Here is a 71,822-nt window from a genome sequence, read left to right as displayed (position 1 = left end):
CGGATCAGTCGCTCCCATTGCACTCGCCCTCTCGGCACCGCACACGTCCCCATCTTCCCTATTCGGCACGGCGGGCACGGGCACAGAGGACAGCAGAGCTCCTCAGGCATCCCCGTGACACAGAGAGCTCCTCAGAGGAGATGCTGACCCTCTTGTGAGTCCAGGCCGTGCGAGGCAGAAGCCGGCCCAGAGAAGGGGCTGCAGCCTCAGGCAGCTCCGCGCTGCAGCAGCCGGGCAGCAGCGGGACCCTCCCAGCTAAGGGAGGCTCCAGCCTCTGCAGTCCCTCCAGCCCCCAGGGGCAGGGCAGCGACCACAACAAGGCTGGCAAAGCCCAAGCATGAGCACTGACAGGCACTGATGGGAAGAAGCCAGAGCCAGCCTGAGCCCCGTACAAGCTTTGGCCCCCATTCAGGACACAACAGGATGGGCTTTGAGATCAGCCCCACCGAGGTGTGGATCAGTGCCCTTTTTGTCCCAACAGGTGATGGTAGACACAGAATCCACTGGGCTCTCTTCTCAACTCTACCAGGTCTTATCTGAGAGCACAGCACTGGCAGCTGTTACAGGCAAGAAGCAGATTCATTGGGTTGTGCTACAGAATCACAAAGGGCTTGTTTTGTTCTCCTAGAGACTGATCTCAGCAGGGCTTCTACCAGTGCCTAGAACCCAAGCAGTCACAGCCTTCTGCTGATGCAGGAACAATTCCTGCTTCTGCCTTCGGCAGAGAGGGAAGCCCAGGCAATCTCCAGCCAGTCTAAGCTGCCCTCAGAGGCAGCAGGAACACCCAGAGCTCTCTCTTGCTGCCTTGGAGCAATGCCAGCACTTCTGTGACACTGAAGTGAGGAGAACCCTTTGGTACAGCTCTGCTGACATGTGCACACAATACACTGTCCCTCAGGTAAGAAAGATAGCAGACGTACTGTGTTGCTCCAGGGAGTCACCCGCCATCTCCAGTTGCTGAGCAGCAGCTGGGTCAGCACGGGAGGTGAACCAAGTGCTCAGGCTCCACGTCTTTGGCTGGGGAGCAAAGGCTCCTTGGGACGGCTCCGCTGCAGCAGCTTCAGTGTCAGAGTTGGTGTAGATCTGAGAGAAGAAATGAGTTGATGTCAGGAAGGTGTGGCAGAGATTGCCCTGAAATGCAAGAGAGATTGCCATTTGAAATGCAAGCCCTTAGGAAGCTGCTGTCAGCCACATGCAGAGCTCTTCAACTGGATTGCTTTGGATGTCCGCTTGTGAAACCAAATGGTCAAAACCAAAGGCTGGTTTTACTCAAGTTCATAGCCACTTTCTTGTTCTAAAGGATGACTGCAGCAACAACTGCTCCACTTCCTCCCAAAGACTCCTTTCCCCCTCCTAGGTCTGCAGATATATTTGCAGCTCCTCATTCTAATGTTCTACCTCCTGCCATGAAATTCTCTTTTTCTGCACCTTCCTTGGGACGTGCTTATCCTGCAGCATCTCTGGATGGTACAGTTCCTGGGCCTCATGCCAGCTTCGGGGCTCTTGGTTGCCCGTCATTTGCTGGAACTCTCTGCAGGCTGCCAGGTAGGATGGCGACACTTCCACCTCAAGACAAACAGAACAAAGCAGTCAGAGACTACAGCTTGTCCCTGTCAGCCAGGAGTCATTGACTGGGAAGAAAGTAAAGGACGGGAGCAGATTCACAAGGGATACAGACAGCTTGTAGCTCGTATTCCAAATCTATGTGAATGACCATGTTCACCTGCAAAAACACCTCAAGAAACAAGGTCACCTGGAAGAAGCCAGCAGGAGTTCATTGGAATGACTGCTGGCTAAATGGCCAAGGGAGTAATGCCACTGTCTAGATCATCAGCTGAGATTCAGCAGAGCAGGAATTGTCCTTGAGAGCAGCTCTGACAGAGGCCTCATCAGGATGGCACTCAGAGGCAACACCCCACCCCCTGCTGCTCTGCACTGCAAAGGCAAGGAGGGCAGAAACCACCCCTTGGGTGACTGCAGTGCCTATTGATATTTCACTCGCTTTTCTAGAGCCTTTTGCTCCTCAAGGAGGCAATTAATTTTCTCTTTGATGATTTTAATTTTTTCATCTGGCCTCTTCTTCCTTGCCTTGATCCTAGCCTCAGTTTCCTGCAGCTGTGCCGGCACCTGTTTGTCCATGTTCTGTAAACAACAACGGAAAGGACTCTCTTTCATGAGTGGAGTTGTTGGAGAGTTTTTCAGGAATGGCTTAAAGAAAAAGGCCATGAGACATACAATTGAGAGAAAAGTAAGAGGTAAAAGTAAAAGCAGTTTCTAACAGCTCTCAGCCTTCTGATTAGTGTAAACAATTAGACTCTCTCAGGCATCATTCTATAAACAATAAAGTTCTCAGCTTGTCTTCCCATGGCAAGCAGAACACCGTCCTTGGGAAGGCCTGCCATCCTGAGAACAGATGTCAAAGTTTTGGGAACACTGGTTTCTGTTTTAGTTTCTGGTTTCTGTTTTGGTTTCTGTTTTTAATAAACAATTGTAGGTATTCTAAAACAAAGGGAGTGGTTAGAAGTTTCTCTGTTAGCCTATCATGACATTGGATTACAGAATATTCATGGCGTTCGTTAGCACTGTTATTTAAGGTGATTGATTGATCAATAAAGTTGGAGCTCGATGCATTACCAGGATGGTCCTTCTCCCCTTCACTTCAATATGGAGTGGCTGGCATTCTTTCATTCACCTGTTTTTGTTGACTGTCCCTCTGCAATGGGAGATTCTTCTCCTCTTGGATGTCTTCATTCCTTCTCTTCACTGCCATGTCACTCTGAGCTTCGGGCAGCTCTGCTTGTGGTTCTACCTGGATGTTCTGTGCACACAAATGCAGAGCAAGTGACTGGGAGCTGCTATCAGACTCAGCTTTTCCCTCTTTTAGCCTCAAAATCACATTGATTCAGCCACTTCTTTCTGCTTCCCTACCCACATCTGCTCCCAATGTAACCCTCCTGTCCCAGGGCTGATCTCTTCAGATTCCAAGGCTCTGTGCTTCCAGTGCCTGTGGGATTCCTGGCCTCCTCAGTCCCAAGAGCTGTGGTTTATGCCCTTCTTCCTGCCCTTCCCTCTGTGCCCTGGCCAGTCAGGCTTACCTGGCCTTTCTCCTGTGGCACTTCCACCTGCTGCCCGAGCTGCTCTTCCTGCTCTCGAGCTGGGAACAGCTCTCCCTGAGTCTGGCATGGCATCTCTGATGAAGCACTCTGCTCCTGCTCTCTCTCTAGAAGCACCTGCACAGAAAGCAAGAGAAGATGGGTTTCAGCTTCCCATATGACCTTTGTGGGCCAAGACTCAAAGACTGCTGGGTTCAAACGTTCCCAAAGCACTGTGCTGCTGCTCTGCTGGGTCATTCTCTGTTCAAGGGGAGGCACAGATTCCAAAGTGACCCTGGCCCTACAATCCGGGGCCATCTGGGTCTGAAGCTGCAGGAGCCTCTCAGGCAGCTGACAGGGAAGGTGTGGCATTTCTCAAGGGTCTGGTGAGGGCCTCCCTCTGCTTGTGCCATGTCCTGTTTGTCTCTCCTGAAGGGATGCGTTTAGGTGAGCATTGCATCTTCCACTGCTTTGGAGCAGAGCCAGGAAGATTCAAATAGATAGATAAATAGACAGATCTCACTTTTATAATCTCTCTTTACTATTCTGTGGGATTTACATCCTTTGAATGGAGAGAGATATAATTTTCTCTGTTAGGTTTTTTTTAAGAGAAGGTAGTGAGAAACTTAGAGAAGAAGAGAAAACAATTATTATCTCTACTTGCTGTTCTTGTTGTTTAGTACATGAAGAATGTGTATAGTGATTGTTTACTGAAAGTGATTTGTTAATTGCATTTTAGGGATAGTTGTTTAGATTGATTAGGTAATTAGATAAAAGACTGTATGGAGACAGTCACTAGTTTTTCTTTAGTATCTTTTTAGTATAGTATTTCTTTACTATAGTTTTAACATAGTACTAGTGTATTATAACGTAGCTTAATGAAGCATTTGTTTAAACTTCTAAATCACAGAGTCAAAGCACATTTTTTGCCACGTGGGGGTCACCCTGAATCAATAATGTCCTTTCTGTCGCTACACACATCAACAGTCGGTAGCAGTGCCCCAGTCAGAAGCCATCCTGAACTTGCTCTCCTGTTGCTTCAGTAACCCACACTCTTGGGGATTCTGGAGCATGTGGGTCTTTATGGAATGCAATCAGACTCAGAGCACTGCACTAAGAACTGCACTCTTTGTGCATCTCTGCTCGGGCAAGTTCTTCTCTTGCAATTGACCACACTGATGGTGCTAAAGTGGCTGGAATCAGAAATGCAGCCCAGCCCTTCCCACCTCCTCTAATCTCTGAGGGCCAGCTGGAATGCAAGGGCATTGATTTCCTGCTCAAGGCCCAACCACAGCACACACTGATTCCCTGGGCTGCCAAAAGACATGGGAGCCGTTGACTGGAAAATGATGGGCAAGCCCTACTGGCTGGTCTGGCACCAGAACAGCTCATTCTGCACCAACATCCCTGCCCCAAACTATGTGTTCTTGTGTAAAAATACTGCATTATCCAGAACTGCCTCCTTGAAAACTAAAATTCTAGGAGAATTTCTGCCAGTGCTGTAAAAGTGCAGGAAAGACTGAGACAAAGCTCCCTTGCTCCCTGGAGAAGGAGAAATTGCACCAGGGTTTTCTTTCTATCAAACAAACAAATAAACAAAATACGAAAGTGTTACTCACACCACTGTCTAAAGCACTTGGATGCAGTGAGGGGATGTCTGGAAGGGAAACAGGCCTTGCGCTGAGCTTTGGATCTATGGATCTAAGGCAGCGATTTATGGAAGTCCGCCTGAAGGTGCCTCATGAGCCCCCCCATTGTCCAGGCTAAAGCTCCCTCAGCACCTCCTCCCTGGCCTTGTGCTGCACCCCCTTGCCCAGCTCCCCTGTCCTTCTGTGCACACGCTGCAGCCCCTCCATGACTTTCTGCTTCCCACGGCCCACAAGCGCACACAGCACTCCAGCTGTGGCCGCAGCGCTGCCCAGCACAGGGCCACGCTCACTGCCCTGCTCCTGCTGCCCCACTGCTGCTGGCACAGCCACCATGCCCTTGGCCTTCTTGGCCCCCTGGCCACACGCTGCCTCATCTTCAGCTGCTCAAGGCCGCCAGCCCATAATCCTTTTGGCCCACACAGCTCCCCAGCCACAAAGGTGCCTATTTGACTTCAGATACAGCAGGCACCATTGCAAGATGGCCTTCCTGTTCTAACACCTCATGTTCCAAGTATATATCAGCCACTGGCCCTTCTCACCAGCGAGGGCTCCTTGCTGAGCTCCACGTGGCCTCTGGGCTCTGGGTGCAGCCTGTCCCCGCACTCGCTCAGCAGGTGCCTGGACACAACCGACAGGGCGCTGGCACTATGCTTGTTCAAGTGCAGACCCTGCAGGGCCGTGACAGCCTCCGGCCTGCCCTCTGCCACTGCTCTGACAGAGTCCGCTGCACGCTCCGGGGAGGCTGAGGTGACATCAGCCCCTGCCTGCAGCTCAGCCGTGCCCTCGGTTGTTGCGGCGCTGGTGTTTCTGCGCCCAAGGCCCAGGAACCTCCGCAGTATCTGCAACAGAAAGAAGGGCAGGAAGAGGGGAACGTTCCATGGTCTGCTCCAAGCGCGGCACTGGGCCAAGCAGTGCCAGAAGGCCCAGCCCAGGTGGGGACGGCCACAGGTACCTGCGCTGGTCTGTGGAAGCAGCCGCGAGTGGGGTCCCGCTCCAGTGTCCCATCCTTGCCCGCATCTGGCAAAGAGCAAATGCAGCCAGAGCTGAGGGGCTGCGGGAGAGGCCGGAGAACACGGCCTAGCCCTGCATGGCCCAGGCAGGGACAACCCCCGGGTGCCAAGGGAACAGAGCACGGCCAGCAGGGGCAGCCCCAGCCCCTCTTACGTCCTATCTGTGGGGACATCCATAGGGGCAGCAATGGGATGGGGCAAGGGTGGCCACAGGCACCAGTCCTGCGGCCTGGCTCTGCCACTCACCGTCCTGCACTGGCTGCAACTTCTCCGGCTCTGCAGGCTGCTGCGCTGGGGAGGCTGCAGGCCCTTCCTTTTTCTTGCCCCGAAGCACCCTGAAGAGCCTGAGCACTCTGCCTGCCATCCCGCTTTTTGGCCTCTAGGAGACCTTTGAGCCAGATGCCTGGGAAAAGCTGTGATTTAGGAAGTCGCGCAGTCTGGCCGCAAGGCCAGCCTCAGGAGAAATGGCTTGGAAACGCTGTGGGTCAGTGACCAAAGAGCTGGCTGTGTGGGGCTCCTCACAGCACAGCTCTGCCACGTCCTCTCCTGTCACGTGCACCGAGCACTGTGGCGTTGCTCCGTCACTGCCAGCGGCCACTTCACCACGTGTCACAAAGGGCCCTGTTCCATTCCGTTCCATGGTAACCGTGCTGTGCCGTGTCAGCAAGGGCCCTTGGACACGCGGCCAAGTGCTCTGGGGCTACCCCAACCCTGCCCCAAATGCCTCTGATTGGAACAAATCCATTGCCCCAAGCGTCTAAGACATCCTGGGACACACCAAGCCCAGCCAAGTGCTCAGGGGAGGACTCTCCACAGTGCCAGGCCAGCACAGCCCAGCTCACTGCTGGCTCTGGAGCAGAGCAGCTTCCAGCAAGCACGGGGCAAACACATCTTGCCAAGAGTTAAAACTCACCAGACAGGGGAGGTGACATGAATGTGTGCATCAAGGCCTTTGAATTCACAGCTCCCCAAGACAGCTTTGGGGCACTTGGCTGGACAAACAGGATCCGGCTAAGACCTGTGCTCAAAGGCGGGCAACAAACCCTGCCGCAGGTGCTTGGCTTGGTCTCTGCAGGCCCAGGCAGATGCCAAAGCTGCTCTTCACATCCTTCCCCTGCCCCTCAGCCAAGTGCAAGGACTGAAGGAAACACAGGAAGTCAAATGGAGACACTTGCACCTGTCTCACTGGGGGCTCCTGGGGAAGCAGTTTCCTTGGCAATCAAGCCCCTCTCTTCCAAGGGCACTCCCCAAATGTGTACATTTCCTGGGCAACACCAACCCACCCTTAAGTGCGGGGTGCGGAGGTTCATGGGCATCACACTATAACCAATATGATCCAGTGAAGCTAAATTTATTATTCCTAAAAGGAGTCTATTTATAATAAATCTCTACTGTCTATGCCTCTCTAGCTAATATATGATTGGTTAATCCTAGTTGTTCACACTTCTAAAATAGAATGCTGATTGGATTATCTAAGTTTTCATGTGTCTTGCTGGGGTTGTATGGCCCCCCCATGGCTCACTTTCCCAAGCTTGCTGACAAACATGCTAAGTCCCGATGACTCTTCTCCTTGCGTCTTCTTCAAGGATATACCGACCCCATTTCTGAATATGTCCATAATTCATTCTTTGTGAACGTGTCCATTATTGCAAGCAGGCTGGATTGTGCATCGGCTGAATACGGCCATTGTCTTGCAAAAACTCCTCCACCTGCAAAATATCTTCAACAGTTCCCCGCTTTTGTTTTTGCACAAGCCAGACTGATTTAAAAGCACGGTCAATTTCTTTTTGCTCACAGCGTAGTAAGCAAAGCACTATTAGCAGAAATGAAAAAAGAATGAAATACAAAGCCAATAATATGTAAGATTATTTATTCATTACATAGCCAAGAATACCTAATACCAAAGCATACTAAGTCCTTGAGCCAGCCTCTTATTTCCCAGGATTTTAGCCACTCATCCAAAGAATTCAAAACAACTGTCAGATTTATCATCTTCTCCTTAAGCAATGACACTTTCTTGTCCATAGATTCAGAGTGCTCAGAGAGATTCATGCAACCCATCCCTTCAAAATCTTCACACCCATCTCTCTGTGCTAGCAACAAAAACACTATTGCAGCCCTATCCTGTAATACAGCGTGGCGTATGCTACCTACATCAGTGGTAAGCTCAGGTATTGAAGATGTAATGTTAATTTGTTTGTCTGTCCAACAAGCCAATTTTTTGAATTGTGTAAGGGCCTGTGATGAAGCTACTCCTGGTGTAAAAAGTGATGCCAGTATAACCAAAGGCATATTCTACAATTCTACATTATCCTTACAGTCTGAGCCTAATAGATGCACACTACGTTTTGGACATTGGAATTTGTGCCTGATGTCAAGCATCTGTTGAATGCTAGGGGCAAACAGTGTCAATTTCCCAAAATAGCACAGTCCTCCTCATGCTTTCTCAGGAATCTCAGGCTAAGCTTTATCTCCACAAATGAGAAAAACTCCAGGAGGTGACATCCTTGCAGATTTTGGTTTTAGGGATACAACCAATTGGCACAGTCTGCCGTGGTATTGTAATACCAGGAAGAAACAGGAGATATCCAAGTGCCATCATCACCGGGTTTTCCTGATTTCTCCCTAATCAGCTCTTTACCCCTGTGGTACTCATAGAACAAACAGTAATTTCCTGGCACTGATCCTAAAATATCTAATTCCTGTGGTCACTGACTTGTAGTATTTAAACCTTGAACGATTGTAAATGCCTGAATTCCTAACGGATTTCTAGGGATGCTTTGTTTTTCACGCCAAATTTCTGTGATCATCCCATTTTGATTAGTGCGCCAATTTGAACAGGCCTTACTTAAGTTGCCATAAATTTGAGCTCTGGTCTAATTTCTCAATTCTTCCATTGAGTCTAAAGGAATTCCAATGAAACAGGTGCCAAATGGATCTGAAGGTGGAGCTAGTGATAGGCAGAAAGATTCCTGCCTTGTTCTGTTAGCCTATGGAATCCTCATGTTAGCTCGCTGCTTTATCTTGTATACCCCCTGCATTTCTTAATCACTCCACTAAGCAACATTGTTAATATTTGCCAGACTGGTGCCATTGTCGCCCTTGTGGTCCATCATGCCTGCGCTTGCCCAAACTGCTTTAGCTTGTTCTCACGCCAAATCTCTCAAGCGATGTGTTTGTGGTATTGCTATTCTTCCTCTACATTCTGTAGCTAGTATCTTGCTCTCTAGCACAATTTGATTTACTACAGCAATTAAAGCAAGTTTAAACTGCAATTGCAGTAACAATCTTTGCTTCTATATTTCTATCAAAGATACATCTTAGAGAAAACTCTGATATCTTCTTGAGTTATGCCTTAAAAATTTAGCTAATGCCATTCTCGGGGTACTAGTGTTAAGTGTGTAAGAGCAGTTATTGCATATTATGTTGACAGGCTTAAATTATTGCTTTTCCCTCGGACCACTAATCAATTATGTTCTTGACAAACTTGTCGCCAAGTTTTTTAGTTACACTTCATACAATGAACCTTAAGCCATGGCTTACATGCACAACTATGCAGATACCAAGCATTTTCTCTCTGACTTACAACTTGTGAGGGAAGTGAAGGTCGACGTTGCTGGAATCCAACGAATGCCTTTATCTGTAAGTAAGCACATAGACCTTCTTCCTCTTCATTTCACTGTAGCTGGTCCTTGCCACAACCCTGCTGCTGGACTTTTGAACATGACCTGAATGCCGTCAGGCAATTCCTCCCTTGGATTACGTGTGAGGGCATGATGCACAAGAATACCTGCATCTTCCCTATCTCCTATTGTTCTGAGCTAATTTGGCACAAAATTGGCTTTAGCTGTTTTTTTCTCAGGGGATAACCCTGGAGTTCCCCCTTTTTGTTTTTGCAGCATGTCCTTGAACATCTGATGGGCACGCTCAATAATTGCCTGTCCAGTAGGATTGTGAGAAATACCAGGGTCATGTCAAATACCCCATAAATTACAGAAACCTTTGAATCTTAAGGAACATCAAGCAGGACTATTGTCAGTCTTAATTGCTAAGGGGACACCTAATGCGGCGAAGAAATTGAACAAATATTTCTCAACATGACGTCTCACCTGTTAAGGGAGTACCCTGTAAAACACAAGCATAGGTATCAATGCAAACATGTACAAATTTTTCCTGACCAAATTCTTCTACATGAGTTATATCCATTTGCCATAACCGCAAGACCTGAGTACCCCTAGGGCTAACACTATGCCTAAACCAATGCCATCTCGTTGACCGGTCAGGACAGGATCACGCAATACTAGAAGCATCAGCAAAGGGAATAGCAAATTTTTTATCTAACATTTTTGCAGATTGATGAAGAAATACATGGGAGGTTTTGGCCTGTCAGCCTGTGCCACTTCCCTGTCACCTCAGTGCCACCATGGCCCTCGGCTGCCCCACAGCCCTCAGCCCCAGCAGCAGCTCAGGGTCAGCGTCCCTTCGGCGCCACCGCCCCCTCAGCCCCCTCAGCCCCCTCTGTCTCACCGTCCTTCAGCAGCTCCTCAGGGGACAGGGCCTGGGCCAGCGGCAGCTCCCACCGCTCCAGGGACAGCCGGGGCTGGAAGTGCTGCTCCGCCCGGCCCGGCCGCCAGCTCGGACCCAGCACAGGGACAGGGGACACAGGGGGAACCGGGGGAAAAGCAAGAGGTGAAAAAGGCAGCCGAGGAGGGAAAGAGGTAAAAATGCAGCCTGGGCTTACACAGCTCAATCTATGCACCTAAACTTCCACATACCTCTTACTAAATAACTAAGCATATTTCTAGATCTTTATCTAAGCATCTAAATTTAAGCATCTAAATGTAGGCGTCTAAATGTAGGCATCTAAATGTAACTCTATTAATGCATAAATGTAGATCTCAAAATCTAGAAATGTAACTAATTCTATCCCATCTAGAACAATAGAGATCAATTTAACTATATAAATGTATATATATGCACATATAAACACACCTCTGTAAATCTATAAATGTAACTATATGGATATAGAAAGAGAATTGTAGAAATCGATAATTCTATGTGTACACTAAGGGATTCCACCCATCTGATGCTCACAGGCTCTCCCTCTGGTCCTTCTTCCCATGCAGGGCAGCCCTCCTGACAAGGCAGATCAGCTGGAAGTCTGGGAAGCAAAGGGAACACATGGTCAATATTGGCCTCTCTGCATTATTTGCCCTTTTGGAATTAACTGCCCTTCTATCAAAGTCTGTAAAAGATGAGCCGAAAGGCAAAATCTCACTTGGCAATTTGTAGCCTGCTCTTCAAAGAGCCAGACTCCTTCCAGAAGTTTATAACTTCTGAAGTTTTGAAGTATCCCAATACACTGAAAGCCCTCAGTGTATTGGGATACTTTCGCAGGGCCAAGGGCCCCCATGAGAGCTTGAAACACAGACAGACCCAGCTGCCACAAAGAAGCCCAGCCTGGTTCTTTCTCTGTGCTGACAGAGACACCTCAGCGATGAACAGCTGGGTGACAAATGACCAGGTAATATTCGCTGAGGCATTTATGTATTAGCTTATGGACGTTGTTAGTGATTATAAGTATTTAGAAATAGCATCAGTTAGAACTCTTTTAGCTGCTTGTAATATAATAGAATCAATCAGCTTAAGTTTGCACTGCGTTGCTCATAGAAACAGTAGCGTAATGAATATAATATCTATGCATCACTTATGGAAACAATTGTGTGATGAACATATTGTGTTATAGACCCTAGCAAAACATAACGGGAAAAAAGGCTTGTGTGTAACTAAAATCAGTGTAAGGCTGTCCACTGACCAACCTGTCCAAGTGATAAAATAACCCTGACACAAACCAGAGCACCAGAGGACAATTAGAGAATATCATGTGAAATTTAATGAGAACCTACTAAAGCCTTATCAGAGGATGTGAAACAGCAGGAGACACAAGCAGAAATAAAATATGTTGACCTGATGCACAGGATGTCATGCAGTAAACCTGAGTGCGAAGCAGTCAAATTAAGGAGTTCCCAAAAGATCAGAAAATTCCGAAGAATGCTTGAAAAATTCATGAAACACATGAATATACTTGCCTCTCAGCAAAGTAACACCATAAAGCTAACACTGACACTTAGCACCAGGTGTTGTTTGGGTGTTAGCCCCGAGCACCACAGTGCTGCAAATATTGTCTTTTTTTATCCTATCAGTATTAAAATTTAATAATTCTAAGCGTGAATTCTGTTTCTCACAGCTGTGAAGGAAAGAGCTCCCTAACAGGACTGCAGGCAGCACCAGCTTTGCTCAAGGATGCAGACCCAAAGTGCTCTCTCTCACCTTTAGCTCTCACTAATTTTAAGGGGTGATTTCAGATTTTCGTTGAGCTCCTGGTTTTGTGACTAATGATTTCCTTGGCCTCAGAGCTTCTGCTGCTTGTATTTTTAATGTATCTCACTACAGCTATCAGCAGAGTGCCACTACATGGATTTAATGCTTGGAGACAAAAAGCTCATCTCTACACTGACCTTTTGCTGGGCTTTTCCTCTCTTGCTTCAAGAGTCACTCAGGGTTGCCTCCAGAGCACTGACATCCTGCAGCAAACTTATCCACGGACATCAGCACAAAATTGGGACACCTGGCTTGGTGACACAACTGCCACAAGGTCAGGTTTATTCCCTGCTCTCTTGCCCCAGCAGAGCACTCAGTGTCAGAGCCTCTGGAGAAGCGTGGAGGGCAGGGCTCAGGCAGGTTGTGCCCGTGCAGGATTTGAACCCAAGGCACCAGGAAGCACCAAGCCTGCAGACAGGAACTCAACCCTTCTCATCTCCCTTCTTGCCAGAGGCAGGCTCAGAGCAGCCATCTCACCCCTCTCTAAACCAGTGGGACCTCTGTCCTTACCAAGCTCCTCGGGCTCCTGGGAATTGTTCCTGCAGCTCTCGGTGCCAGGCAAAGCTCCCTCTGCTGCAGCTCTGCCCACAGGCTCCCCTCCTGAAGACTCAGGGGCAACAGTATTATTGCCATTGAAAGAGAAACAGAAAGGAAGAAACCCTTCTCACCACTTAGACAAAACACCTGGTCCAACAACTCCATGGCTCACACACTTCATCCCTTCTTCCTAACAACAACTCTGGGACCCAAAGCCCTTCAACTGTCAGAAAAATTGACTTCTCAAACACAGACCAAAAGCTGTCAGAGCTGACAGTGTTGAACATGGGGGTGACACTGAACACATGGAATGGCTGCTAAGCAGGAGTCCTGCCAGCTCCTGGCAAAGGGATGTGCTCCTTCCTCCACAGCCCTGAGCACAGCAGTCTCATCCAGGCTGCAGCTTGGCAGGGACAGCATGGGAACACACATCTCTTCCCACAGAGATGCCCAAGAGCAAGGGGAAAGAGCTCTGCAACATGGACAGCAAGACTGGCCAGTTTGCCCAGCTGAGGATTTCCCAGATGGAAACTGGACTGCAGGCAGCAGCTTACTGAGAGGACAAGAAAGCTGCAGCTGCAGCCCAGCCCCAGCCACGGCTCTGGGAGCGCCCACACGCACGGCAGGGCTCACACAGCAGCAGCAGCTGCAGCCCAGCCCTTGCTTTGCCTTGGCCTTCCCACCCAAAAGAGGCACAGCCCACATCTGCTGCTGCAACAGAGGCACCTCTGGCATGCCCCTCCCTGCCCGGGACACTGGGCCTTCAGTGCCACTTCTCCAAACACTCTTCTCTTCTTTCCCATCAAACAAAGCCTCTTAGAACCTACAAAGCTTCCACTTCCTCACCACAAATGCTCCTGCATCAAGGGTTCTTCACAGGAAAAGGAACACCCAAACTTGGCCAACACAGCCTCACACCTTTCCATCCTTACTCATGGATGACATTTTCATTCCCTCTTCTTTAGGAAGTCATGCTTTCCCAAGCAAATCCTTCCTTGTCCATCCACATCTGAACTCAAGAAGCTTTGCCTTCTCAGCCATGCAACAACATTCACAAGCTCTCAGTCCAGCCCCTTTCCCCCCTGCCCAATGAAGTTGCCCAAGCAGAGGGAGAAAACATCTCCTCCAGTGTCTCAAGCACCATGTCCAGATCCGGCGGTGGCAATTCCTCTTTCCCAGGAGTATTCCACAGCCAGCTGTGGCTGTCCATGCTGCAGAACCTGCACTGGCAGCTGGAGTGCTGGGGGCTGAAGTGTCTGGCCTGGCTGCAAGAATCCAAACGTTGGTCAGGCTCCACAATGTGTCTTTGGGATGCAGAGCTATACTACTGCCTTGGATCAAACATCACAGGAAGCACACAGCAACCTCCATTCCAGAAATTAATTCAGACTTCCCAGGGGATTGAAGGAGTGAGTTCTTCCTCTTAAAAATATTTATCCGAATTGTCATGTACATAGATTAAAGCATGGACTTGAAATCTGATATGGACACACACAGAGACACACACACACACAAACACCCTAGAATCACAGCTTTGTGCATCTTCCCAGCAGCTTTGGGATTTGGCTACATTTGGTTTCTCATCACAAAAGCCCACAGAAAATGGATTCACCCAGGAAGAGCCAGATCTGTAGACATGCATGCTAAACTTGTACTGTGAGTTTCTTCTATAAACAGCCTTGAGGGTGAGGCCATATTCTTCAGCTGCAGCTGTTGTGGGGCACACAGAGCTCATTTCAATGGCACGGCTTGATTTGCAGGGCAGACAGTCTTAAACATCTGCAATGTCCTATCAGAGTCCCAGTTTGGCTTCATTCAAAGAAAGAGGAGAGTGTACCTAACACTGACCACTTGTTAGGCAATATCTTTCACCGTGCCCTTGTACCCCTACAGAGAGTCTGTCTACAAAATGCCCAGAACACCCTCCAAATCTGCAGCGAGGACAGGAAAATGAGGCAGAGAATCTTTCTGTTTTCAAGGTCCCCCTTCCTAGGCAACTGGACACTTTCTACCTTCTTCTCACTTGAGATCTACCCATGATAGAGCACTGCAGGAAAACACTTGAAGGGGTCATTAACCAGGAGCTGCTTGGAAAGCAAGGGTAGAAGCTCTTTCCCTCCCTGATGGGCTGCGCGCTGGCAAGTGCTGCTCTGAAGATGTGCAGCTGCTTCTCTCTGGAGAGGCCATGGAAGGGCTGTGATGGTGCCTATGGGTACCAGAGGAACGATGAGCTCAGGTTGGCATTTATGCTCCATGGGAACAAGCAGAATGAAGAGCTCACAGTGAAGATGAAATCTGCCTGTTCCTGGCTTCTCTGATGAAACGCCAAGAAGCCCAGATGAAGCAAACACCTTCCCCCAAGAAGCTAGGAAAACCTCAGAATCCTGAGCACCTGCACTTCGCCTGGAATGGTGTGGAGGCAGCTCTAAATGCTCAGGTGAGGCAGCACTGAGGTCGTGGTCTGAGAGCGCTGCGTAGCAGTGAGGGAAGGAAAAGGGAAGCAAAGGGAAGGCTGGGTCACTATTGGTCTTTGGGTGTGCTTCTCTTGGCAGCAACTGTACTTCTGTCAGGGAAAACAAAAGCTCCCTGAATTGTCAAAACTGAAAATCATGGACAAAGACTCTCTAACTAGTCAAAGTAAGAAAGTGGTGTGTTCATTACGCTGGCGGCCGGCACAGGGGAGGGTCATTCCTGAAATGCGTGACCGCTGGCCAGGCTTGGCTCAGCACGGCACAGCACAGCAGGTTCCAGCAGGACAGGAAAGGGCAAGGCAGGCAGGGAAGGGCAGGGCAGGGCACTGGGAGCAGTGACAGGTTCTGTCCCCACGCTGCATCCCATGCCTGGGTAACCATCGGAGACAGAGAGGAAGGACATTGCTCTGGATTGGCTGGGGAAAGGATGAAAAGCAGGACTTAGAAAACATTAATTTGGACTCCTTTTTAGCAGACTAGCTGGTTTCATCTCAGCATGTCCTCCTGTCTTTGGCAGAGTTGGTGCATTTCTCGTGATTTGGAGTCTGCTACAGCAGCAGGAAGGGGCAGCAATTTTGTCAGCATGGATATCAAAGCCAAAGTGCTGCCCCACGGATGGATGTTGCTTTCTTGAAAGCATTTCTGGCCTAGAGTTGTAGTGAACTGACACTGGTGTCTTTCCAAACGGCGTTACTATTTTCTTTGTTCGGGAATCACCTTTTCCTTTTCTTCCCCTCATCTGGGGAGAGCTCCAATGCAAATGCCTCCTGCAGCCAACTCCTGTCACTGTAGACTGACAAAAGAGATCTTGCAATGGAGAGAGACGCCCTAGAGGTGCTGTGGGGAGCTGAAGGGGGAAGCTTTGTCCCTTAGTCTTGAAGTCTTGTTGGGGAGCTGCTTGTGCTCTGGGGGACGGACACCAATGATGTTTATGCAAGCCTTGCAGGTTCATTTCTGAGCTTCCTGACACAGCACAGAGACTTTGGGGTTGTCGTATTGGCAAACCAATTTCAGTCTGGGCACTTCTTGAAATGCTTCAATTATCCTTTTTTTCGCTTTTCTGCTGAAATATTGTCATCATCTATTCCTTTCAGAGGGTCTTTTCCTACTTTTTGGAGAATTCATTTTTCTGCCCTCCCAGATCAGGCCAATTCCCAGGGCTCCTTCCCAAACTGAGGTGTAGCCCATGGCCTCCACTCTCCAGCTGGAACAGAAGGAAGCACAGAGTTTCCTGTTGTGGCAGAGGAGCTTCTCGTTCCTGCCTGCTTTCCCTTGGGGACATGTTGGTGTGTTCTCATTTGATAAAGGCAGGTTTAAACTCTGAAGCAGTTGTGTTTTAAACTGCTCCCTCCTCGAGCTCTTCTGCGGGTATCGTTGGACAAAAGGCCTCTTGGTGGGAGCTCCCTGTGGCAGCTTAAGGAAGGAGGTTGATATTTCAGGGTTGTGACTGCTGAAAGCAGCTGGTTTTTGGAGGTGTCCAGAATTGGGAGTGGCTCCTTTTCTCACCTGCCTGCAGAAAAGGAAGTTGCAAAGTGGGAATTTCATTTGCAGAGATGGCCGCCAGGGGTGTTTGCCAAGAGATGGGCTGGCAGAGAGGCAGGTCTCGTGCTAAACTGGCTGTGTGTTTGTTTTGATATTGGGGAGAGTCAGAGATGCAGACGCAGACACCAGCTGAAGGAACAGTGTAATTTACTGTAATGCAAAAGTGCAAAAAAGAGTCAGGAAAGGATAAGTTAAGCAATGAACCTCAGCATTATTACAAAAGGGTGCCTCTGGTGATTAAGGAAGATACATCACCAGGTACCCCAATACTTTTCCCTTCATCCAGTGCCGCACATCAGCTGGGGGAAGCTGTCCCAGCCAAGCCCTGCAGAGCCACGGCCGGGAACCGGGAAATGCTGCGGTGCCTCCACCTTTGCCGGCCACGAGGCTCCCGAGTGCACTGTGAGAGTAGCCCGGCTCTGATCGTGCTGGACGAGCAATGTGCCAGAGCTTCTGCTGGGGACACAGCTGGTTTCATTCTCCTCTTGGTTTTCTCCTCGAGCCTGCCCAGGGCTGAAGGAGGAACCAAGGCCAGGTGTGGCCTTGTCCATTTTCCTCATGCAGAAAGATGCAGACATGCTTCACCAGTGAATGGAGGCAACAATATTTTTGACAGTAATACTTGGTTAAGGAGCAGATGCATAGAACATTGGGTTGGAAAGGTCATCTAGCGGGCAGCTTTGGCTCAGGTCCTGTTGTGGAGGCTTCAGTCAGGGTCTGGTGTTCAGGCCTTAATCCTTTGGTATTTTGCGGTGCACATCAATGCTGTGCAGAGCTGGAAACAAACAAGTCTGTCTTTAGCACAGTTGAGACAGGGAACAGCATTATCCCTCCAAGGCCAGGCTAGGGCCAAGAGCAGCAGGCCACCACCCTGCTTTTGCCCACAGGCAGCCCTGCAGAGCAAGCAGCCACTCCTGCCCAGGGGCTGAGGTGCCCAAAGCTGCCTCCCTGCTGTGCAGCTCTGCAGAGCCCGCCGAGCGCAGGGTCCTGGGCAGCCAGGGCAGCCCGGCTGCCTTGGAGCACAAGGAGTGGCCCAGAGAGAAGCTGCTGCCCTTTGCTTTGGAACTGTTCCTCAGAGTCTTGTCATTATTCCACAGTGTCTGATGTGTTTTCTTTTCCTCTCCCAAATCTAACAGAGCTTTTTGAGAAAATTGACTGAAATAGCTTCTGCTGCTGGTGGTGGTGCTTTTGTCTGCAGGTGAGGGTAGGTGATTTGAACCAAGGATGGAGTCCATTGTAACACCCCAGCTTTGCCAAGTCAAGAAAACCATTCACAATTGGGCAGCCAGTGCTAAGCAATTTTCCTAGTTTTTTGAAAGCTCCCATCTTAAGAAATCCAAGAGCTACCTTAAGAAATTCAAGAGATTTTCCTCCATGAGAATACCAGCAGTAACATGTTGCCAGTGTTTTCCACTGCGTTTTCTGTGTCTTTGGTGGTTTTAAGACTTCCTCAGTGCCCAGTGAAAATGAAATGACCTGTGATCATGTGATTTGAGAGCTCTATGTTGTTTGTTGGCACATGAGTGTTCATGACAAGCTGGACACACCAGTCGTGGCTCTGTTGAGTTAAATTCATCCCAATTTTGTGCAAACAGCAGCCCCGAGATGCTGAGAAGAGCAAGCGCAGTGGGTGGGTGTGCATGCACACGCCTGGGGGCTGACTGCTGTGTGGGCAGAAGGTTTTGCACTGTTGTAATTCTTCACTCTCCCAAGCTGGAGGAAGAAATCAAATCTTTATTAAATTAAAATATATAGATCTAATGTGAAATGAAAAAATATCAAAATGAATGAAACAATACCTATTAATTTATCATGGATGTAATTTAACATCTATATACAATTGCCGGCCGGGGGTCTCTGCACAAATCACGAACGGGACAGGACTGCTGAGGAACGCGCCTCGAGCTGTTTGGTTTCCAGCATCAGTCTCATTACTTGGGTATGACTATGGGAAGATGCCAGCAGCTGACATCTGTGGCAGCAGGCAAAGAACTCAATGGGACAGCTTACTTGAAAAATTTTTTGACCAATCACACAACGCAGAAGCATACTGACAGTAGTTCTATCCAACCACTATAAGCACACCTACCTTTTGTTAAAAAAGTGCTTGCTTCTTTTGAATACAATACCTACTTGCAAGCCTTAAAACACCATGCACTGAGCTCCATTATTAAGCTGAGAAGTTCCTAATATCTTGCCTGAGATACTTTTTTGAAGGTTAGCGAGTTATTCTAGCCAAGCACTAACACACAGGCCATTTTTCTACTTCTCCTTACTTTTCTACTTCTATAACTCTTGTGCTGACAAATCCTATGGCTGTGCTTAGCTCCAACCGCAGTTCTGCTTTCTCTGAGGTCTGCCTTTTGTAGCTTTCCCAAAACCCCCTGATTTGAAGGATTCCCACAATTCCCCCTCTCAGTACAACTAAACAGAAACCTTTGTATCCGTGTCATTTATTACCTACCTTGCATTTTATAGCTTTACTATAGTATACCTGCTTATTACTTGCTTAAAGCATCCTTTTTGCTCGCATTAAGCCTTGCTATATTCCAACACAGCACGTTTAATGCTTTGAAAGTCCAGTCAGTTCAAAGGGCAAAAGTCATGTCTGATAGCAATTACAAGTCATTGTTCCAAAAAAGTCTCGCCTTTCCAAGGTCTTAATTCAACAGCCCTCTCCATGTCTATACCTTCATCCACCATCTGTGTGAGATTTTGAGAATTCTCTGTGAATCCATTTCCTACCTCTCTCTCTTGTGTGATTAAAACTTCTTTGATCATGTTGTCCATCATTTGTCGCACACACCAATGTATGCAAGGTATTACTACTAGTACCACTACCAAAACACCCAATCCATAGAGACCTATTCTACAAAGTTCCCCTTAGCCAAGGTGCAAAGCTCCATCCTTGGAACAAATCATCTAACCACGACCCACCATCTTCTTTTTTTGGAGCTGTCAGATCTTTCAGCTTTTGTATGCTTCTCTGGATGGATTCAGAGGGATCAGACAGGTTCATGCAACACAATCCTTCAAATTCCACACAACCACGTCCTTGTGCCAGTAAAAGAAAATCAATTGCTGCTCTGTTCTGTAAGGTCGCATGTCTGACAACACTAACATCAGTCATCATGTTACTAATTGCAATGCAAGTAGCACTGTCTTCTTTCTCCAGCCAACACCCCAATCGCTATAATGGTTTCAATGCCTCACCCGAGGCAAGTGGACGTAAAAATTAATTTGATGTAACTCATTTTGCAGGGCCCTAGGGTCTGAAATTGCTATTACACTTTTTTTTATAATGATGGGCAAATCTTTTTTCTCTGTGTTTTCTCTTGAGGCTTTTTTAACAATAGGTGCTATCACAGTGAGTTGTCTGATGCTACACGGGCCGCCTTTAATTTTTGAGGAATTCCCTGTCAGGCTCTACCTCCACCAATGAGCCAATGTTCTGTTACTAATTGTCAGGGGGACTCATCTAGGTCATCTACTTGTCAGCAGTTTCACCCTTAGGGGACACTGGGGTAGTACAATTGCACCACAAACTTGAGTATCTGTCCACAGGATGATGGGGAGTAACATTTAACTGTGGATCTCCCTGGTACTGAAACTCAGCACAAAATTCCATTAGAAATGAACCAAGAATTCCAATTCTTGAGGTTCAGAAGGTGCTCTAAGAAGATCATGGGCCCAATGATGCCAGCTGGTTATGGGATTGGTCTCGTTGGCAGCCTCACACCAATATTTGTCACAATTGGGTATTGGCCATTCCTTGGCTGGCACTGGCACACTGACCAAACAGATCACCAAGGGTTTGTCTGGGCTCAATTGGTCAAACATATGGTGTCTGAGCCTGCTGACTTGGCTAAAGCAAGGTAACCATTCATTTTTGGTTGATCTACAGGCATATATGCACTGCAAAAGCAAGCAAGCAAAACCAACAAGCACCAGCATATCATTTGATCATACTCCATGTTTCTGTTCAGCTGCTTTTTGGCAAAAGCTTCCCCATCTCTTTCAGTTCTCAAGCAAATCTTTTAGCACTTGTTCAGGGACTGGCCAACTATAGGGCACTAAACTGTCCCTCTGACCTTCAGTTTTTACAAATTTGGATATCTTAGAATTCTTTTGAACAAAACGGACACCATGCTTTTGCTGAAAGAGCTCTATGATACAAACCATTTTCACAGTCTAAAGATCAGCAATCAAACTCAAGATTTGTAGCTTTCACAGGTTGAACAGGGAACGTCTGAACCATAGTTTCTCCGTGCGGCTCACGTCTGCGTGCTCATTTCCCTGCTGGTGGAATTGTCGGTGCGCTCTTGTGTATGAGATGGTTTCACGTCCTTCGCGGGGACCCACTTAGGTCTGGCACCTGTGCAAATAAATACAAGCACACCCTTTGCCCCAAGTGATTAGTGCAAATGGTCTTTCAATTTGTCCTAACCCAAGGTTTCTAATCAAAACTGGAGGATTTTCTTTCAGTTTTGCCTGTGTGCTGTTTGAAAAGTGCCTCAAAATTGGAGAATTAGGTCCTACAAAAGATCTATTCAAAATATAAAGACATCTAAAGCTTTGCTCTACCTTATCAGAGGTGTTGCTTGGGCCACTCCCCCTTTTGTTGACCTAGAATGGGTTTTAGAGTGTGGTGCATCCTTTCAACAATTGCCTGACCTGTGTGGGAATAGGGAATTCCAAAAGGGAGGCAAACACTCCAGTCCATCAGAAATGTCACCAATTTTTGAGCTCTGCATGTGGGGCCATTTGTTGGTTTTTGCCTTGAGGTGGATCAGTTTGGCGAGCTCTGGACCCCAGTGACACTGACAAGGACAAAAGCAAAAGACGAGAGGGGCTCTTTCTTCTCGGGACCAAAGTCCCCCAGCTTTAATGGAGAACAACTCCAGGAGAGAAAGGGAGCATCCAGGAGAGGGAAGAGGATGTCCAGGAGAGGAAAGAGAGCATCCACCTCATGGCAGGAGATTTTAAACCTTGGGGGAGGGAGGGCGGTAGAAAGGAACTACCATAGGTCAACATATGTAAATCACCACACTGTAGTTTTCTGCATAAATTGCTGCACTTGTTGCAAACAGAATCCTAAAATCTCCCCAAACACAACCATACAGTCCCAAATGATCACAATGAGGGAGAAAAACCACTCAACCCCCTGTATACCCAGGCAGCAGGTGTCACAGGGAGTACCAACCCCTGCAATTACAAAGTGCATACACACAAGCTCACTGGGAAAGGAGTATCTCTTTATGAGGGGACAGAGTGCTTGCTTTTCTCAACAAAGCACACACCATAAATCACAACAGCATCCACCCACAACATCTTCCTCAAACATTCACACACTGAAAACACAACCACAATTACGACACACAGGAAAAATTGCAGGAATAAAACAGCATTTGCTCAATTCACCCCCAGAATTCCTAGTAGGTCCTTCTTGATACAGCAAATCCTTTCTGCCGGCAGCCAGACCCAAACTCAAACTGTACAGACGTACGTTGTGCGCAGGACATCTCTGTGTGACTTAGGAACAGCCCTTCCACTGCGTTTGCCTTACGGGTTACTTTATACAGAGTTAAACATTCCCTTTCTCCACAGTCCCAGCAGTCTTGTCTGTCCCCCACGAGGAACAGCCGAGAGAAGAGGTGCCTCCAGGAAAGGAATGTCCTGGCAGCACCCAGAGACGACCACAGCACGGTTGTTCTCGCTGGAGCAGAGAAGCGTTCCTGCCTCGGTCACCAAATGAGGTGTGGAATAGAACTCACCACAGCTGAAGTTAGAAGGTGGTGTGTTTATTACAGCGCCAGGCACCAGAGGAGTTGTCTCTTAAAGACATGTGTGAAGAATCACTGGTTCTCTACTCATCTTAAATGAGTACACATACATATAATTCCCCAAAAACCAAACACATATTCATTAGGTAACACTGCGTACCCCCCTCTGCACTAAAATGTATTATAACTGAGTCCAAAGTTCCTTCACATTTTTGCAGTCTTTCACTTCAAATGGGTTGGTGGATTTTAAAGTGGGGAATGGTGTCCTTCTGATGAAGGCCAAGACGTCTTCCTCAATTTGACCTCTTTACTTATGACCTGATGGCAGGCTTTTGCACCCCTTGCCTATAGCTGAAGTTTCGGGGCCCAGGTGCAGGCTCTGGTCCTCTTCTTTGTCACAAAGAAATCTGCATCCCATCCTGCCTCTTTAAACATAGTAAAGACAGGCAAGGGATATATTACCCTAGCCTTAACTACCTTACCTGCAAAAAAGTAACTATCCCTTCTTATTTCTACTCTTCTTGCTATACTCTTTCCCCCTAACTAAACCTTGCTAAAATTTTAACTCTTCCAGTTCTTTCAAATCCTTCATTCATTGACCTCATCTCACATGCCAACCATGTGTGAGCCGATGCCGTAACTGGGAAATTCCACTCCTGAGCAGGAGATATAGGGCCTGGTTCTGAGCTGGAAGGGTGAGAAGGATGAGATGCACACCATTTTCATCCAGGGGATGTCCTGAAAGTGCACTGCCTACCTTCCTCTGCTGCCGAGCACCATGCTCCACCTCCTGCTCCGCAGATTTTTAGGAATCCAGGGGTTGCTGGGTATTATTTGCTATTGCAATTATTAGAATGACTTTGCTTTGCAAGCCCCATTTTGTCCTGGGTTCTTTTGTGCATGGGGCTTCTCCTGAACCTGTGACAAAGGCCAGCAGGGACCTACAGGACACTCCTATACTCATGCCAGTAAATTCTGAGAAGTGCTTTAAGTATCAGTAAGTCAAAAGGTATCAATCAGTAAATCAAATAATTTGGGGGAATATTTAGCCTGTGAGTTTTAGCAAAGTATTGAAAATGTCTTAGATCCATGGATACACACTAGTAAGTGAGATTGCTGGGTGTGCACGTATCAGGGAAGTGATTCCTCACACACCCAGTGCTCAGATCAAGTATTGCCTCTCTTCTAACCCTGAGCAGCAGGGATCAGGCCCTGCTTGGTAACGTTCATTTTGAAGACTTCTGTTGAGCAGGTAAGAATGGTCCAAATGAAAACTTTTCCAGCTGTTTCCTTTTGGTTCACCTGTTTGAGGGTTAAGATTCTGTGCTGCGGGTGTCCTGGGTGTGTGCAGAGCAGTGCAGCCCCAGAAACCCCTCGGCTTGCCCACCAGTTGTCAAGCCTTGTTGCCAGGTGTGCCCAGCTCTGGCAGGAGAAGGAGCCCGCAGTGCAGTGGGCACCGTGCCCTGCCCAGCCGGGGCTCTCTGGCACAGAGCAGCAGCAGCACCAGCGCCGTTCAACCCGCTCCTGCCTTGGCTTCCCCTGGCACACAGAAGCCTCTGGAAATCAGCACCGCCAGTGGCGTTCCCAGCTTGGAGCAGCTGCTGCTGGCGGGCAGATGCTGCCACTTCGACTGCTTCCAAAGGGGAAGGAATGCAGAGATGTACATGCACCAGAGCCCTGGGCATGTCCCAGAAAGGGGCAAATAGGTGGGGAGTATTTGTTAGGAAAGATTTCAGTTGTGATGTCAACAGTGCCTTCTCTCCTGGTTCTGTGTGTTCTAGATGAGTAATGCAAGGGTTGGCTCTGACAATTAAGAAGTAGATGTTATGTGGATGTTCAAATGTGTAGTGATGATATTGTAATATATCCTCCCACAGTCCTCTTTCTCCTCCCCTTTGTAATTGCCTTGGTAGTCACGGCATTTGGGGAGGGTTGGCTTGTGACCAGCAGGCAGGGGGAAGCAAGACCTGACCTCCAGTCAAGGTGCAACAAAGTAATCTCTACCAAAGGACAGCAGAGAAAAAGTTGACTGACAAAACTTTTGGAGGGGCTAAGGGTATAAAAGGCTGAGCGTCCTTTTTGTAGATGAGCACATGGCTGCTATTCATGGAGACTCTCAATGCTGCACTTTTTCCTTATTCATTCCTTTGTTATTGTTCAATATACCTTTAATATGTTAAAAATGAGAGTCATTTCTCACATGTGCGGTACAGTGGGCCATTCTCTTGGTCTGGTTTCCTTTGCTGGTGTCCCATCTGAGTGCTCAGTTGGGGTACAGGCTGTAGGTGCTTGGGGCACTCCTGGAGTTTCTCTTGGATGCCCTGAACAACAGGGTGTGGCCCATGAGGGGAATTTGTGCTGCTTTGTGACAGAGGAAAACTTCCCAGGCTCTTTTGTGTTTGCTGTAGGGAAGGTTGGGTATTGCTTGGCATAAACTCACAGACCAACACAGAGCTGTTCCTTTGTGATGTCAGGGCACAGTTGCCACACTGTCGTAGTGACATCAGAAGGTTGCCTTGGTGCACAGAAGTGAGTGGGCTCTGAGTGTCAGAGCAGCCCAAGGCCTTGCTCTGATCAAGAGAACCCTCCTGGTTGCCGCCTTTGTCAGGTAGGCAGCTGCCCACTGAGAAGAACCATGTTTTTTCTTAGTGTTGTGGCAAACTTGCACAACATTGGAACAATGTTTCACCATTCAGCCACCGCAGCTTTTGCTGCCTATGGGGTTTCCTTTTCTATCTATTATGTTAGGCACTTCACCTGTAAGCAGAGGTTTCCCTTCCGCTTAGGTTAGGGTGTAACCTAACCTGGCTTTTCTATGTCTTCTTGCTTTTTCCTAGTGACTGAGTGTCTGATTTTGAAACAGAAAGAGCATTAGGATGCCACTGCTTTGGTAAAGCTCCTGTCAAGGCGTTCAGCTAAAAAGGGGGTGTCTGTAGCCACAGGGACAGCATTTGCAAGGGAACCTGCAGGGGTTCTGCTCCCTCCACAGGAGAGTCTGTGGCAGCAGAGTCTGTCATTTCCCCAGTTTGCTGGGACAAAAAAGACACCTTTGAAAATGCAGACTGGCCGACCTTCTTAGAAGGCCTTCTTAAAACTCTGCAATTGTTCCTAGAATTCAGGGAAAGCTTCTTTCTTTCAACAGTTTCTCTTGAAAGGATCTGACTGTCTAACTTGACCCTTTACAGAGTGCTAAAACCGTGATCTTCCCTTTGCAATGAAATGCAAACTCCAAAGCAGTGAGTGTCTGCTACTGAACCCTGGAGCTGCTGCTGTGCTGTTTCACAACAAAGTGCCAGAGCTCAGGGGGATTTTAGGGAAGATTTTCTGGGCAAGCATTTCCAGCAAGTTAACGAGAATTGGTGCATGCAACCGAGTTTAAAAAAAAAAAAAGTACCCAAAGGAAAGGATTTCAGAAACTCTTTATGTGCTTAGTAGAACAGGAGCATTGAGTATTAAGGAACAGTTTGCATTTTCTTGGTCATGTTTCTAGTCATTTACTGGCAAAAGAGCCCAAAGTGTAGGCACAACCAAGAATATTGACCTGATCTCTTGCTGGCTGTGTGAGTGAAATATGTCTCTTGGAGGGATGTTATGAAATGGGAAATTATCTCTTTTTGGGTTGACTTGTTCTGTGGGACTCAGCAGCCCAGGATGTCTTCTCACAGCATCTGGTTCATTTTCCCTTCCCACCACAGGTCACCTGAAGCGTGTATTCAGAGGTGCTGATCATGAGGTGAATGAGAAAGGAATATTTCATGTTCCTGGTGTTTAAGCATTGTAGAGGAAGCTGTGAGCTTGGCCAGTGGCAATAGAGTGTAGAGGGCCAGCTAGGAAGGCTGAAAGAAAATCCATTTTTATGCCTGAAAGAAAACAAAATCAAAGGCACAAGTGGTAATTTATTATTTTCCATCTCAGAGCTTTGAAGAACTAGAAATCAAGTCTTACAGAGAGAACGGTGTTTCCTACAGCATAGAGGGTGGAGTATTTAACTGAGAGCAAATTCCTGTACAGCTGAATTACACCACTGAATTTAAGTCACAGTACCTTAGAATTCTATTCCTAACAGATCTTATAATATCTACATAAAAGATGCAGTTGCAGAACAGGAAGGTCATCTTGCAATGGTGCCTGCTGAATCTGAAGTGAAATGGGCACCTTTGTGGCTGGGGAGCTGTGTGGGCCAAAAGGAGCCAGGGGTGCTGCCGGCCTTGAGCAGCTGAAGATGAGGCAGCGTGTGGCCAGGGGGCCAAGAAGGCCAAGGGCATGGTGGCTGTGCCAGCAGCAGTGGGGCAGCAGGAGCAGGGCAGTGAGCGTGGCCCTGTGCTGGGCAGCGCTGCGGCCACAGCTGGAGTGCTGTGTGCACTTGTGGGCCCTGGGGAGCAGAAAGTCATGGAGGGGCTGCAGCGAGTGCACAGAAGGACAGGGGAGCTGGGCAAGGGGGTGCAGCACAAGGCCAGGGAGGAGGTGCTGAGGGAGCTTTAGCCTCGACAGTGGGAGGCTCTGGAGGGGTCTTCAGCATCTCCGCAATGCATCCAAATATTTAGCCATGTTCAGACTGGACTTTCCCTCCCTTTTTTGTTAGTTTGTACTTTACTTGGAGGAGGAGACCTATTCATTTTCTCTTTCTCCCAACTAAGGTTCTTTCCACAATTTTTTCTTGCCCTGATACAGCACTGGGAATGGTTCTGCTCAAAGAATTTTTTCCACGGTATCACTTCTAGGGAAAGCAGTATTTTTGTGTGAGAACACATCATTCTGTGCAGGGACCTTGGTGCAGAAGGAGCTGTTGTGTTTCTAGGCCAGCCAGCATGGCCTTACAGATCACCTTTAAATTAGCAGTGCCTGTGCCTTTCTGCAGCCCTGGGAATCAGTGTGTGTTGTGTTTGGGAATTGAGCAGGAGATCAATGCCCTTGCATTCCAGCTGCTTCTCAGAGATCACAGGAGTGGGAGGGGCTGGGCTGCAGTTTGGATTCCAGGCACTTCAGCACCATCAGTGTGCTCTAGTCCAAGACAAGACCTTGGCCGAGCACAGATGCACAAAGAGTGCAATTCCCAGTGCAGTGCTCTGGGTCTGACTGCATTCCATAAGGACCCACATGCTCCAGATTCCTGTAGAAGTCCATCCAAAAATCCTTCATTTTTTGCCTCACAATTGTCATGAGAAAAGACTACCGAAGGGTTAAAACTGTTGAGCCAGTTGGGAAAGAAAGTCTCATGCTTATCTAGTGTGTTCACAGGTGATGTTTGCAGAACATGCCATAGTGTACTCGAAGGGGGCATGCTGCCCTTTTCTGGACAATTGAACTGGACTTTCTTCCAAACTTCTGAGCTGGCTGGACTGAGCTCTGGGGTGGCTCCCCCCTGCTCCATGAGAAGACCCCTCTTGCCTGTCTTCAACCACCGTGACGGACCAACAGAGATGCGAATCCCCTCATCAAGGAACCAAGAACCCCTTTGGCACCCCCATGGCACCCCCATGGCACCCCCCCTGGCAACCTCCTTCCAGAGACTGGGACTGTACTCCCTCCCAACTCAGGGAAGGGGAAAACCTAACGTACCTGTGAGCGTTCGGCCATGAAAACAATGGAACTGTCTCACCCCCTCCTCCTCTTCCTATTCTTCTTCCCTCCATGGAAACCTAATTTCAGCCACCCTTCCCCCAACCAAGAACAGTATATATATTGGGGTTCGGTTCGACTGCCCTTGGAGTACTCCCCAAGACGTGTACCAGCGAGTTTCGGCGGCGGGACCCCGAAGACATCATGTTTTGGTAGCTATACCCCATTCCCTGACCTTCTTTCCTCCCTTTTTCCTTGTTCTACCCTTCTCTTCCCCGGATCCCCTAACCAAACGCATATTTAGCTGTGGTTATCATCAATAAAATTGCATTTTGTTGATTTGTTACTGCAAAACCCCTGTGCCTTTGTTGGTTATTTTTCCACCCAAAAATCATTCGTCACCCGTTCATTTCGGGCGGACCATCACAATTCCCCAAGAGTGTGGGTTACTGAAGCAACAGGAAACCAATCTCAGGACTGCTGCTGATCATGGCAAGGGCTACCAAGTCTTGATCTGTGCAGCAACAGAGGACAGTAAAGAGAGATCATAGCAGTGAGATCTCTCTCTCTATCTTTCTTCCTATCTATCTATCTATCTATCTATCTATTCATGTAACATTTACATAATTGAATCTTCCTGGCTCTGGTCCAAGGCAGTCGGAGGTGCAAAGCTCACCTAAAGCTGCATCCCTTTCAGGAGAGGATTAAAGACATGTTCTCTCGACTGATTCTGAGCAGGCAGAGATGTTTCCCCCTCCAGATCTGGTGGTTTTTCCCCCCAGACTTGTTTTCCTCCTCCAGTTGTTTTCCTCCTCCAGCCTCTTGTGCCCTGAAGTCCTCAGTTAATTCTGTAAATTTCCGCCTCTCCTAGAGATGTGGAACAATTCCATGTTTAAGTGGTGTTTGGTGACTCTGGTCATACGTGCCGTGCATTACATGACGCATGGTTTCCTTCACTGGCATCCCCAGGCCTGTGTAAGTGCATTCGTGCATGGGGCCTTAGGGGAGTCTCTGTTTCTGCTGGTCAGAATTCTCAGTTGACAAAAGAGGTAGAAGAAACACCTTCTACCTCTGGTGACCTCTGCAGGTCCTCCTGCATATACTGAGGTGGCCATAGAGGCTCTGTGACCTCCATCAGAGATCTTTGCACGCATCCTCATCTCCTGAATGACCAGGTTTTCTAACAAGAGTGTGGATGTCAGAAAGGCAGGAAGGCTGGTGCAGGCCTGAAGAGAACTCCAGAAGTTTCACTCACAAGGAGTGAGCTCACCCAGGAAGCCACCTGCAGAGCCAGGATGGAGCTGTGGGACAGGGCAGGGTGTCAGTCACTACTGAAAGACAAACAGGACATGGCACAAGCAGAGGGCGGCCCTCACCAGACCCTTGAGAAATGCCACACCTTCCCTGTCAGCTGTCTGAGAGGCTCTTGCAGCTTCAGTCCCAGATGGCCCCTGATTGTAGGGCCAGGGAAACTGTGCCTTCCCTTGAACAGAGAATGACCCAGCACAGCAGCAGCCCAGTGCTTTGGGAACGTGTGAGCCCAGCAGTCTTTGAGTCTTGGCCCACAAAGGTCATATGGGAAGCTGAAACCCATCTTCTCTTGCTTTCTGTGCAGGTGCTTCTAGAGAGAGAGCAGGAGCAGAGTGCTTCATCAGAGATGCCATGCCAGACTGAGGGAGAGCTGTTCCCAGCTCGAGAGCAGGAAGAGCAGCTCGGGCAGGAGGTGGAAGTTCCACAGGAGAAAGGCCAGGTAAACCTGACTGGCTAGGGCACAGAGGGAAGGGCAGGAAGAAGGGCATAAACAACAGCTCTTGGTTTATGCCCTGATGAAGCCAGGAATCTCACAGGCACTGGAAGCACAGAGCCTTGGAATCTGCAGAGATCAGCCGTGGGACAGGAGGTTTGCAATGGAGGCAGATGTGGGTAGGGAAGCAGAAAGAAGTGGCTGAATCAATGTGATTTTGAGGCTGCAAGAAAAAAAAAAGCTGAGCCTGATGGCAGCTCCCAGTCACTTGCTCTGCTTTTTTGTGTACAGAAGATCAAGGCAGAGCCACAAGCAGAGCTGCCTGAAGCTCAGAGTGACATGGCAGTGAAGGGGAGGAACAAGGAAGAGATGAGAAGAATTCAAGAGAAGAATCTCGATCAGCAGAGGGGCGATCAAAACAACCAGGTGAGTGAAAGAGTGGCAGCCACTCCTCTCATGAAACATCCTCTCACTTGTTTTTTAGAGAATATGAAGGAACAGCTTGATGCAGAGCTTCAGATAGCTCACAGTATGGTCAAGGCAAGGCAGAAGCGGCTGGAGGAAGAAATGAAAATCATCAGACAGAAACTTAATTGCTTCCGTCAGTCTCTGCAAAAGCAAGTGAGTGAAAGTGGGATGCAGTCACTGCAGTCACCGAAGTGGTGTTTTCTACCCTTCTTGCATTTCCACTCAGAGCAGCAGCGAGTAGGGTGATGCCTCTTAGTGCCATCCTGCTCTAGTGTGTATCACAGTCACTCTGAAGGACATTCCCTGCTGTGCTGAATCTCAACTGCGGCCTGGACAGTGAAACTTGTCCTTTGGCCTTCTGGCCAGCAGTCATCCAAATAGATTCCTGCTGGCCTGTTCCTGCTCCCCTTGTTTCTGGAGGTGTTTTTACAGTGGAATGTGGTGACCCAGATGGAGGATTGAAACAAGCTGTTGTATCCCCTGTCAATCTGTTCTTTCCCTTTCCTCACAGTCGCTGACTCTTGGCTGACAGGGACAAGCTGCAGTGTCTGACTGCTTTGTTCTCTTTGACTTGAGCTGCAAGTGCTGACTTCTCACCGGGCAGCCTGCACAGACTTCCAGAGAATGTCTGGCAGTGAAGGACCCCAAGTTAGGAGTGAGGCACAGGAACAGTGCCCACCAGAAATGCTCCAGGTCCAGCACATCACGGGCTCTGAACCTGCTGCCGCAGCAGCATCACCTCGAGGAAGCTCTTCTGTGACACCTGGGAACTCGAGCTCAGGCAGTTTGTTCATCTCCCTGGAACAGCAGACTGAGGAGAACTACCTGGAGATGCTGGGTACGTCTGGGCTGTTTCTTGTCTGAGGGACAGTGTGCTGTGTGCAGGTGCCAGCAGAGCTGTACCAAATGCTCCTCCTGAGTTTGGTGCCACAGGGCCATTTAGGACTCCCCAGAGGAAGCGCTGCGCTCCGAGGCAGCGAGAGAGCGCTCTGGCTGTTCCTGCTGCCTCTGAGGGCACCTTGGACTGGCTTGGGTTTGCCTGAGCTTCCCTCTCTGCTGAAGGCTGAAGCAGGGATTGTTCTTGCATCAGCAGAAGGCTGTGACCTAGCAAATGATCTAGAAGTGCTGTGTGCTAGTGGCCAAACTGAACAGAATTTTTAGCTTCCTAAATTCTCCTTAGACTCCCGACTTCCAACCAGCCATCAGCGCAAAAAAACATCAGAGAAATGAACTGGCTTTGGAGTTTTGTCTTTTTAGTTGGGGATTATTTTGGTGGGGGGGGGGGGGGGCAGAGTGGGGTTGTTTTACGCTGTTTATTTTTGGTGGGGTTTTTTTGCTGTGTTTTTCTCCATCCTGAAAGACCCCTTCTGCCCCACATCTTACTGATGTCATTTTTATTACTGTTACCACTACTACATCTGCAGTTTATTTTCATGACAATGCTACAGTTTTGTCAATAAGAGAATACTATCTTTTTGTCAATAAGAACTAGTTAGAAAGAAGTTCAGGTTAAAGGGCGAATAGAGAGCACAAGGTGTTTTCCACGTGCTCCCAAAGAAAAAAGCAGTATCTTTATAACAACTTTTATTTAATCTTCTAGTTTTATGCTTCTCAAGGTGTGTCCAAGAGACACATCCAAGTGGCAAGATCAGATAAAACTATACTGCAGGCATTTCTCAGGAGAGAGCCTCCAGCCCAGCCATGGTATATTCCTGAGATTCATGGCACTTTTCCATACCCGATTCCCACTCTTTGCCACGACTGTTAAAATCCTACCCATTGGCCCAAGCCCTGCTCAGATCAGTCTCTAAGAAAACACTTCAAGTCCTTTGTGATTCTGCAGCACAACCCAATGAATCTGCTTCTTGCCCGTAACAGCTGCCAGTGCTGTGCTCTCAGATAAGACCTGGTAGAGTTGAGAAGAGAGCCCAGTGGATTCTGTGTCTACCATCACCTGTTGGGACAAAAAGGGCACTGATCCACACCTCGGTGGGGCTGATCTCAAAGCCCATCCTGTTGTGTCCTGAATGGGGGCAAAAGCTTGTACGTGGCTCAGGCTCACTCTGGCTTCTTCCCATCAGTGCCTGTCAGTGCTCATGCTTGGGCTTTGCCAGCCTTGTTGTGGTCGCTGCCCTGCCCCTGGGGGCTGGAGGGACTGCAGAGGCTGGAGCCTCCCTTAGCTGGGAGGGTCCCACTGCTGCCCGGCTGCTGCAGCGCGGAGCTGCCTGAGGCCGCAGCCCCTTCTCTGGGACGGCCTCTGCCTCGCAGGGCCTGGACTCACAAGAGGGTCAGAATCTGCTCTGGGCAGCTCTCTGTGTCACAGGGGCGCCTGAGGAGCACTGCTGTCCTCTGTGCCTGTGCCCACCATGCTGACTTGGGAAATGGGGAGGTGTGCGGTGCCGAGAGGGCGAGTGCAATGGGGGTGACTGATCCGCGCTGTCAGGGTGAAGAGAAGCGGCGTGGTTCTTCACGCAGGGCACGGGCAAGGGCGTCTTTGAGCTCAGCCTGCTCATAAAGGGTGAGGGTCCTGATGCTGAAAGCCCCATCGCAATTGGTTCTGGCATGAGCTGCTCTGGTTTACAACTGGGAAGGCATTCTATTGGCAAACTGCTGAAAGCTGGAGAAAATGTCCTCCTCTCCTGGAAATGCACAGCCCTGTGCTTTGTTTCCTGTCAAGAGAACTCTTCAAAGAAATGTACAAAATCCATCTCTGTGCCAGCCATCTGCATTGCAAGGCTGCCTGTCTTGTTACTGTCATTGTTGCTGTTGATGTTACCCAGCTGACCCCAAAGGGCTCAGAGCCCCCGACAGTGGGGCTGCCTTTTGTATCTCCTAGAAGCTGGGATCTCTGCTAAAAGAGATCTTGCATTTTGTTTCCCTCAGGGAGAATGGTGAACAACATGAAAAATCCCCTTCTGAGATACAAAGACCTGGAATATATTGGCAGCGGGTAAAACCAACTGCAGTTACTCCTGCACAACCATGGGCCAGGTGTTTTTCTGGTGGAATGTCTATCCAGCGTGAAGTCAGGCCAGCTGCAAAGATGTTCCCACACTGGGGATAGATTTTCCCATCTCTCAGTGCTGCTCAGAATTTGTGAGTGGGCGCAGGAGGCACGCTGCAAAGATCTTGCCTGCATCAAAGAACAGGACCTGGAAGGTCTCCTTGTCACTCAAGTCTGGGACACCTCTGTGTTAATTTTCTTAGCATTTTTTGATGTCTCTAAATTGTCTGGCCACAGTAATGAATGGAGAAGAATCTTGCTTGCCTGAAAGAGCAACCTACTCCTGATAGCTGTGAGATAACAGTTCCCAGGAACATTTCTTTCCCCTGGTTTGCAGAAGGAAAACGCTGTGTTCAGGATAGGAACCACACAGTTAAGAAAGGGAAACCCAAGAGGAAACACTTAATTCCCTTTAGAAGTAGAACCCCAGCGCTTCAGGAACAGGTCCAGTGCCCATGCACTTGAGAGGAAAATGCATCATCTGCCTTCTGGCAGAGCCCTCCTGCATCCTGCAGGTTTTACACGTTTACAGCACAGATCTTCTGTGTGGGCTGGCTTTCAGTGCAAGATCTAAATGGCTTCTCTTTCTCTGCTTCTCCTTTGTTTCTAGGAGTTTTGGAGATGTTTGTAGAGCACTCAACAATGCACCAGGGAGAGAGGTAAATGTCAACAGCCCCTGCAGACTCTGCTGCTCTTGAGGGGCTTTCCCCTCTGGTGTGAGCTGGGGCTGGAGCTTTGGCTAGAGCCCTGCTGAAAAGGCACAAGAAGCACAGACTGGTGCCAGCCTGCAAAATACATTTGGCACTTTGTCCTCCTCAGCTGCCGGAAGGCAGGCACGCAGGGCAGCGCTTCCTTTCAGACAAGGACGCGCTCACTCGCTCTCCATTGCTAAAACAAAGGTGGTGCCTTAGAGCACCTCCCTGCTCTTTGGGGCTACAGCTTCAGAGTCCTGAATTCTCGATTCTGGCTGCCAGCAAATCCTTTGGAAAGTTACTGGTAGTTCCTTAGCCACCTGCAGTGCTGCACTTGGCAATTGCACATAGGGAGAGATCTGCAAGGTGCCCTAAAAGCCCTAAGCCCTGCCCATAGCCCAAGATGTATCCACAGAGTATTAAGGCATGGATTACTTCTTCTGAATCCTAGAAAGAGCAGCAGAGATTGTGGTCAGAGGTTTGTGGGTGATTGTTGAGACACAACTGTTACCAAGTCGACAGGGCAAAATGTCAGTGGCCCCACATGTCCTGTAACTGGCTCTCAAGGCAGCAGAGAAATGGGCTGTTGGAATGTCAGTTCCTAATTACTGCAGTGCCTAATCACAAGGCAGTTTGGCACAGCTCAGCTGTGTCATTGCAAAATCACTTGCTCCAGGTGCATTTTTGTCCGTTGCCACCAACTGCTCAAGGTGTCTTTCACAGGCAGGGACCTATGTGAGTCCTTGGATTTTCCTGAAAAGAAGAAACCCCAGGCACAGAAAACACCATTTCTAGAGCAGTGGCAGGGCAAAAATCCCAGCAACATGAAGACATCACAATCAACAGATGACTGCAACTCTGGGCCACATTTGCCTGGGATGGCCAGGTCCCGCACAGGACAATTGGGGAACAGATGGTCCCATTGTTCTACTTTCTAGGTCTTTCAAGGAACTAGAAGAATCCTCATTGAGCCTGTGAAGCACTGAGCTTGGAAAGTCATGGTTCAGTATTCTTGTTTTGTTTTCGTTTTTTCTTTCCTGTGGACAGCACCCATTTGTAACAACAGCCAAGCCAGCATCCATCCTGGCACCACTCATCAACTCAGTCCAGAAGAAGTAAGAGACAAGAACATATCATGTCAAGATGTTATCTCCATAGCCAATTTTGAGTAGAATTGTAGAGTCAGATTTTAGAGTAGGATTGTTGAAGAGTTTTGTCGGATAGGGTTATAGACTAGGATTAATTAAATAAAGTAATTAAAGTTTCTGAAATATCAACTCATTTGGAAGATGATTTGAAAGATCCCCTTCTGACTCTTTCAGCAAAACACATTTCCTCCTGAGTTAGCAGTTGTTTTTCTACTGGTGCTAAGACACACTTATGGTTTCTTTGGAATGGTTCAAAAGTGGGGAAGGTTCTTCTTCATTCATCCTACCCAGAGCACACTGCCTTTGGAATGCCACCCACTGCCTGGTTTTGGCACAGCTGCGGTATTTCTAGTTGAGGCAGAAAAGGCAGTGGCATTTGCAGGAAAAACCAAAGGAGGAGTAGGGCAGCCCAGACATCCTCCGTGGATTCAGGCCTGCAGCTGTGACTCAAGAGCATTTGGGTTCCTGCCACTTGGATTTGGATCCCTAAATGCAATCTCTTTGGCTGCAGGAGAGGCAGGAACCCAACATGACAGGTCAGAGGCCAATTTCTTGCTGTCACTGCCTGCAGGAAAAGGCTCCATCATGCAGGACTCCAGCATCCTCAGCCAGACACAGCAAGTGCTGGCAACTCAGAAGCTTGCACCTCTGCCTTGCACTAAAGACAGCACCTCCCACAACAGGCACTTACAGGTACAGAGTATTGTGGTGTGACCCCTCCATGGAGCTGGTGGACTCACCACCCCTGCAAGCCTTTGAAAAGAGACTGGATGTGGCACTGGGTGCCATGCTTTAGTTGAGGTGTTAGGGCATGGCTTGGACTCGATCATCTTAAAAGCGTCTCTCTTCCAAGCCACTGATTCTGTGAGTATGTTACTGAGGGAGCTTTTCCTGCAGCCCTGGAAAGGCCTCTGGCGGCCCTTGGCCGAGGACGGTTATCAGGGCTCCTGGAAAAGAAGCAAAGGGCTCAGGGCGAAGGCTGAGAGGGCAGAGCTGCCCCAGAACGGCCCAGAGCCAGCCTCATGTCCTCCTCCTCAACCTGCGCCCTCGGCGCTGCCCTTTGCGGCGCCGGCGGCTCCTCTCGCTGCGGGGCTCCAGGCCGTGCTGGGGGCCGGGCACCTCGTCTTCGGGAAGCGCCGGAGCCTCGGAGGCGAGCGGCTGCTGCTGTTGTGGCCGGCAGGGGAGAGCTGCGGATGCGACTGCAGGCACGGCGAGATGCCGCTAAGGCCGGCTCCTGCCTCGGCTCCTGCCTCTGCTCTGGGCTCTGCTCCTGCCCTGTGCGCACAGACACGGCAGAGGGCTGCCCGGCAGCTCCGTGCTGCTCCGCAGCGGGCCCGGCCGGGCTGCTGCTCTCTGCGGCCTCTGCCCGCCGCTGCCGGCCCCGCCGCTCTCCCGCCTGCCTCTGCCGCGGCCGGGCCCACACGAGAGGCAGCACATTGCGGCCGACTCGGAAAAGCCCTGCCCGCAAAGCGCCCGCCACAGCCTCGGCCTCAGGGCACAGGCTGCCGGCGTCCTCGCAGCTGCGAGCCGGCCCGGGCCGCCTGCCGGCCTCGGCCACAGCTCCCGCCCGTGTCTCCATGGCCGCGGCTGCTCGGCACAGCGGGCTGAGCACAGCCAGCGCCAGCAGCAGCTCCTCACGGGCCCAGGCTCCTGGCGCTCCAAGCCCGCCCAACCCCGAATTCCAGCCCTGAGAGGCTTGGCGTCCCAATGCATCCCCTGGGGACAACAGAGTCGGCCGCTGAGCTCAGCCTATGGCGACACCACCAAGTGACCAATGGAAAATTCACCAAATCCTCCTCAGAGACAAGAAAAAACTCCCATGGTGCCTGACAGCCTGAAGCAACTGCCAATTACCGGTCATTCCATCCATGTGCTAAAAGAGCCTTTTGCATTAAAGCAGAAAAGAGTTATCTAAATGGAAGCCAGGAGCCAACAACAAATTTATTTGGACTCATGCTTCTTCTGTTGGTTAAAAAGACGAAGAAATTGCAATCTTGCTCTTCTGACACAGCCCTCTGTTCATGATGTGGGATAGTGAGTGCCGATGTGCAGCAGCTGATGCAAGGAACAGGGACGAGGATGCAGCAGGCACAACGCCAAGCTGACAGAGGGATGATCTCTGGCAGTGGCACTGAAGGAGAAGAGTTTGCAGGCAGGACAGAAAATGGCTCTTTATTTCACCTCTTCTTTCAGTGCTGCTAAGAATGTAACCTGGAGCAAGCTGGGAACACCAGAGCATGGAGCCCTTTCCAGGCAGAGCTGCATCTGCTGAAGGGGCAGAGGGAGCCCAGCAGGGATCAGACACAAAGCAGCAGGGGACTGAGGAGCCCCTGTGGTGGCAGTGAGCAGCCTCGGGCTCTGCTCACTGCTGGTGGCATTTTCTATTGAACCATCTCCAAGGACTTCTGCTCTGCGCTGTAATTCTGTGTTACACCCCTTGGGGTTTTTTGTTGGTTTTGTTTGTTTGTTTGTTTTTAGGGTTTTTTTTGTTTGTGTTGGGTTTGTTTTTTTTTTCTCGTTTCCTGTACCTTTATTTCCCTAAATTTTCCTACCTGTCAGCAGAAGCCCCTGCTCAGAACTGGCTCTAAAATATCAGCAAAGCAGCTGGCAACAACAATGGGTGGAATCGTGTGGCTCAGGAATACTTATGCCAAAGCTCTGCCAGTGCCTTATGATTTGTCAGAACCTCCTTTTCTGTGCAAAAACTAGGGATTAGTGGAGGTTTTTTGCAAGGGCTCTTGAGAAGCAAATGTTGTGCTGGGATTCTCATGAGTGTACCCGTTAACTTCATTGCAGCAAAACAGAAAGTAAGGTCAGGCTAGCAGAGCAGCTGGGAGCTGGTCACTCCCTGCAAAGGGCTGGTGTAGGTTGTGGGAACACCACATTCCAGGATGGGCCAGAAGGGTAAATGTGCTCAAGGTGCTGCAGGTGAGGTTTGGGTTCACTCAGAGGGCAGTCAGGGCTGGTGAGCACTGGAAGATCCAGCTGCAGTCCCCATCCATGTCCCTTTCAGCGCTGGCTTTAGGGTGTCTGCAGCCTGGATCCAGAGCGCCCTGGGGGGCTCCTGTGGCTGCCTTTGCACCCAGGCTGAGGATGCCCAGGAGCCGCTGAGGCCGGCAGTGGGGACCAGGGCTGGGGCTTGTGGCCTGGCAGGTGTGGCTCTGGGGGCTGTGACATGCCAGGGCATGGGTCACTGTCACTGCCCTCCGGAGCCCTGGCTAGCTCTGTGATGTTCCAGGCACAGTGGCAAGAATGAGGAACAGGTTAGGTTGGGATTTTGCTTGAGCCAGAACCTCTAGGCCAGCTGCCCAGCAGTAGAGACCCCTGGAGGACCGAGTGAAGGAGGCAGAGACAGCTTTTCTACAGTGTAAAGTGCAGCTAATTTATCAGGAGAGGCAGGGGAAAGATTAGCAGGAAAAACTCCCCTGAAAACCCTCCAGCACCCTTCTGCTCGGGCTTTTAAAGTCTTTCAAAACAGGGGGGTGGGCACCATATAGTAACCAAAAAGCGACTCTTGGGGTGTGGTTTTGAGGGCTACAAAAAATCAGAACAAGGGGAGGAGAGGGGGTTGGGATAGGGATTGGATCTTGGGGTGAGGGACAGGGAACTTTCTGGAACAAAGGGTAGGCTTTGGGCTGATGGATGGGCCCAAGGGGCTGGGTTGTCTTGACAGACAGGGAAAAATCCGGTGAGGAGGGAGGGGATTGCTTGAGGGACACTTGGGTAGGAGGGCATAACACAGGGGAGAAACAAACTGCAATAGGTTGGGGAACACTTGAACATACCGCAAGCAAACAGAACATTCGACTTGGAAACTAAGGCACTGCAACACAGAAATTCAGGGTTTCAGCAGTCGAGAGGTGGCACGATTAGAACCTGCAGCAGCTGGTGAAAGCCATCTCTGTCCTTCAGGTTCCTGCTGTGTGGGAAGGTGTTGCGAGTTGTGGTGGCTGCACTCCCCCTTTGCTGGGAGGATGATCTGTACCAGGGGAGAGCAGAAAGCTGCCGTGGTGAGCAGAACATGCTCAGAGCATTCCAGTTCAGAGAATGGCACTGCCCCTGAAGGGCAAAAAGCTTGAAAGCATAGAATTCTGTGCAGAACCGTTGCAAAAAAATTTCTCTTCTAGAATGTGCCCATTTTTGTATACTGTAGATGAATACCCTGGGTTTTATAGAATACATGGGGTTTTTTCTAAAGTTTTTTGGGGGAACTCTCAAGTTTATTTCTATTTGCATTTTACATCCAGCATGTATACAGATTTTTTTTTTTCTTTTTTAAATACTTAGGGAAAAAATAACTAAGCATTTTTTAATCTTTTGGGATATTGTCAATAATATCCTTAGAGAGCAAAACTTGTTGAAAATGTGTGAAAACACAGAGAGGGGGAAAATAGCATAAAAGTCTTTTAGAACAGGGCGTGTAATAAGGACTGCAGAACTGAGTAATTTCTCCAAGGGCAGAATTAGCAAGATATATCACCAAGAATACCTTCCAAGATACTTCCTTAAATCCAGGGAAATGTGACCTGCAGCCGTACGAAGTACAGCCAAAGCAAATGAAAACCTTTGGAAAAGAAGGAATTTTCGCCAGTGAGATGAGTCTGTCTGGATAACTGAGGGATGCCCATCAACCTTGCACTGCATTCCTCAATATTTGCAATGTCTTTTCTCCCAATTTCTGTGAAGTGAATAGGCTGCAGTTGTTTAACCATTAATTTAAGCTCATTGGGGAATTACCAAGCACCATGTATGTTCTTTTGCAGCTGAGCAGGACTTGAGTTTCCCAAGTCTTCTACAAAGCAGAAGGGAACCACACAGCTGCTTGTGCTAATGTTAATGAAGGGTTTCATGAAAGCAGGTGAATGAGAGCATTGCATTATAGAACTTCCACATTCAAGAAAACAGGAGTCCACTTAGAATAAAACCTATAAGGCTAGCATAACATCAGAACAGGATGAAATGAAATTACTAGAAAGGAAGTGATGCATTAGAAATGAAGTGTATCATTTCTGATACATTTGCATGCATTTGCAAGCTAAAACCGAAAAAAGAAGGGCAGAGATAATAAGGAATGAAGATTTTAAAATTGCACTGTGCAGAAGAGACATACGAACCACCAGAGTGAACACAGGTGGGAGATTCATCTTGGAGATGGATAAGAGTGGAACCCATTCACTGAATGTTTCTGGTGCACATGAGTGCAAAGACTGAGGAAAAAAGGAGAAAGTTTAGTTTCTGACAGCTATTTCGATTCCTGGAAGCATTGTGTAGAGATGTAAAAATCTAAAGCCTCAGAGAATCTGAACCTAAAACATCCCCAAATGGATTGATTGGGTATGATGGGCACATCTCTGCTCTTTTCAGAGTCAATGAAATTGACAATGAGTGTCTGGAAATTAGGAATGCGTGCCCAGATTTTATCTCGGTTACTTTAAGAACACCTTAATAAGGCACTTCAGGAACTGTACTGTGAAGTTCTTCACCCGGCTGTATTTACTTTACATTTGAGTACAGGCTGGTAGAAGGAGAGATCTGGCTTTAATTTCTCCCCAAATCACCTGTTGCACTCTCAGGTTACCAGTAGATATAAAATTCAGCTAATCACTCTCTCTATCCATGAATATTCCACTAGTGAACTGACATTTGAAACATCCTTTTTCCCTTGGTACCTTCCTAAATGGTGCCCTGATGAACAGGAGACTTGCATAAATCTCACATAAAATCACCAAAATTGCTGAAATTAACACTCAATTCCAGGATCAAAACTTCTTGGAAAAGGCTTGACAGGATCACTGAAGAAAGTCAAACTTGGGAGAGAAACATGCATTTTAGCACTGATCAAGGGGAAAGAAATAGAAATGCTGTAAAAATTCCAAGTGGAAGATAAGGAGAAAACAGGCAACACAGGAAGCACAAGCGCCCATCAGATGACCTGTGGAAGGTGACTTTGTGCCCCAGCACTGTTAGAGGACGTTCCCTGTCATTGGTGCAAGCAGCCGGAGACATAAATACTGATTGATTTGGGGGCCACAGTCTTGGTAAATGCAGAAGTGGTTCAGTAATGTGACATGAGGGAGTTCCCTCAGAGCAACTGAGATGCCTGAAAGAAGTGAACAGCTCACCACAGCCCGGCCCGCGCAGCTGCTTTTCCTTCTGACCCTCCTGGGTTGGCTCTGACATTTCCTCTTCCCTGATGGAAGTGCAGCTGCTGCCAAGGGAAACGTCCCCATACTCACTCAGTGTTCCCTTTGCTTGCCGGATGCCCCACCTGCTGTCGCTGTCCAGGAGAGCTGCTCTGCTCGGGAGGAGGGGCCCGAGGGAGAGGCTTTGAAGATGGGGCAGCTGTGGTCCCTCTGCTTGGAGCTCTGTTTAAAGATACACGGACTTGCATGTGGACAGGGATAAGTATATGGATTTGTACATATGTAGCCTGCTATTTGTACAGGCCTATTTCTGTACATATGGTATCAGATTTATGAATGTACTGTGTATCTATGTACGTATAGGTACCTGCATACATACAGGTTTGCAGTTGCATCTTTGTGTGTATATGTATCCAGTTCATTATGTGTATTGTACATGTACGGAAATCTAATCTTTGTTTAGATTACCGTATGTATAGAGTTGTGTAGGTATCTATTTCTATTGATGTATTGATGTAGTTTTGGTCTTTTAAAATAGCTATATTGGTATTTGTTTTCGTATATATGTATTTTTATATTTTTTTAGATGTGCATTGATGTATTTCTATATCTATTCTATTTACATATATATCCAGATATATTGCTGTATATTTGTATTGATGCAGTTGTACAGATATTTAGATTGGTACTGCTGTTTGTCTGTTTATAGATAGGGTTTTTTTATGTATCTGATTCTTGAATGTAATAGGTAACATTTAATCTGTATTCACATCTGTATATTGTAGTGGTTATTTATGTATTGAGTTCTATTTAAATGCATCTGGTTTGGTATAGTAGTGGAATTCTATTTGTAGAGTACTTGGTATTACAGGGAAATACTGATATATTCATATTTGCATATGGGCTGTATGTTTGCCATAATATGCAATAAACTAAGTTGTTAATTTTCCCTTGATCTCTGTGTATAGTGAGTGTTTGTAGAGGTTTGCAATAAATTAGTTTTTGTTACTAGAAGTTGTTATTTGTATGTTTTTAAATAGCGTGGTGTAACAAATACATAAATTACTTTTTTAAAATTTAACAAAGATTTGTATAGTTCTGTTTTGCCAGCGCTGGTGTAGTAATTGGTAAGAAATGCCATTTCTCAAGTGAGATGGATGTGTTGTAATTTGTGCTACCCAAAGCCATGGGCAGATGCAAATGCTGGAGAATTTTGGCCATGGAAATCTCCAGCCATGCCCAGCACGTGCCCCACCTGCACTCAGGCTGGGCAAGGGAAGCGCAGATTTGGGCTGGCAGCAGAGCCCCACGTTGGCTCAGAACTCGCTGCAGAGGCCTGCTGGCTGAGAAAAAGATCAGGGATACATTTTATATATTCTATTTATTACAGTACATATACTAAAATATATATTATGTGGTGTATTGTAGAAATCCTTTAAATCGGAGGGTTTTGGGAAAGCTGCTCCTCAGTGAAGAGGATTTCCAGCCTAGAGGAACATAAAAATAAAAAGAAGACCATGGACAGTGCCATTGCCAGAGGCCCAGGCTATTCAGAGGAATGGATCGTCCCCTTCGCCGTCTGTAGCTGATACCCCTGTCAGTAATAAGTAGCAACTCCGGGGGCAACGAGATGGGAAACCATCTCTCTAAACCAGAATGGGGCGTCTTTTACCAGCTTGAGGCAATTTTACAGGGTAAAGGATGTTCAGACATCTCAAAATGTGAACAAAAAGACTTATTTTATCTGGGAAAAAGTGAATACTCAAAATACAGACTTGAAGTCTGATTTTACCTTTGATTTCTGGGACCAGATAAAGTGGAAAATTCACAATCTAGTCTCTCTCAAAAAGGAAGAGTCCTTGGTCAACATTATGCCTGTCTCCACAGATTTAATGGAGAGCTTTGATCAGAGTGATTGTAACAGAGACTTTCTCAAACATCAGAACAGAACACCTTGCTCTGAGACTTTAATTCTGAGTGGTGCTGGACCTTCATCCTTCTCTGTGGGGATCTTAAATTTTGTTCACGGTGTCCTGGCATGTCCAGGGTTTCTCCAGGCAGTGTGCACAGCACCCCGAAGCCCGGAAAAGGGGAATCAGATCAGCTTCCAGCTTTGGTCGTGTTCTCTGCTTTTTCCAGGATTCCCTGAGTCACTGATGCTGCAACCAGGCATCGTCCCAACTCCTCCAGGAAATCATCCACCCCCAGAATTCCCAGAAAAGTGTTTGGGATTTTTCTTGCATTCCAAGAGTTTGGGGGATCATGGGACATGTTCTAGGGAGGCTGGGAATCAAATGGGTCCAGGAGATTAATGTTTGAGGAAGCTTTGCAAAAGAGGAGCTGCTGTTTCTGTGCTCTGCTGCACTTCTGAAAAAGATGCGGCCGGATCTTATTCTGAAGTTGTGCAGGTGGGGTCAGCCAAGGGGGGCCTGGATCTGCTCTGCCTGGCCGAGGGGCTGCAGGGTCGCTCCTGTCACTGTTTGCCCTTCCCAGGAAGTCACCCCTCGGATCGGGCTCAGGCTGGCAGTTTGCTTTGGAGCTCTGAGGACTCTTTTCATATGGATTCCTCTGCCAAAACTTTCCGGGATTTTCACCACTTTTGGCTCCCCAGCCTCAGGTTACAGCAGGTGGGGGGGCTTTGGATTTGGCTCTGCCTGCAGGGGAGCGGGCAGGGGAGAGGACAGAGGTGGCGGGGGGCAGGCAGGGCTTGAGCAGGGCAGGGATGGCTCTGCCCAGAGAGATGGATGGGGTGGAGGTGGGAGAGCTCAGGAAAGTTGCTGTGGAGGCACAGACAGTTCATTCAGAAGCCTTGAAGCCTGTCTCATTGCCTACTGGGGTCAGGGGTGGGGGGAAGCATGCTGAGATTGCTCTTGGGCCTGAGAGTTTTCCAGCTGCATCCCTGCAGGCAGGGATACAGTGTGGAACCTCTCACAGTCCATTGGAAAGCATCACAAATACAAAGTCGAGGTCTACAGCTGGAGAGCAGCCCGATTTGTATGAATCTAAAAAGATCCAATTTAGTGAATCCAGATGTGAGTTAGCAGGCTCTGGCTTTCTTCCTGTCGCCAAGAACTTGGAGCTCTCCTCCCCAGCCCTTCCTGGCAAGGCTCCCAGGAAAGTTGCTGCAGCAACACTACTGCCAAGTGACGCCAGCCAGGGGCTATTTACAGACTACGAACGAGGCAGGGCTGCTTTGGAAGGTGCCTAGAGCTGTTTATTTTTCAGCATCAGTCACATTACATGATTATGATAATGGGAAGATGCTAGCAGCTCACAATCCAGACAGCAGGCCAAAAATCATAAGGTTTTTATAAAATCATACGCTTACTATATAAGCTTCTTAACAAATCACACAAAGCCAACCATATTGATAGTAGTTCTATCCAATCACCATAAGCACATGTAGCTTTGGTTATAACAATGCTTGTTTATTTCGAATACAGTACCTGTTTGTAAGCCCTAAAACACAATGCACAGAGCTCCACTATTAAGCTTCAACCTTCCTAATATCTTGCTAGATAAACTTTCTGCAGCTTAGAGAGCTGTTCAGACAAGCATTAATACACAGGCTTATTGTTCGATTTGCCCTTGCTTTTTCTAAAGTTTAAATAATTTTTCTGCTGACCTATCTCATGACTGTTTCTTTAGCTCTACTCACAATTCTGCTGTATCTGAGGCCTGCCTTTTGCAGCTTTCCCAAAACCCTCTAGTTTTATGGATTCCCTCAATTCCCCCTCTCTCTTCACCCAAAAGGAAACCTTACCAATTGTGTCATTTATTACTTGCGTTTTGTGGTCTTACTATAATATTTTTGTTTCCTGTCTGCTTAAAGCATGTTTTTGTTGGCACTAAGCATTGCTGTATTAAAACACAGCAATTTAGTGCTGTGAAGGTCCAGTCAGTGGAAAGGGCATAAATTATGCCTGATAATAGTTACAAGTCATTGTTCAAAAATCTCTTGCCGATTCCAGGGTCTTAACTCAAAACCTTCCTCCATTTCTATTGCATCATCCACCATCTCCGTGACATTTTGAGCACCTGTCTGCGAATCCATTTCCTACCTCTCTCTCTTGTGTGATAAAAACTTCTTGAACAGTTTTGTTCATCTCTTGTCGCACACACTGAAGTATGCAAGGTATTACTATTAATATCACTACCAAAACACCCAATACATATGGAGACCTATCTTGCAAAGTTCCCTTAGCCAAGGTGCAAAGCTCCTTTCTTAGGACAAAGTATCTGACCAGGACCCACCATCTTCTTTAATTTGGGCTGTCAAATCTTTCAGCTTTTGTATGCTTTTGAGGATGGATTCAGAGTGATCAGACCGGTTCATACAACACAATCCTTCCAATTCCTCACAACCATGTCCTTGTGCCAGTAAAAGAAAATCAATTGCTGCTCTGTTTGAAAGGGTGGCATTTCTAACACTATTACATTGGTCAACATGTCACGGATTGCAGTGGATGTGCCATTAGTTTGTTTACTCAGCCAATATCCAAACCAATCTAATTCTTTCAATGCCATTGCTGAAGCCAGCTGGGGTAAAAACAAACCTTCTGAAACCCTTTTTGCAGCCTTCCAAGGCATGAAATTACTTCTACAGCTCTCATCATAATGACGAGAACTTGGAGCTTTTTGGCAGGATTCATGGGACAGCTGATTGCTGTGAAAACAATTCCTGTTCCTATGGATCATATACAGGAGTGATGAAAAAGAAAAAAAACCACGGTCTAAATTGACAGTAGACCTTCCATTGCAACTACCTAAGTGGTCTAATATTATTCCAAATTTAGAAAAAATTTGGATTCAAATAAACACTTCCTTGCCTTACTTGTAAGATATGGTCATAATGATGTAAATCCACAATATGAAATTCCTTCTCACCATGAGATCAAAGAACTTATAGGAAGAATGCAAAAAAATTATTATAACTTTACCTGATAAGCCTCCAAGTGTAACAGAGATGCTAACAGCTTGCAGTAAGCTCATCTCTCCAAAACATCTTGCTAAAGTGCAAGTCAATGCTTTTGGAAAGCAGATTGCAGATTCTTAAGAAAAGTTAGGAAACCATTGGGAGATATGCTGGGAAAGTCTTTGGGAGAAAATTGGGGACAAAAAATGGAAAAGCTTGAAAAGGCCCTTGAAGCACAAAGAAACATTTTCTAAAAATCTGTTGGTACTGCACAGTTGGACTCTGATAAAAAGGCTTGTGGCTTTGCTTGTGGTAAAGCAGGACACATGAAAAGAGATTGTCCTACAACAACAGTCAAACCTAAACCACTTTCTATTTGCCCTCAGTGTAGGAAAGGGAAGCATCTTGCCAAGTACTGTCGTTCTCAATTTGACACCGATGGCAAAGCTTTGTCGTTAAACTCCAAAAAGAGCGCGGATTATCACCGCACCTTGACACAAGTAGTGACCTCCTTACAGTCAATTACCCAGTCAAATGGCATTGGTACCTCAGTCATTTATCCCTCAGTCAACCATCCCTCAAATGGTCCCAGGTCAATACCCACCCGTACAAGGTTTGAATTGGCCCCCGCCAAAATTGATATACCTTTTAAATCATTTCTGATATGAAAGTATTTCTACTGCAATTATCAGGTTTTATCAGCAAAGACAGGAGCTTTTGATTCTAGGCAGAGCTAGTACCAAAATTTTCAGACTTTCAGTCCTTCCAACGGTTGTTTCAGTAGATTTTAACAATAAACCAATATATTTAAATCTTGCATGTAACGTTCCTATAGCGACTCCACCAAAAACACCTATAGCTATTGCATTTCTTCTACCCATGAGTACAGCCAAGCAAAACAACTTTCCAGAGAATTCAATGCTGTCTGTGCCATTTGGAAGCTTGAGATCTTTTGGATGCAATTTTTGGACCGCAAGCAAGCAAAATTGACTTGCTTCCTGACTCACTGTGGTAAAACAATTTACATTACAGGCATGCCGGATACTGGTGCAGATGTCACTGTAATCTCTCACATGTTTTGTCCCAGAGGTTGGGATTTAGCAGCTCCTGCAGGTTCTCTCACAGGGACTGGAGATGCTACCGTATGTTTGCAAAGTGCATCCATGATTAACATTACAGGTCCTGAAGTAGAGACAGCAATGGTGCGTCCTTTTCTTGTTCAGAAGCTTCTCACCGTCTGGGGGAGAAACGTCCTGTCCCAATGGGAAGCAGAACTGGAGGTGGGACTGTGATGGAAACCACGTCAAAACCTGCCACTTGAAAGCTGAACTGGAAAATTGATCCTCCTGTATGGATTGATCAATGGCCTTTAACAGAGAAAAAATTAAATAGCCTTAAAGGATTGGTAAAGGAGCAATTACAAGAAGGTCACATCACACCCACAAAGAGTCCCTGGAATTCACCAGTATTCGTCATCCACAGGAAGGCATTGGACTCCTGGAGGTTGTTTCATGACATGAAGATCAATGTAGTGACTGAAGACATGAGATCTCTTCAACCTGGACTTCCTTCTTTATCAATGATCCCAAAACACTGGCCTCTCATTGTCATTCATTTAAAGGATTGTTTTTTCCACATCCCACTTCATCCCAATGATGCTCTAAGATTTGCCTTTTCAGTTCCAGTCATCAATCAAAGAGAACCCATGCAGAGATAGCACTGGAAAACATTGCCTCTAGAAACGAAGAATTTGCCTATAATTTGACAATATTTTGTCGCACAAGTTTTGTCTCCAGTTCGACAGAAGTATCCAAGATCCGTGATTTCACACTACAGGGATGATTTGCTCATCACAGCTCCAACGAAGCCAGAGATGGAGCAAGTTTTCCTAGTGTTGTTACTGAAATCCAAAATGCTGGACTTAAAATATCCATACCCAAAATTCAAGAAGTTCCACCTTGGAACTATCTGGGATGGAAGATGACTGAAAAAACTATTACACTGCAGAAGATACAGCTCCAGACCAGTGTCAACACCCTGCAAGACTTACAACAGCTTCTAGAAGACGTCAGTTGGGTCAGACCTGTTTTGGGAATCACGTACGATGAATTGGGTCCACTTTTTAATTTGTTGAGAGGAAGCTGCGCCATCGACTCTCCTGAACTGTAATACCTGAAGCTCGCGCAGCGCATGACGAGGTCATGGAGGCTCTCCAAAGACCATAAGCTCATCGCTGTATTCCAGAAAAGCCATCCTTTTCTGCAATTTTAGGAGGAAAGATGCAACTTTGTTCTGTCATTTTTCAATCAGACCCTTCTGAGAGAGATCCTTTGTTGAGAATAGAATGGGGTTTTCTTCCCTCAAGGTTTTTAAAGACAATTTTTACAGTCTTAGAGAGGATAACACAAATTCTGATTAAGGCCAGAACAAGGTTATTAAGTTGAGCAGGTGAAGAATTTGCAGTTCTCTATTTACCACTGAAAAAAAGTATCTTGATTGGGCAATGCAAAATACTGCCAATTCTGATGATTTGCAACGAGAATTATTAAATTTTGCAGATATTGCTTCTGTTCATTACCTGGCTCACAAATTGTTGCAGGCAAAATTGAGTTTTAGAGAGCAACCTTTGTTAAGTAAAGAACCTTTAAACACAATAACTCTCTTCACTGATGGGATCTGGCAGAAGTCACAAATCAGTCATTACTTGGTTGAACCAAACCAAGTTCCCAACTAAAACTTGGGAATCAGATATTCAAATAGTAGAGGGATCTGCTCAGATGGTTGAGCTTGCTGCTGTGCTTCAGGCTTCTCAGTTCTTCCCACAACCTTTTAATTTATTCACACATTCTGCCTTTGTTGCTAATGTGGTTAAAAGAATAGAAGGATCAGTTCTAAAGAATCCTAGTAATGACACTTGATATCATTGGCTTTCATGGCTTTTTACAACTTTACAATAACAAACTAATCCACAGTTTGTTTCTCACATCAGGGCTCATTCTTCGCTTCCTGGATTTTTCGTGGAAGGAAACGTGAGAGCGGACAAACGGACAGTGCTTATTTCAAACACTTTGCCAAACATTTTGGAACAAGCAAAACTGAGTCATGCCTTTTTTCACCAAAACGCACAACCAGCTGTGCGAATGTTTCAAATTTCCAAAAGTCAAGGTAAAGCTATCATTAGTACTTGCCCTGACTGTCAGCTTGTGCAGCCTCCTGTTTCTAGAAAGAGTTGTTCAACCCACGGGGTTTTCAAAGCCTGCACTTATGGCAAATGGATGCCACTCAATAGCCTTCCTTTGGTATTTTTACCAATACTCATGTTTCAGTGGACACATACTCTGGTGGAGTTTTTGCTTGTCTTCACACAGGGGAAGCAGGTAATCATGCCTGTCAACATTTTTAGCAGAGCTTTTGCTTCACTGGGTGTGCCCCAAGAAGAAAAAACTGACAATGATCCCACAGATGTATCTCAAAAATTGGCCACATTTTTAAAGATTGGGGTGTTTGTCATATCCTTGGTATTCCACATTCTCCCACAACCAAGCAGTTGCTGAGAGGACATATCAGACATTAAAACTCATTCTGGATCAAGAGAGGGGGGAGTGGAGGTCACACCACAGATGAGGTTAAACAAAGCTTTGCATGTTTTAATTTCTTAAACAGCTCTGTTGCAGAACCTGATCCACCGATTTCTAGGCATTTTTACAATAACACACAGGCAAAACTGAAAGAAAATCCTCCTTTTTTAATTAGAAACCCTGGGACAGCACCAATTGAAGGTCCTTTCTCATTAATCACTTTGGACCAAGTGTTTGCTTCTTTCTCTACAGGTGCAGGAATTAAGTGGGTCCCAGCAAAAAACGTCAAACCATATCGCACCATATCGCAGGACAGTTGACGAGCTCAACACCGTAGAAGCAAGTACGCAGACGTGAGCCAAACAGAGGGATCACGGGTCACACCTGACTTTCCTTGTGCATCGGTGGAACCTGCAAACTCTGATTTTATGTGGTTTATAAATGTGTCACTTGTTGGTTTCATAGAGCTCTATGGGAATAAGTGTAGGTTTTCTTTGGGTAATTTTTATTAAAGGTCAGAAGTAATGTTTTTGAATTGAGAAGGATATGGGAGGAGCTTTAGCCAACAATTAGCTCACAAAAAGGATGCTGCAAAAATCAAATGTTACTACGGTGTCAGTTTTGATTGCTTCTTCTAGTGCAGAGTTTTAGTCAATTTATAGTGTAGATTTGTCTGTGCAACAACCAAAACCAAATGTCTGGGTGACCTTAGCCAAGGCAGCAGGCTCGGATACCATGTCTTTGTCTAATTCGGAACAGAAAAGCCTTTCTCAACCTGACTAGTCAGTGTGCCAGTAAAGAATTTGCCCTTGGTCAAAAAGCAATTCAATAGTAAGCCTGGTGAAATTGACAATGGGAGGAGCCCTGTATAGTCTTGTAACATTTGGGAAAAAGAACTTCCCAAAGCAGTACCTGAACCCCAAGAATTAGAAATCCTTGGTCCTTTAACAATGGATTTTTGCCTTACATTTACAGCTAATGATTGGCAAGAAAGTGATCCTCCAAGGTACAATGTTACTCCCCATTATTTTGCATACAGAAACTCAAGGTTTTGGTGTAATTATTAAGAATGTAGGGAGGTGCTTTCTAAAGCTGACCAATATCCATGACAATTACCAAAAGGATGTTGGTTCACCTGTGTAGATAGGCCCTGGCAGGGCATCCCATCATGCCCTGAAGGTGGCCCATGTAGCAATGGGATGCTCACTGTAATTGCGCCTACTGCCAAAGCGGTCATTAGGAAAAAGCAAAGGGGAACAAGATCTGGTCGTCATTATCGTGAATACTGTAGAAGTGATTTCCCGCCTTGGAAGGCAGCGAAAAGGGTTTCAGCAGGTTTGTTTTTACCCCAGCTGGCTTCAGCAATGGCATTGAAACCATTAGATCGGGTTGCATGTTGGCTGAGTAAACAAACTAATGGCACATCCACTGCAATCCGTGACATGTTGACCAATGTTAATAGTGTTAGACATGCAACCCTTCAAAATGGAGTAGCAATTGATTTTCTATTACTGGCACAGAGACATGGTTGTGTGGAATTTGAAGGATTGTGTTGTATGAACCGGTCTGATCACTCTGAATCCATCCCCAAAAGCACAAAAAAGCTGAAAGATTTGACAGCTCCAATTAAAGAAGATGGTGGGTTATGGTTAGATGATTTGTTCCAAGGATGGAGCTTTGCACCTTGGCTAAGGGGACCTTGTAGAATAGGTCTCCATATGTTGGGTGTTTTCCAGTGATACTGGTAGTAATACCTTGCATACGTCGGTGTGTGTGTGACAAATGATGGACAAAAGGACCAAAGAAGTTTTTATCACACAAGAGAGAGATGTAGGAAATGAATTCACAGAGAATTCTCAAAATCTCACACAGATGGTGGATGAAGGTATAGACGTGGAGGAAGGTTTTGAATTAAGAGCTTAGAACAGGTGAGACTTTTTTGGAACAATCACTTGGAATTGCTATCAGACATGACTTTTGCCCTTTGAACTGACTGGACTTTCACAGCATTAAAATTGCTGTGTTGGAATATAGCAAGGCTTAATGTGAGCAAAAAGGATGCTTTAAGCAAGTAAGAAGCAGGTATGCTGCAGTAAAGCTATGAAATGCAAGGTAGGTAATAAACAACACGGTTACAAAGGCTTCTATTTACCCGAACCGTGAGGGGGAATTGTGGGAATCCTTCAAATCAGAGGGTTCTGGGAAAGCTGCAAAAGTCACATCTCAGAGAAAGCTGAACTTTGGTTAGAGCTAAGCAGTAGATTTGTCAGCAGAAAAGTTATACAAGAAGTAGAAAACTAAGGACAATAAGAACAATGGTTTGTGTCTATTACTGTAGAATCCAGGACATTCATATGTCTGAGATGTAACACAACAGAACTCCCTTTGGTCATCAGCAAACAGCTTCGTTTATTGCCTTCAACACCCACAGCCCATTTAGCCCATTCCAAACTCCCAGGACGAGACATCTCATTGGTCTATCTCTGTGCCCCCAGACTCTGAACTAATGCAATTTCTGCATCTTAGGAGAGCTCCCACTGCCTGGGAACTTCTGTCAGTCAGTCCAGAGGCTGCTCCATGGAGCTGAGCTGGGCTGCTCATTCTAACTTGATTGATACTGGCGCACCAGTGTATTAACGCTTGGCTGGAATGACTCCCTGAGCTACAGAAAAGTATCTCTAGCAAGATATTAGGAACTTCTAAGCTTAATAATTGTAATATTTGCGCAATTATCCCATTTAAAAAAAAACAATATTTAAGGTAGCAGTAATTTTTAATGAATAGTTTAGAAAATATATAAATAAGGGATAATTTGGTTCAAATAATAGCACATAAGCAAAAGATACCGCAGGGTACGGAGGGCAGAGTTCTTGACCCTTGCCACTTCACGTACAAGGTTGCCATGTGAAAATCACCTCTTATACGCCATATGTCAATACCATCTCCTCCTATTTTCGGTTCGTCACTTTTCTGTCTCCGCCTTCCTCACCACATTTACCACGCATGCGCCACCAGTCGGTTTGGTGGTCGCACAAGTCTTCGGGGGTCGTCACTGATGAAGGCCCTGTAGTCTTCTTCGTTGTCCTTTAATTCACCTTCGGGTTACACATGCGCATCAAGCCAGTACGTAGCCAGTACAGCCAATGTAAGCCAAGACTAACGTATCACTCCATCTACATATCAAGGCAATAAATCCCTTAGAATTAGCATTTGTTGGGACCGAACCAGGTTCTTGCTCATTTTTAGCACCTGTATCTTCAGCTTCTTTCCTGTGGTCCTTGAGAACAGCAGCTGGGAAGGGGGATGGAGCCCCTCCTCTCCCTCTCTTCTTTGGCATTACAACTTTTTAACTATTTATTATTCTCAAATATTAATTACTCTATCAATATCAATTACTGTTTCAAATTTTATCAGCACGAATGATACCTATTTATCACAATAATGGAGCCCTGTGCATTGTGTTTTAAGGCTTACAAGCAGGTATAGTGTTTGAAAGAAGCAAGCAGTGTTTTAACAAAAGCTACGTGTGCTTATAGTGGTTGCACAGAACTACTGTCAATATGCTTTTGCTTTGTGTGAGTGGTCAAAAAACTTTTCAAGTCAGTTGTACCATTAAGTTCATTGCCTCCTGCCAGGGATGTGAGCTGCTGGCATCTTCCCACTGTAACAACCATGTCATGAGACTGATGCTGGAAAACAAACAGCTCGAGGCCCGTTCCTCAGCAGTCCCGTCCGTTTCGTGATTCGTACAGAGACCCGCGGCCAGCAATACTCAGCTGAGGACCAGAAGAGACCGGAATAGCCCGGGCACTGCAGCTTCACTGCAAGGCATCCGGCAGCCTTGAGGGTACAAAGCGAGCACAGGTCGGAGCTGCTCGTGTCCGGAGCGCGCCCGGAGCAGCTCTCCCAGGCCGCAGCCCCTCCCAGGCCCAGCTCCGGGCGCAGCCGGGGCCGCTCCGCCTGCGCGGGGCCGCTGCCGGGGCGCTGTGGCGGCTCCTCCCGCGGGGCGGAGCTGAGGCGGCCCCGGCGGCCCCGGCCCGGCCCCGCTGCGCTCCGAGCGCGGCCCCGGAGCGGCCCGGCCGAGGCGGCGAGGGACGGGCGGCGAGGGGCCGGGGGCATGGGGCGCTCCGGGAACCGGCGGACATCCCGGCAGAGGGGAGAGAGACGTGGCAGAGGGAGGAGTGAGCGGGAGAGGGGAGAGATGCTGGGAGGAGGGGGAAAATCCCAGGAGAGCGGGACGAGCCCGGGAGTAGGGGAGATCACGGGACGGGGGCGGGGGTGAGATCCGTGGCAAAGGGTGGGTAGCCTTCCAAGAGGGTAGAGGCGGGGAAACAGGAAAGAGCCCTGGGAGAGGGGAGAGATCCTGGAAGAGGGAGGAGTAATCGGGAGAAGGGCAGATCCAGGGAGACGAATAAAGGCACTGGCTACATACAGCCCGGGAAAGGAGGGAGCTTGGGACAAGGGGTAGCTTAGGACTGGGGAAAAGCCGAGAGAGGAGGCAGAACCCAGGAGACAGGGGACAACCTGAGAACAGGGAGGAGATCCGGAGTAGAGTGGAGAGGGCCTGGGAAAGAGGGGAAAGACATGAGAGAAGAGAGCCCAGTGGGGGGAGTCCAGGAGCGGAGGCTCCTGCAGGCGGACTGGGAACCCGGGGAGCCCGGAATCACGGAGTCCTGCAGCCGGGCCGAGAACGGGCGCGGGTCAGTGCGGTTCGGGAGAGCGCGGCTGCGGGGCTGGCTCCGGAGGCGGAGGCGCGTGGAAAGCGCTGCTCGGCAGCCCCGGCGGCGCTGAGAGCACAGCCCTGCCCGGGGAGGCAGCGCCACGGGCGCCGCTCGGCTTCCCAGCCCGGCCACGGCACCGCTCGGCTTCGCCGCCGGATCCGCGGCAGCTCGGAGCATCGCTCCCTGCCCGGGCCCGAGGCTCACCTGCGCCAAGTGCACCAGAGCATCGCCTCTGCCTTGACAACCCAGAGCGAGCAGTGCCCGGCAGGGACTGCAGATCCCCTTTGGTGGCAGAGAAAGAAGAGCAAGGAATCTTCCATGGGAGAACCTAGGCAATAGGATGGGGTGTCACTGTCCAATCTGTTCAGATGCACTCACAATGGTACTATTGCTCTTGGCTCAGATCATGGAATAGAAGTGGGCAGACACAAATCAGAAGCTGGTTGCAATATCCAGGGATCAGTTATCAGAAGAAAATGCTAAGCAACTGCTGGAATGCTTAATGGATGACTGATTACCCTTTGCCAAGTAATCTGGACTTGTTAGGGGCAGCATACTTATGTCTCAAAAGTTACTCTAGAGATATTCTTAAGAAAATTTTGAAGAAAGGCTCATACACCCACATTTTAATGCAGTTGCGGTGGGTTTGATAAATGAAATCTGCTTTAATGTCTTGATTTTCCTAAAGATTTGTGGGGGTTTTTTTTTCACATCCATGCATGCTAAATTTGAGAATCTAAGGTAAGGTCTTTTTATAGGGGATATGGAAGAGACAGGTCTTCAGCCAGCAATATGTCAGTGAGAGACAGCTGAGCGATGATTACTGAGAAGAAGAACAGCCCTGCAATAGAGGTGTGAGCTGCATTGCACAGCGCTTGCTGTGGGCCAGAGAGCACAAAGCAGGCTGGCCTGGTGGGCCTGAATATTTCTGCCAAACACTCTGCATCTCACACCTTTGCTCGGGCTCAGTGCAGAAATGCAGGATTGCAGGCGCTTCCTCCCAGAGCTGCGTGAGGCGCTGGCTCCTGCAGATGTGCCCTGCCAAGCTGTCCCTGCCTCACGCTGGCCTCGCTTCCCCTGGCACAAGAGCCGGGCCTGAAGGAGGCTGCCCTGTGCTCTAGCCTGCTGAGCAGCCCGGCTCCCTGCCCCGGTGCCCAGAGTGCTGCACACACTGCTGACCTTTGCCAGGAGTTGCAGGGCAGCCGGCAGAAGAGGAGGAATCCTCAGGCAGCCCAGCGGCCCTCGGCTGCCCTTGGCCTTTCTCTGCTGCTGGGCACACTCCAGTGGGCCAATGCCTCCAGGCTGGGCTGTGCCCAGCACGGCTGCGCTTCCCCTCAGCAGCTGCCAGCTGCCACCTGGGCTCTGAGAGCGGAGGATTTGCCGGCTGTCAGGAACAGGCACCCAGGGCCCGGCTGCTGCCTCTTGCAGCTCCAAGGGCCTCCTTCCAGCCTGCCTCTGCAGGGGCTCAGCCTGCTCCGGCCTCTGCCGGGGCTCTGCTGGGGCTCCACCCCAACCAAGGCCGGGCCCACTCTCACCTCCCAGGCGCTGACAGCTCTGCACCACAGGAAACCTTCCCGAGCACCCTCTCTGATCTTTCTGCTTTCTCACTTGAGCAAGGCTCTCCTCCAGCCAAAGAGATTATTGCATTTCGGGATACAAATCCAAGTGGCAGAAGCCCCAGTGCTCTCCAGTCACAGCTGAAGGCCTGCATCTGCACAGGGTGTTTGGGCTGCCTCATTCTTCTTTTGGTTTTGCCTTCAAATGCCATTGCCCTTTCTCCCTTTAAATAGAAATACCAAAGCAGTCCAAAAACAGACCAGTGGACCAGATTCTAAAGGCAGTGTGGTCTGTGGAGGATGAACGAAGAACATCCTTTTTCCCGACTTTCACACCATTCCAAAGACACCGTGTCACTTTCCACCTTTAAGAAACAACAGATAATTCAGAAGAAATTCTTGAGCGTATTCGCTGAGTGAGAAGGAAGGAAATCTTCAAGGTGAGTTGTGGTTTCAGAAATTGTATTCATTTTCAATCTTACTCTGCAGTCCTATTAGACAATCCTACTATTACCCTAACCTTAACCCTAATCCTAATCCAAATCCTAATCCTAATCCTAATCCTAACCTACAATCTTAATATAAACTGGTGGATGAATAAATGGTCCTGATGTGGTTGTCACGTTGTTGTCTTCCTCCTCTTCTTCACTGAAACAATCAGCGGCACCAGGCTGGACGCAGGCTCAGCAAATGTTACAAATGGATGCTGCCAAAAAGGGAAAAAAAACAAATCAACAAAAAATAATGGACCATGACTTTCCAAGCTCAGTGCTTCACAGGATTCCTCTGGCTTATAGAAGGATGCAGGAAGAGGACCAATGGGACCATCTACACCTCCATCTTTATGTGCAGGACTTTGCCATCAGAGGCAAATGTGGCCCAGAATCCTACTCATCCATTTATCCAGGTGTCTTCATCTTGCTAGGATTTTTGCCCTGCCAGTGCTTTAGAAATGGTGCTTTCTGTCCTTGGAGTTTCTTCTTTTCAGGAATCTCTAAAGCCTCACACTGCTCCCTCTCTTTGAAAGACAGGCACTGTGCTGATTCCCACAGGGAGACAGAGCAGCATCTACCTTTCCATGCCCTGCCACTCGTGTGCTGGATGGCTCCTTCCTTCCCAGCAGGGCCAGCTCAGTGGCACTGGGCCCTGCAGTTCCCTCTCTGCCACACAACCCGGCAGTAACCCTGGCACAGTTCCCGTCTGCTTGAGCGTGCCAGGCAGCAGATGGGGCTGGGACAAGTCCCTCCCAGCTGTGCCTGTTTGCGTGGCAGAAACCTCTAAGGGTGGGCTGGGGGGCGCAAACCAGGGCCCCTCAGAGGCTCACAGTGAGCCCCCCCAGACCCCTCCTGCCCACGGCCAAATCTCTGACCCCGAGGCTGGGAGTGGCTTCCTTGGGTTCCTGCACCACCATTTCATGTCTCTGTACCCTGCATTGCTCTACTTCAATTCTTTTGCCATTAGATAAAATTGAACACCCCACCAAATGACAAAAGAGGGAGACTGAAACAGCCAGAGGAGCTCTCCGGCTCAGGAAATGCAGAGAGAGGTGGAGTTACTCAGTTTTGTGAAGAACAGGCCCCAGGGAGACTTTATTGCCAATTTCCAAGACTTCAGAGTGGCTTTGAAGAAAGTGAGTGACATCTTTTATAACAGGGCCAGTTACAATAGGATGTGGGTGAATATTTTTAAACACAAATAGGATCTAATCAGAACTTGTTTACTCAGAGCATGGTGCAACCCTGGCACAGGTTGCCCCAAGAGGTTGTAGGTGCCCCATCCCTGCAAGCATTCCGGTTCCAGTGGGAAAGGGCTCTGAGCAACCTGATCTCTTTAAAGATGTCCCTGCTCATTGCAGGACACTTGCACCAGAGGACCTTTACAGGGCCCTGCCAGCCCAGCCCAGTCTAGGATTCCTCACCATTTTCATTTGAAGAGCACCAAGAGTGGAGGTGAGGAGGAAGGGGGCTCATGTGATGCCTTGGACTTGAGTGGAGGAGGAGCCCATCCCTCAGAGCCTGTTTCACCTGCAGCCCCTTCACATTTTACCTGCAGGAGCTCCCTGGCAGACCAGCGCTGCTCCTCGTCTCTCTGCAGGCAGCAGCTCAGGAAGTCACGCAGGCAAGGCGAGAATCGGTTGGGCTGCTGCAGCCGTGGGGTCCCTACTGTGGCTATCAGTTGTGTAGCCTGGAGAAAAAGGAGACGCCAGGCTCCACTTGCTGCTTTCGCATCTCTAAGTGCTCTCCCACCTCCCTTAGTTTAACCTCTGTTCTTCAGTGGCAGTTTCTGCCCTGGCAGAGACCCAGAGATCATTTTCCTTTACCAACCAAACACCCAAACCCTGATGCAGCCACAGCTTTTCCACCATCCCAAAGATCTTGCCTTGGCAGCTGATTTCATTGGCTGACCTAGTTAGTGGGAACTACATCAGCAAAAGCACATTTGCTTCTCTGAGGATTCACACCAGCTTGAGAGGCTTTTTGGAAGAGGGACTGTGCCATACAAACTAATTTCAAGGCTTAGTACATGAAAGGCATGTCTGCAGTGCTTGTTGGTCCTTTTAGCGCACGTGCCCAAGAACTAAACTCATCATACTTTTTGTGCTTTTCTTGAAAACAATGGTCATTGGAAGGAAAGAAAGGGAATCCATCAATTAAATCCCAGGAAAGGAAATCAACATTTGCAATCTCATCTTCAACAGAGACACATTTAGATGCCTGCACAAATGTATTGGGATGAAAATTCCTTCTTGGGCACAAAGGAGCCACCTGCAGCTCTGTCTCTCAGCAGTCTGAAAATTGCAGGTTCCCATTTTGCAGCAAAAGAAAAATTGTCATGGTCAGAAGAAGGAGAGGTGCCATCCCTATGGCCACCCTCTGCTCATTTGGCTACTCAAGTCAATGCATTAATGGTAGGCCCATGCCAGAAAGAGCCAGGAAACAAAGGGGAGGCTTTGGCAGCCTGTCCGCATCACCAGGCTCTGGCTTGGTGACACAGAGAATGTGCCTTTGGCTAGGAGAGAAACACGGTGACTGAGTGTTTCAGCAGCACTGTACAAGAAGCAGAAGAGACTCAGTGGCCTTTACACTCTCATGCCCAGGTTTCAGGCATGTTTCCCAGTGAGAAGAAACTGTACAGGGAGTTAGGCTCATCTCTAAAGACCACAGTTTTAGAAACTTTGTTGGGTTTGTGTTGCCTTCCTTCCTTTCTGGAAAGATAACAGCAGTTTTTAGATGCTTCTTTTCTGCTATTAAGGCCATCTCCACAGCCAAAGGACTGGAAGCACTTAAAAGCCAAAGGAAAGTGTTGCCTGAGAATAGAGTTTGTTTGGAGTTTGTTTGCATGTGGTAAGGCTTGAGTTCCCCCACTGCTGCAACCACAACTACAGCAGATGCTGATGTGTTGCAGGCACATTTTTAGGAGGGGTCCTTGGTGGAAGCAGTTCAGGCAGATGGCAATGGGCTTTTGTCCAATGGCACGCAGGACAAGGGACAGGTGAGAAAGAGAGTGGGATCAGTGAGTATTTGCTCCTTACCGTGATGGGACTTTTGTTCCAGTAGGGAGGTTCTTGCTCTATCATTTCAATCCCCACAATTCCAAAAGACCATATGTCCACTTTGGGACCATATGGTCTACCTGTCAGCACTTCGGGCGCCAGCCACCAAGGAATCCCGACTACCGAGCACTGTCTGCTCTGCTGAGGGCTGAGCTGAGTAGAGAGGCCAAAATCACCTGAGGAGAAAGCAAAAGACTGTTTCTATTTGAATTCTGTGCAATTAGGAAAGCAAGCCAAAGAATTCCCCAGTAGAAATGTTTGAAAATGTGCTGTTGAATCTCCTGGCATTGGCGACTTTTAAACTCCCCCCATTTTTTACACTGTCTCCAGTAGTATCTTTTGTTCTTTGGAAGCTTTAGACTTGTAATAACTCCCTCCCTCGGGAAGGGACGCACACAGAGCAAGGCCACTCTTGACTGCTTGTTCCTTCTCGTACCTCTGTGCACGTTGAAACTGTGCCCTCAGCTCACAGCGGGTGTCCCTGTGCTGCCACCAGCACCATTTTGGGGAGCTGGCTGTCACTCAAAGCAGCCCCACACCCACATCCCTGGAATGCTGCTCCTGACCAAGAATACACTGACCCAGCTTGACAGAACCATCGGTTTTGAGAAGGATGTTATCACTCTTCACATCTCTATGGATCACATGGTTTGTGTGAAGAAAATGCAGTCCTTGCAGGCACTGAGAGAGAAAACAGAAAGAGGAGGGCAAAAATGAGTGATGTGATTTCATCCCACAAGAAAGGCAACAAAGAATCCAAAAGATTCCCTCTCCAGGGGAATGGGCAGTAATGGCAGAACACAGTGCCACTGAGAGGAAGAGCTTGCTGCTCCAACACTTGCAGAGCAGGACCTTTCTGAGGAAAGGCATGTCAGCTTCTGAAAGAGCAACAGCCAGGATGCAAACCAGCCAGGATGACTGCTGCTGCAGTGCATGTGCTCAGAAGCAAAGAGCCTTTTGGCTGCACTCCTGTCCTTGTATGCTGAGGCCTGAGAGAAACGAGTCTCTCTCTTTTTTCTTTGCTGATCATTTCAAATCAAGCCACCAGCACCTTTGCTGTCACAGGCAAGGAATGCAGTGAAGACAGACTCCAGGCAAACATTTAGAGAGGCAAGGTGGAGAACAGCAAGTAAAAAGACATGAGCCAGAGCGAGAATACAACAGCAGGAGAGAAGAGTACTGGCACTGAGTACAGGGAGTGCAGGGGCACTGGCAGGCCTTTCACTTGAGATGCTTTTACTTGCCCATAGCATAGCAGCAACACAGAACCAAAGCTTGGCACAGGAAATCACTGCAGGTCTGAGCCCCTGTTTCCCAGACAATCCTGCCCAAGCCCTTGGAAACACAGATGGGATTGCTGACCTCCCGACTGATGGCTGCTGCCTCATCTTCATACAGGGAGGTCGTGCTGAGGATATCGTTCAGGGTGCCTCCGTCCATGTACTCCAGCACTAGCCAGAGTTCCTCACCCACAAGGTAGCTGAAAGAAGGAAACAAGGCTGTGGAGATGAGCATGCATGGCTACGTTGATTTCTGCTTCCAGGTTTCTTATTTCCAGATGCCTTTGTGACAAGGACAGAATCATAGCAATAGACATTCCCTCTTGGCTGTGCATTGTTTGCAATCTGTGCAGTCTCAAGGAGACAGGCACCGCTGTGAAAAAGGAGATGTCTTAGATGGCTAACAAGTGAAAAATGCAGTTTAGAAACAGCCCAGATAAAAAACCTGTCAGGCATGGTGTTTCTGGAAAGAAGCACCTAGTCTTCCTGGCATGCCCTTCAATGGCAAAGAGGGGCAACAATCCAAGGGAAATCCATTTTAGGACGGTTCATCAGCACTTCAGAAACTTGAAAAAATCAATCCCAAATAAATGTGGAGGCAGTAAACTTCGAGTCTGATGACTAAGGAAGATACAGCTGATCCAGGTTTTGAATAATTTTGGAATAATTTTCAAACTAGGTGTGCCAGGGAAGACTCATGCAGACAGGATGCACTCTCTTCTCATCCATTGGAGATGAGTAGAGAGATAGGAATAAATAAAAATTAACAGCTCTACTTTCTGCCACTGACCAAAGTGGGTTTTTAACCTCTCATGTTTGCTGTATGTAAATGCACACATGGGATAAGACCATAACCACTCACCTGTCTAAATAATTCACAACATTGGGACTCCTGTACCTCTTCATTATTTGGATTTCATTAACGCTTCGTTCCATCCTCCTCGGTCCTTGAATATCTATTTTCTTTATGGCCACCTAAAATGACATTGAAAATCAGTAACTTGAGCAGTTGGTGGTAGGAGACAGCAACGCACATGGAGCAAGTGATTTTGCAATGACACAGCTGAGCTGTGCCAAACTGCCTGGTGATTAGGCACTGCAGTAATTAGGAACTGACATTCCAACAGCCCATTTCTCTGCTGCCTTGGGGGCACAGGATATATGGGGCCACTGATATTATGCCTTGTCCACTTGGTAACAGTTGTGTCTCAACTATCACCCACAAACCTCTGACCACAATCTCTGCTGCTCTTTCTAGGATTCAGAAGAAGTAATTGTGAGAGTATGTCATAATTTTCCCTCATCTGCCTCACGATCATCCTTGGGAGACCACTGAAGAGAAGACCCCCCCCGTCTATATCTGGCTCTGAAGGAGAAAAGTCACACGCCACGGGCCCTGAGACCTGAAAGCTCAGTGTTAAGCTATTGTGTTCACAAGTGTGTTTGCTGTATGCTAAGAAGAGGGCATCATGCCCCATTTGCAACAATAGCAGCTCTGGAAGCTGTCCCACCTCTCGGCCTGGCTGGACTTCTCCTGAGTTTCAGGTGGTCTCCCACAGAACACCCTCACCTGTTTTACAACCACCGTGACAGACAGACTGAGATGTAAGAAGATTCTCCATCAAGGACTGGGACTGAAACCCCCAGCCCAGGGGAGGTGTGTGGGGGAGGCAAGCTGACTGAAGCGAGATGTTTGCCTGCAGATTGTGACCACTGGAGCCAGAAAACAATGGCTCTCGCTTACTGCTAAGAACGTAGACTACCTGTTACATCTATCAAGCTCATTTACTGCTGAGAACATGGACTACCTGTAGTTATTTCAATACTTCTGTTCCCTATTGTGTCTGTTTCCCCCCGTCACAATTTTCAGTAATAAAAACCTCTGAGTTAGCTAGAGCCTTTGAGATCTCCCCAGCGTAGCAGGTGGAACCTCGGCTGGACTGCACCAAAGGACTTCGTCTCTGCGTTGGTAGCTATATCCCCTGTCTCTCCTCTCTCTCTCTCTCTCTCTCTCTCTCTCTCTATCTTTTTCTTTCCCTTAATCCCTCTATCGCATTTTTGCTGTAGTTATTCCAATAAAACTGCATTTGATCTGATTATCACTGCAAACCCCCTTGTACCGTGTTGGTGTTTTGCACTCTGAGATCATTCCTACGAACCATAAGGTCATCTGTCTCCTAGGACGGACCCTGACATTAATCCATGCCTTAATATTCTGTGGATATATCTTGGGCTATGGGCAGGGCTTAGGGCTTTTAGGGCACCTTGCAGATCTCTCCCTATGTGCAATTGCCAAGTGAGGCACTGCAGGTGGCTAAGGAACTACCAGTAACTTTCCGATGGATTTGCTGGCAGCCAGAATTGAGAATTCAGGACTCTGAAGCTGTAGCCCCAAAGAGCAGGGAGGTGCTCTAAGGCACCACTTTTGTTTTAGCAATGGAGAGTGAGTGAGCGCGTCCTTGTCTGAAAGGAAGCGCTGCCCTGCGTGCCTGCCTTCCGGCAGCTGAGGAGGACAAAGTGCCAAATGTATTTTGCAGGCTGGCACCAGTCTGTGCTTCTTGTGCCTTTTCAGCTCTAGCCAAAGTTCCAGCCCCAGCTCACACCAGAGGGGAAAGCCCCTCAAAAGCAGCAGAGTCTGCAGGGGCTGTTGATATTTACCTCTCCTCCTGAGGCAGTGTCGAGTGCTTTAAAAACCTCTCCAAAACTCCTAGAAACAAAAGAGAAGCAGAGAAATGAGAAGCCATTTAGATCTTGCACTGAAAGCCAGCACACACAGGAGATCTGTGCTGTAAATGCCTAAAACCTGCAGGACACTGGAAGCATGGAGATGTCCTTGACAATGCCTTCTGAGCACACTTAGAAATTCTGATCAGCACTGACAATCTAAGCCCAGTGCCTGAACACATTTGCAGCTTGTCTGACTTCACGCCTGATACCTATTCCACCAGCAAAACACTTGATGCATAGTTATGTAAAATTAGCATTGCTTGGACTCACCCACTGCCAATATTTTCCAGTTCAATGTATTTGATGATGGGATTTTCCATCTTCACCATTCTCCCTGAGGGAAACAAAATGCAAGATGTTCACTTTAAAGCAGAGATCCCACCTTCTCGGAGATACAAAAGGCAGCCCCACTGTCGGGGGCTCTGAGCCCTCCCTTGGTTAGCCAGCTCTGAGCTGGCTAACAACAACAGGAACAGGAACTGGAACAACAAGAACAGCACATCCACAGTGCAAGTCTGGCTGGCACAGAGACTGATTTCTTGCATCCTTTGAAGTTAGAGACCTCTTGACAGCAGAGGAGTCTCCTCTAAGAGGAGACTGAGACCAGAAGAGAATACCTACCAAGGCAAGTAAGTTTGTCATCTAGAAACATTGAGGAGAGCTGGAACTAACAGCGCCTTTGTTTTCTTGGGAATAAAGACTGCAAGATTTAGAAAAGGCTTCCTACTTGCTAAGATTAAATGCACCTGGACATCCAGAATCAATTGCTCTGAACAGATGTCAAGTTCAGAACAGGAGGAATATTGCCAAGTGTTCCCATCTTTTCCACCTTGCAGCAGTTTGCCAGAAGAATGCCTCGGCGTTTGTAAACCAGAGCAGCTCATGCCAGAACCAATTGCGACGGGGCTTTCAGCATCAGGACCCTCACCCTTTATGAGCAGGCTGAGCTCAAAGACGCCCTTGCCCGTGCCCTGCGTGAAGAACCACGCCGCTTCTCTTCACCCTGACAGCGCGGATCAGTCGCTCCCATTGCACTCGCCTTCTCGGCACCGCACACGTCCCCATCTTCCCAACTCGGCACGGCGGGCACGGGCACAGAGGACAGCAGTGCTCCTCAGGCGCCCCTGTGACACAGAGAGCTCCTCAGAGGAGATGCTGACCCTCTTGTGAGTCCAGGCCGTGCGAGGCAGAAGCCGGCCCAGAGAAGGGGCTGCAGCCTCAGGCAGCTCCGCGCTGCAGCAGCCGGGCAGCAGTGGGACCCTCCCAGCTAAGGGAGGCTCCAGCCTCTGCAGTCCCTCCAGCCCCCAGGGGCAGGGCAGCGACCACAACAAGGCTGGCAAAGCCCAAGCATGAGCACTGACAGGCACTGATGGGAAGAAGCCAGAGCCAGCCTGAGCCCCGTACAAGCTTTGGCCCCCATTCAGGACACAACAGGATGGGCTTTGAGATCAGCCCCACCGAGGTGTGGATCAGTGCCCTTTTTGTCCCAACAGGTGATGGTAGACACAGAATCCACTGGGCTCTCTTCTCAACTCTACCAGGTCTTATCTGAGAGCACAGCACTGGCAGCTGTTACAGGCAAGAAGCAGATTCATTGGGTTGTGCTACAGAATCACAAAGGGCTTGTTTTGTTCTCCTAGCGACTGATCTCAGCAGGGCTTCTACCAGTGCCTAGAACCCAAGCAGTCACAGCCTTCTGCTGATGCAGGAACAATTCCTGCTTCTGCCTTCGGCAGAGAGGGAAGCCCAGGCAATCTCCAGCCAGTCTAAGCTGCCCTCAGAGGCAGCAGGAACACCCAGAGCTCTCTCTTGCTGCCTTGGAGCAATGCCAGCACTTCTGTGACACTGAAGTGAGGAGAACCCTTTGGTACAGCTCTGCTGACATGTGCACACAATACACTGTCCCTCAGGTAAGAAAGATAGCAGACGTACTGTGTTGCTCCAGGGAGTCACCCGCCATCTCCAGTTGCTGAGCAGCAGCTGGGTCAGCACGGGAGGTGAACCAAGTGCTCAGGCTCCACGTCTTTGGCTGGGGAGCAAAGGCTCCTTGGGACGGCTCCGCTGCAGCAGCTTCAGTGTCAGAGTTGGTGTAGATCTGAGAGAAGAAATGAGTTGATGTCAGGAAGGTGTGGCAGAGATTGCCCTGAAATGCAAGAGAGATTGCCATTTGAAATGCAAGCCCTTAGGAAGCTGCTGTCAGCCACATGCAGAGCTCTTCAACTGGATTGCTTTGGATGTCCACTTGTGAAACCAAATGGTCAAAACCAAAGGCTGGTTTTACTCAAGTTCATAGCCACTTTCTTGTTCTAAAGGATGACTGCAGCAACAACTGCTCCACTTCCTCCCAAAGACTCCTTTCCCCCTCCTAGGTCTGCAGATATATTTGCAGCTCCTCATTCTAATGTTCTACCTCCTGCCATGAAATTCTCTTTTTCTGCACCTTCCTTGGGACGTGCTTATCCTGCAGCATCTCTGGATGGTACAGTTCCTGGGCCTCATGCCAGCTTCGGGGCTCTTGGTTGCCCGTCATTTGCTGGAACTCTCTGCAGGCTGCCAGGTAGGATGGCGACACTTCCACCTGAAGTCAAACAGAACAAAGCAGTCAGAGACTACAGCTTGTCCCTGTCAGCCAGGAGTCATTGTCTGGGAAGAAAGTAAAGGACGGGAGCAGATTCACAAGGGATACAGACAGCTTGTAGCTCGTATTCCAAATCTATGTGAATGACCATGTTCACCTGCAAAAACACCTCAAGAAACAAGGTCACCTGGAAGAAGCCAGCAGGAGTTCATTGGAATGACTGCTGGCTAAATGGCCAAGGGAGTAATGCCACTGTCTAGATCATCAGCTGAGATTCAGCAGAGCAGGAATTGTCCTTGAGAGCAGCTCTGACAGAGGCCTCATCAGGATGGCACTCAGAGGCAACACCCCACCCCCCTGCTGCTCTGCACTGCAAAGGCAAGGAGGGCAGAAACCACCCCTTGGGTGACTGCAGTGCCTATTGATATTTCACTCGGTTTTCCAGAGCCTTTTGCTCCTCAAGGAGGCAATTAATTTTCTCTTTGATGATTTTAATTTTTTCATCTGGCCTCTTCTTCCTTGCCTTGATCCTAGCCTCAGTTTCCTGCAGCTGTGCCGGCACCTGTTTGTCCATGTTCTGTAAACAACAACGGAAAGGACTCTCTTTCATGAGTGGAGTTGTTGGAGAGTTTTTCAGGAATGGTTTAAAGAAAAAGGCCATGAGACATACAATTGAGAGAAAAGTAAGAGGTAAAAGTAAAAGCAGTTTCTAACAGCTCTCAGCCTTCTGATTAGTGTAAACAATTAGACTCTCTCAGGCATCATTCTATAAACAATAAAGTTCTCAGCTTGTCTTCCCATGGCAAGCAGAACACCGTCCTTGGGAAGGCCTGCCATCCTGAGAACAGATGTCAAAGTTTTGGGAACACTGGTTTCTGTTTTAGTTTCTGGTTTCTGTTTTGGTTTCTGTTTTTAATAAACAATTGTAGGTATTCTAAAACAAAGGGAGTGGTTAGAAGTTTCTCTGTTAGCCTATCATGACATTGGATTACAGAATATTCATGGCGTTCGTTAGCACTGTTATTTAAGGTGATTGATTGATCAATAAAGTTGGAGCTCGATGCATTACCAGGATGGTCCTTCTCCCCTTCACTTCAATATGGAGTGGCTGGCATTCTTTCATTCACCTGTTTTTGTTGACTGTCCCTCTGCAATGGGAGATTCTTCTCCTCTTGGATGTCTTCATTCCCCCTCTTCACTGCCATGTCACTCTGAGCTTCGGGCAGCTCTGCTTGTGGTTCTACCTGGATGTTCTGTGCACACAAATGCAGAGCAAGTGACTGGGAGCTGCCATCAGACTCAGCTTTTCCCTCTTTTAGCCTCAAAATCACATTGATTCAGCCACTTCTTTCTGCTTCCCTACCCACATCTGCTCCCAATGTAACCCTCCTGTCCCAGGGCTGATCTCTTCAGATTCCAAGGCTCTGTGCTTCCAGTGCCTGTGGGATTCCTGGCCTCCTCAGTCCCAAGAGCTGTGGTTTATGCCCTTCTTCCTGCCCTTCCCTCTGTGCCCTGGCCAGTCAGGCTTACCTGGCCTTTCTCCTGTGGCACTTCCACCTGCTGCCCGAGCTGCTCTTCCTGCTCTCGAGCTGGGAACAGCTCTCCCTGAGTCTGGCATGGCATCTCTGATGAAGCACTCTGCTCCTGCTCTCTCTCTAGAAGCACCTGCACAGAAAGCAAGAGAAGATGGGTTTCAGCTTCCCATATGACCTTTGTGGGCCAAGACTCAAAGACTGCTGGGTTCAAACGTTCCCAAAGCACTGTGCTGCTGCTCTGCTGGGTCATTCTCTGTTTGAGGGGAGGCACGGATTCCAAAGTGACCCTGGCCCTACATTCAGGGGCCATCTGGGTCTGAAGCTGCAGGAGCCTCTCAGGCAGCTGACAGGGAAGGTGTGGCATTTCTCAAGGGTCTGGTGAGGGCCTCCCTCTGCTTGTGCCATGTCCTGTTTGTCTCTCCTGAAGGGATGCGTTTAGGTGAGCATTGCATCTTCCACTGCTTTGGAGCAGAGCCAGGAAGATTCAAATAGATAGATAAATAGACAGATCTCACTTTTATAATCTCTCTTTACTATTCTGTGGGATTTACATCCTTTGAATGGAGAGAGATATAATTTTCTCTGTTAGGTTTTTTTTAAGAGAAGGTAGTGAGAAACTTAGAGAAGAAGAGAAAACAATTATTATCTCTACTTGCTGTTCTTGTTGTTTAGTACATGAAGAATGTGTATAGTGATTGTTTACTGAAAGTGATTTGTTAATTGCATTTTAGGGATAGTTGTTTAGATTGATTAGGTAATTAGATAAAAGACTGTATGGAGACAGTCACTAGTTTTTCTTTAGTATCTTTTTAGTATAGTATTTCTTTACTATAGTTTTAACATAGTACTAGTGTATTATAACGTAGCTTAATGAAGCATTTGTTTAAACTTCTAAATCACAGAGTCAAAGCACATTTTTTGCCACGTGGGGGTCACCCTGAATCAATAATGTCCTTTCTGTCGCTACACACATCAACAGTCAGTAGCAGTGCCCCAGTCAGAAGCCATCCTGAACTTGCTCTCCTGTTGCTTCAGTAACCCACACTCTTGGGGATTCTGGAGCATGTGGGTCTTTATGGAATGCAATCAGACTCAGAGCACTGCACTAAGAACTGCACTCTTTGTGCATCTCTGCTCGGGCAAGTTCTTCTCTTGCAATTGACCACACTGATGGTGCTAAAGTGGCTGGAATCAGAAATGCAGCCCAGCCCTTCCCACCTCCTCTAATCTCTGAGGGCCAGCTGGAATGCAAGGGCATTGATTTCCTGCTCAAGGCCCAACCACAGCACACACTGATTCCCTGGGCTGCCAAAAGACATGGGAGCCGTTGACTGGAAAATGATGGGCAAGCCCTACTGGCTGGTCTGGCACCAGAACAGCTCATTCTGCACCAACATCCCTGCCCCAAACTATGTGTTCTTGTGCAAAAATACTGCATTATCCAGAACTGCCTCCTTGAAAACTAAAATTCTAGGAGAATTTCTGCCAGTGCTGTAAAAGTGCAGGAAAGACTGAGACAAAGCTCCCTTGCTCCCTGGAGAAGGAGAAATTGCACCAGGGTTTTCTTTCTATCAAACAAACAAATAAACAAAATACGAAAGTGTTACTCACACCAGTGTCTAAAGCACTTGGATGCAATGAGGGGATGTCTGGAAGGGAAACAGGCCTTGCGCTGAGCTTTGGATCTATGGATCTAAGGCAGCGATTTATGGAAGTCCGCCTGAAGGTGCCTCATGAGCCCCCCCATTGTCCAGGCTAAAGCTCCCTCAGCACCTCCTCCCTGGCCTTGTGCTGCACCCCCTTGCCCAGCTCCCCTGTCCTTCTGTGCACACGCTGCAGCCCCTCCATGACTTTCTGCTCCCCAGGGCCCACAAGCGCACACAGCACTCCAGCTGTGGCCGCAGCGCTGCCCAGCACAGGGCCACGCTCACTGCCCTGCTCCTGCTGCCCCACTGCTGCTGGCACAGCCACCGTGCCCTTGGCCTTCTTGGCCCCCTGGCCACACGCTGCCTCATCTTCAGCTGCTCAAGGCCACCAGCCCATAATCCTTTTGGCCCACACAGCTCCCCAGCCACAAAGGTGCCTATTTGACTTCAGATACAGCAGGCACCATTGCAAGATGGCCTTCCTGTTCTAACACCTCATGTTCCAAGTATATATCAGCCACTGGCCCTTCTCACCAGCGAGGGCTCCTTGCTGAGCTCCACGTGGTCTCTGAGCTCCAGATGCAGCCTGTCCTCGCACTCGCTCAGCAGGTCCCTGGACACAACCGACAGGGCGCTGGCACCGTGCTTGTTCAAGTGCAGACCCTGCAGGGCCGTGACAGCCTCCGGCCTGCCCTCTGCCACTGCCCTGACAGAGTCCGCTGCACGCTCCGGGGAGGCTGAGGTGACATCAGCCCCTGCCTGCAGCTCAGCCGTGCCCTCGGTTGTTGCGGCGCTGGTGTTTCTGCGCCCAAGGCCCAGGAACCTCCGCAGTATCTGCAACAGAAAGAAGGGCAGGAAGAGGGGAACGTTCCATGGTCTGCTCCAAGCGCGGCACTGGGCCAAGCAGTGCCAGAAGGCCCAGCCCAGGTGGGGACGGCCACAGGTACCTGCGCTGGTCTGTGGAAGCAGCCGCGAGTGGGGTCCCGCTCCAGTGTCCCATCCTTGCCCGCATCTGGCAAAGAGCAAATGCAGCCAGAGCTGAGGGGCTGCGGGAGAGGCCGGAGAACACGGCCTAGCCCTGCATGGCCCAGGCAGGGACAACCCCCGGGTGCCAAGGGAACAGAGCACGGCCAGCAGGGGCAGCCCCAGCCCCTCTTACGTCCTATCTGTGGGGACATCCATAGGGGCAGCAATGGGATGGGGCAAGGGTGGCCACAGGCACCAGTCCTGCGGCCTGGCTCTGCCACTCACCGTCCTGCACTGGCTGCAGCTTCTCCGGCTCTGCAGGCTGCTGCGCTGGGGAGGCTGCAGGCCCTTCCTTTTTCTTGCCCCGAAGCACCCTGAAGAGCCTGAGCACTCTGCCTGCCATCCCGCTTTTTGGCCTCTAGGAGACCTTTGAGCCAGATGCCTGGGAAAAGCTGTGATTTAGGAAGTCGCGCAGTCTGGCCGCAAGGCCAGCCTCAGGAGAAATGGCTTGGAAATGCTGTGGGTCAGTGACCAAAGAGCTGGCTGTGTGGGGCTCCTCACAGCACAGCTCTGCCACGTCCTCTCCTGTCACGTGCACCGAGCACTGTGGCGTTGCTCCGTCACTGCCAGCGGCCACTTCACCACGTGTCACAAAGGGCCCTGTTCCATTCCGTTCCATGGTAACCGTGCTGTGCCGTGCCAGCAAGGGCCCTTGGACACGCGGCCAAGTGCTCTGGGGCTACCCCAACCCTGCCCCAAATGCCTCTGATTGGAACAAATCCATTGCCCCAAGCGTCTAAGACATCCTGGGACACACCAAGCCCAGCCAAGTGCTCAGGGGAGGACTCTCCACGGTGCCAGGCCAGCACAGCCCAGCTCACTGCTGGCTCTGGAGCAGAGCAGCTTCCAGCAAGCACGGGGCAAACACATCTTGCCAAGAGTTAAAACTCACCAGACAGGGGAGGTGACATGAATGTGTGCATCAAGGCCTTTGAATTCACAGCTCCCCAAGACAGCTTTGGGGCACTTGGCTGGACAAACAGGATCCGGCTAAGACCTGTGCTCAAAGGCGGGCAACAAACCCTGCCGCAGGTGCTTGGCTTGGTCTCTGCAGGCCCAGGCAGATGCCAAAGCTGCTCTTCACATCCTTCCCCTGCCCCTCAGCCAAGTGCGAGGACTGAAGGAAACACAGGAAGTCAAATGGAGACACTTGCACCTGTCTCACTGGGGGCTCCTGGGGAAGCACTTTCCTTGGCAATCAAGCCCCTCTCTTCCAAGGGCACTCCCCAAATGTGTACATTTCCTGGGCAACACCAACCCACCCTTAAGTGCGGGGTGCGGAGGTTCATGGGCATCACACTATAACCAATATGATCCAGTGAAGCTAAATTTATTATTCCTAAAAGGAGTCTATTTATAATAAATCTCTACTGTCTATGCCTCTCTAGCTAATATATGATTGGTTAATCCTAGTTGTTCACACTTCTAAAATAGAATGCTGATTGGATTATCTAAGTTTTCATGTGTCTTGCTGGGGTTGTATG

The sequence above is a fragment of the Melozone crissalis genome, unplaced genomic scaffold (genome assembly GCF_028551555.1).
Source record: "Melozone crissalis strain CALT ecotype California unplaced genomic scaffold, PUWL_Pcris_2 ptg000044l_1, whole genome shotgun sequence".
Classification (NCBI taxonomy): domain Eukaryota; kingdom Metazoa; phylum Chordata; class Aves; order Passeriformes; family Passerellidae; genus Melozone; species Melozone crissalis.
The sequence above is the reverse complement of the archived record's forward strand: the minus strand, read 5'-3'. Positions refer to the sequence as shown.